Below are 72,089 nucleotides of genomic sequence, written 5' to 3' on the forward strand. Positions count from 1 at the left end.
GCCACTGGTGGTTTTGAACCACTAACCTGTTGGTTACCAGTTGATCGCTTTAACTACTATGCCACCAGGGCTCCTAAATATATATATATGCTGGTTCTGTTCCACTAGAGAAGCTAAGACAGTATTATAATATACTGTCTTATAGAGTGCTATAGCTCAGAGGAGAGAGACTACCTCCCACTTCCTCCCTTCCTGCTTCACTATGCTGGGAGCCATGTTACTGCTGCCAACAAGGTGCCTTTAGCACATATCTGGAATAAATAATAAAAGACTTAAAATAGACACTACAGAATATGACTACTGAGCCACCAAAACCCAAACAATTGTGTAGAAATTATGCAACTAAGCAATTTGTTGTACTGGTTAACTTGGTTACATTATTGCAGGGAAGAGTGGCTTATTTTTAAGAAGATACCACCTTGATTTCTCTGAGCTTCTTCTACACACAAGCCAGGTAGGGCCTCTCTGAGAAGTTATTTTTCTAGAATTTGAGGACCCAGACAATTGCCAAATGTATATGAACAACTGAAGTTAATCTGACTCCAAATCCCATCCTTTCTATTACGCCAACCTGCCTCTCTCAACAATCCATAGGCTCCCCAAGGATGGGGAAGGGAAGGAATTTGTTTAGGCAAGAAAAATCAACTATGTGGATAGAGTAATTAATCCAGTGCTGGTCACTTCACAAGATCGTAAATACTGCCTTCTTAGCACAGAGTTCCATTCTGTCACAACACCCTGTTGCCCTGGCCATGTTGTGTGTGGGGGACATTAAAACCAGAAGGCCCTCACTCAGTGAGGACAGGAAGCAGGAACTCAAGCAATGCTCGTTAACCCTTAAGGTCTGATCTTTGTATCTTTTTCTTCTTCCGCAAGAAGTCTTGCTGATACATTTGCCCTCACATTGTATAACTTTCTACTACATGCATATAAAGAGCTAGATACAGAAAGGACATTAATATGACAAAGGAATGAAAAATGCCACCAGACCAAAATCCCAGGGCTTCCGAACTATGGGAAGGAAATGTGCTGCATCAACACCTCCAGGAATTGGGGCTGGAATGTTAATTTCTAAAACAGCTCCCAGTTGATTATGAAGCACCATATTGAATAATAATCACCACTCCAGAGAGAGGTCCTAAGAATCAATCAATCAGGAATTCATTCCTGGAGACCCCATAGGATTAGGGATCTGTAGAACTCAGATGTCTTTTAAACGTTCATAATTCTCAATAAACTAATGCTACATGGATGTTTTCCATGATCTGCTCATCCTGTTAAAACTCCGGATTTAGGATGTGTTACTTCACACTTTCATCACCGTTTACTGTATTAGGATGAGTTGGCACCAATGCTCACTAGCAATTAAGTCTTAAGGCCCTACTTCTGAATAAGATGGAAATTTCATAGCCCAAGTTAACAGCCCAAATAGTAGTTTTTTGATAGATGAAAAAAAATGTAATTCCTCACACCTGAAATAATTTCGAGGCAAACCTGAACAACGGTATGAGGTAACTTCCCTTAAAATGGAAGCTACTGAGAACTTAAGCTTTGCCATGGATATAAAAGGCTGAATGGTGGTATGCCAACAGATATACAGTATAACCCCCTTGACATCAACAATTTGAATAATTGGCTTCTGTTCTTGTCCCAGTTCCTTCTCTCAAATGGCAGCGGGATAACGCAATCACTTCTCACTCAATACAGTGTACAATTATGTATAGGCTGATCACCTAATTTATCCTCCAAACTAGGGCACTTTTGAGAGTGAGAGAAGGCTCTATTTAATTAAGCTGGGAAAACAAGCATGAACTAGGACTTTTCTGAGCAAACCTGGGACATGTCACTCTAGCTAAATACAGCATTAGTTTCACTACCATTACCTTTGTGCTTTTTCGTGACAGAACAGACCAGTTGAAAAAAATATTTTTTAAAGAATCCTGAAGTTTTTTTAATTGAATTTTTTGCATTCCACTTTTTCTGTTATGAGAGGTTTTACTGGAAATAGTAATTACTATTTTAACAGGTTACAATTTATCAACTGAAAAGGCATGTCCAAAATGTGATATATCTTACAAACGCAAAAGGTTAGAGATTAGTATTTTCTCTACTAGAGATTTTTAATTTTAACTGAGTGTAATGAGATTTACCTTCTAATTTAAAAATTTTTTAATCTATCCTCACTACACAATACAGAAAAATGTATTTTCTCCTTAAAACAGACTATAAAAGTTTATTGCTAAAGACAAAAATAGATTATCCTGGCCATAACTAGCTTATTCAAATACAATGGAAAATTTCAAGAAAATTCTGTAATAACCTCCAAACCCCAGTTTACATCGTTTAGTCATCCTAATAAGGGTTTTAATTTTCAATCTTTAAGGCAGAATGCAAAGGTAGTCAAGTGTCTCCAAACCACAGCAGAAGCTGTTCTAGCCAAGTTCACAGAAAATGAAATATGCAGGATTGGATAAATTTGCAAGAGAATGTTAAGTTTTTGAAAATGATATTGTGATTCCCCTTCTTGGATGATGAAATTTAAGGCTACAAGTGAATTATACCAATTATAGATGATTAGGAAACTTGTGCACTTGAACCTTATAGCTTTAGAAAAAAAAAAAAGGAATTTCTGATGTTGGATCAAAACAAGCACATTCCTATTCTGAAATCAAGTATGTTGTTGTTGTCGTGAGGTACCATCAAGTCAGTTCCAACTCACAGTGACCCCACGCGCAACAGAGTGAAACACTGCCCGGACCTGCATCACCCTCGCAATCATTGTTACGTTTGAGCCCATCGCTGCAGCCGCTGTCTCAATCCATCTCATTGAGGGCCTTCCTCTCTTTTGCTGACTCTGTACTTTACCAACCATGATGTCCTTCTCCAGGGACTTGTCCTCTTGAAAGGCTGTCCAAAGTACATGAGACGAAGTCTCACCAGCCTCTCTTCTAAGGAGCATTCTGGCTGCACTTCTTCAAAGGCAGACTTGTTCATTCCTCTGGCAGTCTATGGTACGTTCAGTATTTTTCACCAACGCCATAAATCAAAGGTGTCAATTCTTCGGTCTTCCTCATTCACTGTCCAGCTTTCGCTTGTATATGAGGTAAATGAAAATACCACGGCTTAGGTTGGGTGCACCTAAGTCCTCAAAGTGATATTTTTGCTATTCAACACTTTAAAGAGGTCTTTTGCAGCAGATCTGCTCAATGCAATACACTGTTTGCTATCTTAACTGCCACTTTCATGGGCATTGATTGGGGATCTAAGTAAGATGAAATCCTTGATAACTTCAATATTTTCTCTGCTTATCATGTTGTTGCTTATTGGTCCAGTTGTTAGGATTTCTGTTTTCTTTATGTTGATGTGTAATCCACATTAAAGATTGTAGTGTTTGATCTTTATCACTGTTTCAAGTTCTCTTTGCTTTCAGCAGGCAAGGTTGTGTCATCTACATACCACAGGTTGTTAATGAGTCTTCATCCAATCCTAATGCCCCGTTCTTCTTCATACAGTCTAGCTTCTCAGATTATTTGCTCAGCATACAAGTTGAATAAGTATGGTGAAAAGGATACAACCTTGATGCACACTTTTCCTACTTTTAACCACACAGTAAACCCTTGTTCTGTTAAAACAACTGCCTCTTGATCTATGTACAGGTTCCTCATGAGCACAATTAAGTGTTCTGAAATTCCCACTCTTTGCAATGTTATCCATAACCTGTTATGATCTACACAGTCAAATGTCTTGGCATAATCGATAAAACACAAGCAAATATCTTTCTGAAACCAAGTATGAATACCACAAAACCTAAAACAAAATTTTCAAAATGGATGTTTGATAGCTGAACTTCCTAATAATTTAAAATTACTATGAATCATAATTTCACTTAAAAATTATTAAAAGAAAATATGGGCCTATAGGAAATTAATATGAGATAATGAAGAGATCCAGCATGAGTGTGCATGCAAGTACATTCTCATTTTATCAATTTCCAAATTAAGCAACTAAATCACTTATTTTGTTTTCTTTACCCAACACACAGGTATTTTAACCTACAATAAAAATTCTGTGCAGGGTGTAAAGTGAATGAAGGAAAACAAAAAATAGAAGGCTCCGTTAGCAAAACAAACATGCACATTTTATTTACCAAAGACAATGAAAAAAATCAAAATACAAAAGAGCTTATAAAGCATAATAAATTTTATTTTTAAGAAATGGAAAAATGTCCCTGAACAGTTAGATGAACCTTTTAGTGGTAGTCACTATCTAATAATAAACAAGCAATTTTATGTTTTATACGGCTGTATTAAATGATTTTTAAGTTTAAAAGACGATATAATTTCCATCATTTTTAATGCTGGCATTCAAAAGCAAAGATATAACTGCGAACAGAAAAACAAATGAGATATAAAATGATCTGCAAGATGCAAAACACAGTAGCTTATGAATGTAATGTAGATTCCAGTTGTAATAATGGTTACTGTAGTCTATTTTTAATCTCCCTCCCCACATGCACACTCTCTCTCAATAAACATACACACTCCATACACACTGTACCCCTATACTCCACAAATGCACATATTTCCATAACTGGAAAACAGAAATTTTGCATATCTCAATTCAGGATATGATTTTTACAAGTTAACCCTACTATCATAAAGCAAGAAGCTGTTAATAGTACAAGTTTCTATTTGCTAAACTTAAACATCTAAAGAAAAATTATTACAATGACATTGAAAGATACTTTTATTGGCTTTTTAAAAGATAATTGCAAATGAGAATAACTTGTTCAGAGAATTTTCAAAAATATCTTAAATGAAATAAATATAATATCTAATACAATCTCTTCCTGCAAGAATCTCTAAGACGGGCAATGCAAAAAACTAAGCTCCTCACTTGAGAATCCCCACTGGTATACCCTTTAAAAAAAAAAAAAGTTTTCTTATAAAGGACATTTGGTACACTCACATCTTCTCAAAATCTGTCCTAAAACAATCTATATTTTTTAATACCCAAATTTTCTATATATATTAAGTTCACTTAATTTAAAATTAATGAAAAGATATCTAGACACAATTCCTAAAACAAGAGAGGCAGTAATTTAACTCATGGTTATTTACAGAATGAATTTTGCTGAATAATGTAAATATCATGGTCAAAATCTGACAAAACCTCTCAAATAATCAGCACTGAAGATTTCAATAAACTTTATATATAACAAAGGACGTTTTATACGCAGAGTTACTAGATAAATCTAAGAGCCAGAAACTAAAGCATTTGACAAGGTTAATAATTTCATATTTATTATGCTAAATGTCAGGTCAGAAGTCAGTGGCGCTTACATGCTGGAAGACTGTTCACCACTCAACTCTTTCAATTCTATCAAACACTGATTAACCAAATGTGACTGGATTTTACTGCTACCAACTTCATGGTTACTTCAAGTATATGCAAATCTTTTAAATGAGCACATAGGCCAATGTGCAAAACAAATGAAATACAAATATTTAAGAGAATGAACAGAAGTGGCTTTTCAGGATAAGCCACCCTGCCATTCAATTCTGAAGCTGTGTCTTTTCTTCTGTTATTAGTAGTCTTCTATCCTATTAAAGTTGTAGGCTGACACATCATCTGGAAATTTCACATTGGTATAGGAAGGAATGTCTGGTCGCTGCAGTCTAGGGCAAAGAAAGAATACATATTAAAATGTGTCACTGATACCAAAACAAAAAAAATCCATTTCCGTCAAGTCAATTCTGACTCATGGTGACCCCACGTGCTACAGAGTAGAACGGCTCCGTGGGGTTTTCTTGGCTATCGTCTTTACAGAAGTTCGAGTAGGCTCGAACTGCCAACCTTTAGGTTAACAGTGGAGTGCAAACCATTTGCATAACCCGGGGACCTTGGTACCATTACAATGCATTTCAAAACCCATTTTCTAGAACTATTAAATCACGTATACATTGATTACTCACAGAATAACACTTTGCGGGGGGAAAGCCTTAATTGAACATTTTATAAGATACTTTAATATGATCCAGAAATAATTATATTCACTGTACTCTTAAGCAGGCAAAAATTATGTAAGCTGTCATGTAACTCATACAAGTTAGAGATAAAACTTGAGCAACCAAATCATAAACCATACAACTTATTTATAAAAACCCACCACCACCACGAAGGAAATTTAATTACAGTAACCTTGGAACACATTGTACTTATAGTACCACATACTCAAGCATGTTAGCAGACCTTTTGTTTACGAAGGTCAAATATTTTAAAAATTTAAATCCTTTCTAGACATTAAGTGTGAGTACTTGCTTTAAAAAAATAGGATAGGCAGTAAAAATCTGAGGTCTGCTCATGTGAAGATATTTCTGGTTGCACAATAAATAAACAGTACTTCTATATACACAGCCTACACAAACTCACTAGATAACCAGTTAGACAATCTCTGCTCATTTCTTTATATTCCCCTTTATCTAAGTTGTAGCCTTGCACTGCTGATACAAACTGACACATACTGAGAAATTAAGAGCTCCTATTTTCTTCACACAACTTTTGTTCCTTGATTCAGACCGTTAAAATCAATGGATGGCAAACTGCTCTTCAAACATAGATTTGAGGTTTTTTCCACCAGATGTTTATGTGGATATCATACTGTTTTATACAAAATGTCCACCCCTCTGTGCAAGCACTCTGCCATATTTGGCTTGTTTTTCAAGCCTTCAAATTTTGTGCTGGTGGGTATTTTTTTCATAATCTATGGTCAATCTTTAAAAAAACTTGTTGCCATTGAGTCAATTTCAAATCATAGTGACCCTATAGGACAGAGCAGCACTGCCTCATAGGGTTTCCAAGGAGTAGCTGGTGGATTCGAACTGCTGACCTTTTGGTTAGCAGCCAGGCTCCTAACCACTACACCACCAGGGCTCCAAAAATTTAAAAAGTCTGATTTAATATATCAGCTAAGTTTTAACTAGAAACTATGTATCTTAGAGAAGTACTTCAGCTCACTCATATAATAAAAATATGAATATGTGAAATTCAACTTTAAAAAATCTAAAAGTTATCTAAATAAGTCCACAACTTACTAAACTTCAATAAGCTGACTATTAAGAGCACAGAAATAATATGAACAAACCCATAACAAGAGAAGAAATTGATGAGGTTAAAAAAAAAAAAAAAACCTCCCAACAACAACAAAAAAAAAGCCCTGGTCTGAAGGGCTTCACTAGAGAATTCTACCAAATGTTCAAAGAGTTCACACAAGTACTACTCAAACTATTTCACAGCATAGAAAAAGAATATTCCCAAATTTATCCTATGAAACCAGCATAACCTCGATACCAAAGCCAGGCAAAGATGCTACAAAAAAGTAAAATTACAGCCCAATATCACTCATGAATATAGATCCAAAAATTCTCAACAAAATTCTAGCCAAAATTGTACCTACAAATACAATGCAATCCCTATCCAAATACAAACAGCATTCTTTAACGAGATGGAAAATCTAACCATCAACTTTGTATGGAAAGGAAAGAGGCCTGAGATAAGCAAGGCATTACTGAAGAAAAAGAACAAAGCAGAAGGCTTCACACTGCCTGACCTCAGAACCTACTATACAGCCATGGTAGTCAAAACAGCACAGTAGCAGTATGACAGTCACAGACCAACGCAAGAGAATCGAAAACCCAGATGTAAATCCATCCACCTATGGTCAGCTGATCTTTGACAAAGGAACAAAGTCCATTAAATGGAGAAATGACAGTCTTTTTAACAAATAGTGCTGGCAAAACTGGATGTCCAGCTGTAAAAAAAAAGAAACAGGACTCAAACTTCACACCATACACAAAAACTAATTCAAAATGGATCAAAGAACTAAATATAAAACTTAAAACGATAAAGATCATGGAAAAAAAAAAAGAGAGACAATGCTAGGGGCCCTAATAAATGGCATAAATACAATACAAACAGTAACTAATATACAAACCCCAGAAGATAAACCAAATAACCTGGAGCTCCTAAAAATTAAACACTTAACACTCATCAAAAGACTTCACCAAAAGAATAAAAAGAGAAGCTACGCACTGGGAAAAAATTTTTGGCTACAACACATCCAACAAGGGTCTAATCTCTAAAATCTATAAAATACTTCAACACCTCTACAACAAAAACACAAATAATACAATTAAAAAATGGTCAAAGGATATGAACAGACACTTCACCAAAGAAGACATTCAGACAGCTAACAGACACATGAGGAAATTCCGAAGGCTGTAAATCTCTAGGGAAACAGACTGCCACATCTTTCTCCCATGGAGCCACTGGTGTTTTCCAACTGCCAATCTTTTGGTTAGCAGTTAATCACTTTAACCACTGCACCACCAGGGCTCCTTACTAGCCAGTAGAGAAATGCAAATCAAAACTACAACAAGATACCATCTCACCCTGATATTACTGGCACTAATGAAAAAAAAAAAAAGTAAAAAATGTTGGAGAGGTTGCAGGGAGATTTGAACTCTTATGCACTGCTGGTGGGAATGTAAAACGGTGTAACCACTATGGAAGACAATATGGTACCTCCTTAAAAAGCTAGAAATAGAAACACCATACAATCCAGCAATCCCACTCTTAGGAAGATATCCTAGAGAAATAAGAGCCATGACACAAATAGATATATGCACACTCATGTTCACTGCAGCATTATTCACAATAGCAAAAAGATGGAAACAACCTAAGTGTCCATCAACAGATAAATGGATAAACAAATTATGACACATACACACAATCAAAAACTATGCAATGATAAAGAACAATGATGAATCTGTGAAACATCTCACAACGTGTACAAATCTGGAGGGCATTATGCCTAGTAAAACAAGTCAACCACAAAAGAACAAATGCTGTAGGAGACCACTATTATAAAAACTCAAGAAAAGGTTTACACTCAGATGGTTACCAGAAGGGGAGGGGAAATTGCTAACTAAAATAGTAAACAGGTGTTACCTATGGTGAAGGAAAAGACAACACACAACATAGCAGAAGGCAGCACAACTTGACCAAGGCAAAGTTATACAAGCTTCCTGGTGAATAGTGTCCGTGGTTTTAAAAGCTTATGAGCAGCCAGCTAAGGTACTCCACTGGTCTCACTCTGTCGGGAGCAAGGGAAAATGAAGAAAACTAAAGACGCGAGGGAAAGATTAGTCCAAAGAACTAATGGACCACAACTACCACAGCCTCCACCAGACTAAGTCCAGTTCAAATAGATGGTGCCCTGCTACCACCACTGACTGCTCTGACAGGGATCACAATAGAAGGTCCCAGACAGAGCTGGCGAAAAATGTAAGACAAAAGTCTAACTCACAAAAAAAGACTAGATTTACTGGCCTGTCAGAGACTGCAGAAACCTTGAGAATATGGACCCCAGACACACTTTTAGCTCACTAATGAAGTCACTCCTAAGGTTCTTCCTTCAGCCAAAGATTAGACAGGCCCATAAAACAAAATTAGATTAACAAGGACTAGAAGACAGCAACGGGCAGGAAAGCTAGTAATAGGGAACCCAAGGTCGAGAAGGGAGAGTGTTGACATGTCATGGGGTTGTTAACCAATGTCATAAAACAATATGTATATGAACTGTTTAATGAGAAGCTAGTTTGTTCTAAAAACCTTCATCTAAAATACAATAATTAAAAAAAAAAAGTTTAAGAAGCTTCTTAGACACATCCAAACACCCTGAAGGACTGAGTTGCTGGGGCTGAGGGACTATGGTCAACTGGCATAACATGATTGATAAAGAAAATGTTCTACACCCTACTTTGGTGAGTCGTGTCTGCAGTCTTAGAAGTTTGCAAGCGGCCAGCTAAGATACATCCATTGGTTCCATCCCATCCAGGGCAAAGGTGACAAAAACCAAAGACACAAGGAAAATATCAGTCCAAAAGACTAATGGACCACATGAACCACAGCCTCCACCAGCCTGAGACCAGAAGAACTAGACGGTGCCCGGCTACCACCACTGACTGCTCTTGACGGGGATCACCATAGAGTCCCAGATGGAGCCGCAGAAAAATACACAACAAAATTCAAATTCACAAAAAAAGACCAGACTTACTGGTCTGAGAGAGACTGAAGGAACCCCTGAGACTATGGCCCCCAGATTCTCTGCTAACTCAGAACTGAAGCCACTCCCTAAGTTTACTTTTCAGCCAAAGATTAGACAGGTCCATAAAATAACACACGTCAGGAATGTGCTTCTTAGTTCAATCAAATGTATGAGACCAAATGAGTAACACCTGCCCAAAAGCGAAGGTGAGAAGGCAGGAAGGGACAGGAAAACTGGGCCAGAGGACTCAGGGGACCCGGGGTGGAAAGGAGGAGAGTGCTGACACATTGCTGGGATTGCAAACCATGTCGCAAAACAATTTCTGTATAAATTTTTGAATGAGAAACCACTTTGTGCTGTACATTTTCACCTAAAGCACAATTTAGAAAAAAAAGAGCACAGAAATATATTAAATATACTAAATCAAAGTAAATATCATGGGTACACATTAAGCATTTAACGTGTATCTAGTAAATCTGAATATGTAAAGGGAATGAACAGTTAATATATCAACACTTCTTACCTTTATAATAAGAAGAAATACCTTGTTCTGTGAGCAGCTGCCATACTTTCAGACATGTTTCTCACTTTTAGATAATTAACAAATCCTCTGAAGAAAAGGAGTAAGCCTGAGAATGTTGAAATAATATGGATATATTATGTTCTTATACAGAAAGGAGGTATGATAAATTTCAAATAGACAATTATAAACAAGGTCCTCTTGGTTAAGAATTTAATCTGTAAGATTTTTTTCACTCCATACTTTATTTTACACTATAATGTATATAATTCCATAAGGAAATATAATAAAATTTGACTTCTACCCAAAAAATATTTCTATTTGTTAACCCTAACTGTATCTGCATTAAGGTAAACCAAATCCAGCTATGAAAATTCAAAATTAAAAAAAAAAAATTATTAAATGATTTCTTTTAATAGCAAAGTTACCCAATGCTTTTAAACTGATTGAACTCATAAAAATCCAATTTTACACCAAACTTTTCAATTAATACATACTGAGCAAACTAAGGTCTATTTACTTACATAAAGTATTCAAGAAAGAATATGTACGTATAGCTGCTAACAATGGTGGGATAAAACCGGTAAGTTTGTCTCACAACGTCTGTCATCTGAGAAATAAGTATTTGAAGATACACGCATGGTGTAAATATTTTTTCTTATTTTCAGTAAAAACTTTATAATAAAAATTAAGATAAGAGACATGAAAGAAGGCTTAAGAGGCAGCACTCTCGTGACTGATTTTTTAGGTGATTTGGGATACATCTATCTATCTCAATTTTCTCCTCTGTAAAATGGTATTTTTAAATGTTATCTATTTATATATTTTTTTTTTATTTATACCACAGGTTTCTTTAACAATTAATAAAACTGTGAAATGCCGCAATCAAATTTTCAGATAAAAATACTACTTAAGTATAAAAGCATTGCCACTTTTTCAATATTTAAGAATACAATTCCAAGGGAAACATTTATTAACAACTCCAGTAGAATTTTAACCAGAAAATGGTTGGGGGCGACAACAGAAACAGAAGATATGTATATTTGTAACCTTCCTCCAGGAGGAATACTGTTTGTCCATTTAAATGCAGAGTCCCAAACAAAACTTGTATCCCAATTCCAAGACGGTAACTGAAGCACTTAAAAAAAAAGACGGTTGGACTAAATCAGGGTGGTAAGATAAAAAAGATACACAAGTAATGACTTAAACAAGTGGGATAAATTTAAGCTAACCCCCCTCCCATCTGCTTCCATAACCTAACTCCTTCCGTTTGTGACTCCCACTCTCTACATTCCATTCTCATGCCCTTCCAGATGCCCTTCAAAGATAATGGTATTGCTATACAAATGTAAAGTATTACTGAAAAGTGTAAACCAAAATTATTTGTGAGGCCTCCTTTCATCTATGAAGCTGCTGTTTCTAAGACACATGTTGTTCCGCTTAGGCATCCTCTAAAATAAGCCAATTCAGATTACCTAGAAACCAGTCATTCAGCAGCTACTATTTCTCAGCCTTGTACAATGTGCTCAGCATTCTTTTCAGTACAGGTCGTCCCCACCTTATGACAGGGTTCCGAAGTTCCAATGACTCCACTGTAAGTCCGTTCTGACAAATAACTCATTTTTAAATTTTTATTTTTTTTAGTTTTCATTATTATTGCCTTTTATTATCAGTATCTATAAATCTGGCAGTGTTTTGACAGTAAATCATAAAACTGAACATCTGTGAGTGGGCATCTGAGAATGTTAACATCACCAAATTACACGCTGCAACATAACAATAAGATCCACAAGGGGAAAAAAAAAAGAACAGTCATAAGTGCAGTTCATCACAACTCAAATACGTCATAAATTGGGGACTACCTGAATATGTGAAGACAGCATTTTCATTATGGTTAAATTTTCACATTTTATATCCCTCAAATAAATGCTAGATTATGGCTCTGATATGTCTGCCCCACCGCTGTCTTCCTAAGACTGCTCTAATCCCTTAACTTATATATGAAAAGCAAACACACTACCTTAATGTGTTAATAGGCTTCATACATTCTTTTCACTTTTAGGTAGGAAACTCATTAAAGAACACAAAGTTTATGCATCGGAATGCACTGAACAATATAAAACTGGCCAAACCCCTTTACTGACTCTGCAACAAGGCCACAGAACTAGGAAAATATCACCATAACTATTAGAGAAAGAATCCAGGATCTTCAGTGACCTTACTTGACCACCGAGCACTTGCTTCTCAAAAGTTCCTAAAGACTCAGTGGCACAACTAAGTAAAAACTCAAAGAGAAGAGTGCCACCTACTGAAATGACACTATTTTTTTGGTGCAGTTATTTCACTAGAGAAATGTGGGCTTTAAAACCTAAGTAGAAATAGAAGTATGCTTTCATGTCAGTAAATGTATTTGAAATGTGGATTAAAAGTATAAAGTGATTTTAAAATTAATTTAATTATCACACACCTAACATGAAAAACACAAGGGACCAAAATTAGAAATCCATAAAATTCATCAATACGAATAAAAAGACATACCTTTTAAGAAGACAACTCAACAAATGTACTGTGATCATTAAGCATGAAGCCTTTCTTTATGCCTGGCTTAGTACTTGATTAATACAGGGCATATTTCAAAGGCATAAAGGCTGTTTCCATGATCCAAAAATAAGAAAATGGATAAAACACCCAGACGATCATACTCTCAGCATTCCTTAAGTTCATTAAAAGAAATTATGCAATATATTTTCTAAGATAAATGCTGAAGACAATTACTTTTTAATCATATTAGAGTTTTCAAATGTTACAGTATTCAATTATCATTCAACCTCTGATTCTTTAAATTGACAGTCTCTGGATTTTAAATATAAGAACCCTGGAGTCCTATCTAGAATTACTAAATATCTGAGGTATAAGTGTTTGGATATGAGAATTTTAAAGAAGGAAAATTATTTCTACCAAAGCTGCAATTTATTGATGTCTTACAATTTTAGTAAATATTAATGTTAAACATATTAAATGCAAACTAAACAAACCTAAATGCATTAGGAATAAACTTACCAAGTACAAGAAATATCCACCAAAGCCAATACTGCCCATTGAAATATCCAGTAAAATAATCAGAAAACTATGAAATGAACATAAATATATGTGTTATTTCTGTACCTAAATTTGAAAATCACAGGTTAGCCCTGGTTTGAGAATGACTTATCCCAAATAATCTTTAACGCTTTAAAACAGCATAAAGGAAAAAACAGAAGAAGAAAAAAAAAAACCTTATAAAAATATAAAAAATAACAATATACATATAGTTATTTGAGGAAAAAAAGTTTATACACTAGCAAACCAATTGTCATACAAAATATTTTAGAAACAAGCAATTTCAAACTGCTTACAAGAACGGTAAATACTATATATCTGAATCGAACATTCTTCCATAAAAGAGTTCACATCAGTCCCTTTTTTCATAACCTCTCAAAGCCACAGCTACTATCCCAAACATACTACAGCAACACGCTGCTTTAGATATTAACACCAAAAGCCACATTAGTTTAATCTTATCAGATGGGGATGTTCTGCTGACCTCTGAAAAGAAGGGCTTTTGACCTTCTGTACACCCCCTACTGTTAATCACTACCAAAAATACTAGGCATATAAAGACCCCCAACTCATTAGAGTCTTTTTATTTTCACACTAGATGTTCCAGCATTCAGTTCCCAACAGTGAGCTGAGAACAGCTAAATGAACCTTGAAGTAGCATTTCAACAGTTCCTGTGAGTAGCCATGGTAGACAGTTCTACATTCTCTGTGATGTGGGAATATCAACAGGCAGCTGGAAGGCAGGGTTTGATGCTGGCAGGCGGATACAGGTATCTTTTCCTTGACTAGACTCTAGCCATCATGCTTCATTAACTTCAAAAGTGAAAAATACCAATCTAATTTTCTTCAGAGTTTACTTCAGGTAATTCCTCCCTTAGTACTTAAACATTGCCCCCAAATAATTGTTTTTTAAGATACTTGGGTTTCATTTGGTTGTACTGTTTTTAAAAGGGCCTAATATAACCCACTCTAAAGCTATTAAAAATTAGTTTACCAGTCATGAATCTGATTTAACTGAAAATGATTTGCTAACTGCAGAATTAAGCTTTGCTCTCAAATCTGATATTATAAGTATCTTTATCTCTAACTTTATTCTAACAATTATTTCCAATTATCCACTGCTAATTTCCATAAAGGCTTAAAAATCCTATAGCACTGGAAATAATAAAAATGCTTACAAATTGTAAGAAACATCACCATCGTGGAAGCATATCCACTAAAGATTATCTAAATCACTTTTTTAAAGCCTCTTAAGCATTTTCCCAGGAAGTATTTTCAATTAGTAAATGAACCATGATCTAAAATAAAATCCTCAGCTTCACGTTTTAGAAATTACTTTTAAAATTTCAAAGTACTACTAAAGATGTAAAATCCACATGCTCCTACACCTTTAAAATATGTAAGATGAAGGGAGAACTTAAAAATTGGAAAAAAATTGTAAAGTAGGACTGAGCTACTTTTTAATCAAGTACTTAATAGTTAGAAATAAAAGATTTTCATATAGGTCAAATCATTGCAGAAGTTTTGGAGGTACAAGAACAAAATTATAAAGAATCAGAGCAAAACATTCTTAAGTTTCTGTGCATGTTAACCAGTAGGAGGCAACCATAAGATCAAGAACAGAGTCATTCTTCATGAAAAATATTTACCATAAAGCTACTCCTTATTTACTCCCAAGGGAAGACTACTACCTTCACCTTGACATCAAAGGGAAAGACTCACTACATAAAAATTCAGTAATGAGTTATCAAAATATTTTAAAATATTAAAAATCATAGGACTGAGCCAAGTTGTTGCCCTTTTTTTTTTTTTAAAAAAAAATAAGTAAACCAATCACAGGTTGCAGAAATCAAACTATGGAAAATAGATTCACTGACATTAAATGAACATAAATTAGTTACATCCTGTTTACTTTCAACAAGAATTTCAGTTCTTAATAAAACACATATGAATTTAATGAAAACAATAAAAACATAAAAGCCTTAAATGTAAGTTCAGAGTCTCTGACTAAAGAGAATAGCAGCAGTATGATTTATAAATTACTTGTTATCTAATGAAAGGAAACCCCATACTCTTAGGAGAAAAGCCTTTCTCTCAAGCACTAAACTCCAGGAGGAATTTATTGCCTGGAGCTTTGTAATAAAAGGCGGAGTCAGATGTGCGTAAATTGGAATCTCCCCATACTGTACTCTTGAGCACTCACTGTTTAATTTTTTGAAGTGAGTTTTTTTAGCTTCATGATAATTTTACTAAACAATAGAAATGTTTAACTGATGTTAGGCATGCCTGCACTATATGACAGTAGTAGTAGCTATGATTTACTGAGCATCTATATTTGTGCAGCAAGTGGACTAAGGATTTTAATTATATTATTTCCATACATTACAAAAATCCTGAAAGGTAGCTATTATCAGCACATTACCTCCCCATGAAGAAACTGATGCTCAGAACAATTAAAGGTAGAACAAAGATATAAAAAAGATGAGATTCAAATCAAGTTTTTCTGATGGCAAAGTTCTTTCCACTCTAGTACAGAACCTCTCATACAATAAAGTTATAAAATGTTCACACCACGGAGATCACAATGATAATTAAGCAGGAAGAATAAGACCTGAAATAATTGAATTGATATGCATAAAATTAACACTTATAAATCACACAGAAAAACTTGTAAATTTTAATTTTAGAAATAAAAGCAATTTAGGCCATAGTGGTACTTACCCTGACAATAAGGATCCATTTGATCAATGAAAGACCAAATCCACAGATAGCACCATACCTTCCAGCTATGGTATTGGTTATACAGAAGGATAAACAAAATCCAAGCCAGTTGAAAATAAATGCCACTAAAAGCAACAGAAAGTCCTTTTAATGACCACCCTTTGGGAACAAATTAACATAGATGTAATATTAGCGATACTTCATTGCTCACTGCAAACAGGTTACCTTTCTTGTAACTCCATAACCCATTTAAGCCTTCTTTGCAGACTGTACCTTACTTTTTACAAGTGTATTATTTACTATAAATCAACGAATGGGTAACTTAGTTTCTTGTCAATTTGATTAATCTGAATAAATTTCTTAAAGCTTATCACCAATGGGCCAATCTGCATTTTAAACCAGCTAATAAGAACCACAACACAACGTAGCTCCCATGTGATTCCACTCAAGAAACCTAGCCTAAGCAATCACCCGAACAAATTGGCTTAAAAAAAAAAAAAAAAGCACTATTAGAGATGAGCCAAATGAATTATAAAATAAAGCTATGGGTCCCAGAACAGACACTATTCATTGCTTCTTCTTCCCACCTAACAAAAATTCTTGTTTTTCCCCTCCCTAACCCAGTCTCCTCTACGAAGTCACTCATTTCAGAGAAGGCTGATCCCCATACTTTGCTCCAGAAGGGGAGTCCTGAGTGTTTCTAGGACTAGCGCAGATCGCCTAAACTCCATGCCAGTGAGTTGTTTCTTGTTTTTTAGGATTTAACATTCCTTGGATCTTCAAAACACAGCCAGGGGAGGGAAGATGGGACTGCAGATGGCACTAAAGTGACTGATCCCTGTTGAAGCTGAGTGATGGATACATGCAGGTTCACTATATTACTGTCTATTTTATATATGTTTAAAAGTTTTTTTTAAAGACAAAAGAAGAAATGGCCCTTATCTTCTGCTGCATGTCATCATGTTTAAACATAATACCTGGAACTGCTGCAGGTATCCAGCTACCAGAAAAGCAAAAGAAGAGCAAACCAAAACAAACCCATTGCCATCAAGTCGATTCCAACTCATGGGGACTTCATGTGTTACAGAGTAGAACTGCTCTATGTGGTTTTTTTGGCTATAATCTTTATGGAAGCAGACTGCCAGGTCTTTCTTCCACAGCACTGCTTGGTGCATTTGAACCACCAGCCTTTAGGTTAGTAGTCTAGCACAAACCATTCATGCTACCCAAGGACCACCCTAGCTACCAGACTCAGGAAGAAACCAGCACTCCAGGTGAGGGAGAATGAAGAAAGGCACTGATGCTCTCTCTACCTGAAGCTTGCTCTTCCATGAACTTCACGTGATGAGAGATAATCTCCTAAGTGTTTAAAGCAGCTGAATAAAGGTTTTCTATTACTTGTGGCTGACTGCATTCTAATGGAGGACCTTAGGTTATAATCAGAGTGCTCTATTTAAAAATGTGTCTAAAATACCAATATTATCAAAATAATAATTTAAAAAACCTCTACAGCTCTATTTTATCCTGTTCAAAGCCCATCCTCTGACCCTGTGTATCTGTTCTATATTTAATTGGTTAATCTCTATTACCTGTGGGGGAAAACATGCCATCCAGACAATCAAAAGTAAGTTTACACCTATTGAAAGAATTTTCTTTAACAAAGAGTGGTGGAGATTTCCCACAGATGTGCCACACATGTTAGCGATCTGCTGAGCTATTTCTTTCCTCAGCCCTCATGAGAGGCGGGTGGATGTGGGGCAGAGCACAGACTGCCACCAGCCCTGAACACCTTTTCCTTTACCCCAGTGTGCTGTAAACATTTGCTCATATCCTAAGCATGTCCTGTTTTTAAAATATTAGGAAGCACTGATGGAGAGAATCCAAGACAGAAAAATACTCCAAAGTGTACTTTTATCTTCGAGTATATATGCATTTAGCTTTGGGGGAAAACAATGCAAAAACATTTTTCAATCTCTTCATTATCAGACTTACTAATATCTATTATATACATCATTGCAGTCACACCAAGAATAAGACCTGACAAAGTTTTCACGAAAGGAGAGACTGGAAGGGCTGACTCATTAGGGGGAAAGCAAGTGGGAGTAAGGAGTAAGATGTATATTAACTTATATGTGACAGACTGACTTGATTTGTAAATGTTCACTTGAAGCTCAATAAAAGTTAATGAAGAAAAAAAGAATAAGACCTGAAAGAACAAAAATGGCACCTGTAGCCTTATAAGCTGTGCTCATGTGAAATAATTTAACCATCTTTAATTGGTTTAAGCCCTAAGAAAATGAAGTGGTGACTGGCAAGTGGAGCACAGAGAGGTCCACTTTCTATGTCTTTTGCCAAAAAGATAGAAAATAAAGCTGAATAGATTTTTAAGGTACAGAAAGGACAGATACATTCAATTCTGGATCCTCTATGACATGTCAGAGTTGAGAGAATTTAATAAATGTACACACTAAGCCTTATGGGTATAAAACTCCATCAAACCTTAAGGGTGTAAAACTCCATCAAATCTTAAGGGTGTAAAACTCCATCAAAGAAATGTGTAGAAGAGGCATATAAACATATACATGCTTGCAAAGAAGACAAGATCACTTTTCTTTCAGCTTTACTTCATTCTTGATACATTCCCCTGGAAACCTAGGGCACAAGTGCTGCTGTTAGCTACCACTGAGTCAGCCCCCAACTCATGGCGACCTCACGTGTTACAGAACAGAACTACTCCATGGGGTTTTCTTGCAGCAATCTTTAGAGAAGCAGAAAGCCAGGCCTTTACTTCCACAGTGCCATAGGGTGAGCTCGAAGTGCCAACCTTTAGGTTAGGAGCCAATCACAGGCCACTTTCGCCACAGGCTCCTCTTGGGCAAAACGGCTGTGGGGCAGCTATTCCTCACATTGTGAAGCCTAAGATGGAACCACAGGAAACAAGAGGCGTACAGAACCTACATTCCTTCAGAAAAGTAAGATGCGGGGGTACGAACTACATGGAATCGGGGCAATTAATTCAGAAAAGTTGATACAGAACGCTTAGTGCTGCTCCCGTCACGCTTCTCCGCACACCTTCAGAATGCCCTTCTTTGTCGAGAAAGCAAACCAGGCCGGTTCAGACAGATTAGGACAGTTGAAAGAAGGCTACCAATCACATTACTTTATTATAGCTAAAAATGAGTTTCTAGACTAGGCTGGAGAAAGAACATTTTCACCACCTTCACTTAATAGCACTGTGTGTGTGTGTGTGTGTGCGCGTGTGTGTGTGTGTGTGTATGTAAACATACAGATACAGATACACAGAAACATGAATACAAGTTATGTTTACCTAAGTTGGTATGTATACATATGTCCTAGTTCTATCCACTGAGAGGAGCTAGGCCAGTGATACCCCAATAGCAATGAGCATACCCTTACACCCAGATCTTCATTTCTAAATACCATTCTCCAGCAAAAGAATCTGGGCTCTTGAAGAATTGGCTGATTCCAGAGCTGGAGCAGGGAAAATATGAGCTTGGAGCATCTGTGGTGCCAGAAAATGAGAAAGGGCTGGGAAAAAACAGAAGGGAAAAATGGGGGAGGGCATATCGAAAATATACAGGAGTCAAACTGAAAGAGCTCCCAACGGCCAAAGTTGGAACAACCTGACCAATAAAATAATGACAGTACTGGACTATAATCCAAAGAATAAAATATCCATAAGTCCATGCTGATATAAATAGACAGAGAAGTAACAATCTTCCTTTCAGAAAAAAATCCAATTAATAAATGTAGAATGGACAAGGGAAATAGAGAATCATCATTTAAAAAAATCAATTAAATTCCTACAATTAGGAAAAGATTGAGCAGATTAGCAAAAAAAAAAAATTAGAAATTAGAATTCACATTAAAATACGCAGACTTCTTTTTAAATTCTGTACAAATAACTTAATGTCTCTCTAATTATGTTTCCCTCAAGTCTAAAATGGGAACAATACAAGCCATCATTATCATCACAGCAGGCTGCGATTGGTACAAAAGGTACAAAAAGGTACAAAAGCTCAGAGAAAACATTTTCTGAATAGAACCCATTACATTTTTAAAGTACTAGTTCAAGGTTATTTCCATAGACTATCAATTAACCAATGGACCAAGTCTTATTTCTGATTTTTAATTAACTGACGAGTAACTGGCTTCTACTCCATTCTCTTAGAATATTTCGTGGAAATTAAATCAGACATGCATGTCAGATATTTATAAGGCATTTTGTGGTGACAATTTAAGGGATTATGGGAAGTAAAAACATGGTCAGCTGATACCTAGATTTTTTTTTCTTTATATTTTCTGAGAAAAAAATTACCAGATTTAGCTGCAAACGTTGTTTAGGGTTATGTATGCTAAGAGACTGAATCGCAGAAGTTGAAAATAGAAAAGCAAGAATTAAACAAGTGAAATGTTTTAATGGAAACAACCTTAGGAGATATTTATTGTAATTTTATTTATTACAATCTATATGACCTGAAATGCTTGTTAGAAACCACTATATGACCTGAAATGCTTGTTAGACACCACACTGAAGAAAGTCTATTTCTAGACCTTTTATGCACAACCGCTACTAGATAGTTTAAGCATGGAAAACACAGTAAGCTGCAATTTGTAGAGCAGCCACTAGATGGTAGATAGTGATTACAAATTATGTTTATCAACGCAAACAAGCTCAAACACTGGCTATCACAGCCTACCAGAAAAAAAAAAAAAAATATATATATATATATATATATATCAGGAAGTGAAGGTGAAAAATAACTTGTAATTTTATGCTCATAATACTCTGTCTTATAGGGTCGCTATGAGTCTGAATCAACTTGACAACGGGTTTGGTTTATTGGTTTTTTTTAATATTGGTGCAACATTTGTATAATGGGAATAAAAACATAAGCTGTAGAAACGTAATTTAGTACAAGTCCAAGAACTTATACATTGCTAATGTTATTAATTGGAGCCCTGGTGGCACAGTGATTAAGAGCTTGGCTGCTAACCAAAAGATTAGCAGTTCAAATCCACCAGCCACTCCCTGGAAACCCTATGGGGCAGTTCTCTGTCCTAAAGGGTTGCTGTGAGTCGGATTGAACTCAGTGGCACCTAACAACAACAACAATTATTAATTAATACACCACCATTGGCCAAAAATAAAGTCTTAAAAGTGTCTAGGTTACCAACATTGTCACATCAGTGAAATGTTTTCAAATCTGAAAAATAAAGATTAAAGAAAAGATACTGGCATTAAATGAAATACAGAAATAGAGAAATAAAAAGCCCTGACTCAAATAATTAAATGGTGCCAAACATTTTTTATTTCTGAGAAACAGGTGTTTGTGCTACAAATACTCCAATAAATTTAAATTTTTTCTTTTCTAATTAAGATTTCTTAAAAGACCTAACTATAAAAAGAATTTATGTTTAAGCTACTCTCTTTTTCAACAAAATGTATAGGAAGCTTGTGAAAATATAAAGGGTTATCAGCTGACCTAAAACAACTGATAGCCCAACAGTATAAAACAACAGTGACTTGCAGCCAAAGAATTAATTTCCCTATTCATGCTACCTAACATATCTAACTAAAAATTATAACTGAAACCTGAAGATTTAGATTTTGCATAGCTGGTAGACAACCTGAATACAATCTAGTAAATCGAAGAGAAAAAATACCCTCCATTTCTGTGTAGCTCTCTACTTGGTCTTCAGCAGATGAAACAGGAGCATAGGAAGCAAGAAACAATTACAAAATGGAGGAAAACGATGAGTGAATTTTCAGACTCCAAAGTAACTCAGGGAGTATGTACTTTTCATTTTTAAAGCTGAATGTGACATTTTAAATACCTATTCCTGAGTTTATTATCAAGATAAACCTTATAATGTAAAAGAACTGAGTAAGCATTATACTCAAGGTATGAAAGCTTGATCATTTAACCAGGTTGAGGGCAGAAATTAACTATATCATCACAGTCTAAACCAAGAATTTACTTATATGAATATTAGGTTTCCACTGTTTTAGCAATTTAAAGAGTTTACAGGTGTGTTAATATTGTTTAATAAGTTTACTATGTACCAACACCGGTGTTAAGAATTGAAATAATGAAGACTATAATAAAAAATAAAAAATAAAAAAAATTTTTTTTTTTTTAATATAGTTTTCTCTCAGGAAGCTTAAATTTGACTTTATAAGTCAAATGTTAAGAATTTACGATGTTAAAAAATTTAAGTCACCATTCCCCACAAATAATACTTAAACTTTCAGACCTTTGTGTTGCAAAGGTCACATTATTGCCCAGATTATTCCTTTCCTAGCCCCTCCCATAGCTTAAGGATGCTCTTTCTATATGCCCCTACAGAATGGAAAGGGCATCAGTATTATGGCATTTCCCATATAAACTCACATTTAGTTTAAATATATTTTATACTGCCAGCATCTAGCATAATGACTGAATACACAGTTACCCAGTGTTTAATAAACTCTGGGATTTGTATTCTACGTGTGACCATACTTAGTATTCACTGTATCAGGAGCAATTTACATTTTAAAACAAGGTAGACAAAAACTAACAATATTTGCTTTTCTTCGCTATGTTGTTTTAAACACACAAACAGTCAATACTTGCCAAAAAAAAAAACACAAACAAAATGTGGAAAGGAAAGATCACTTACTGAAAAACGCCAGCATGAAGATGCCATCATTACCCACTCTAAGCTGGTCTGCATCGCTGAAGTCATCTCTTGGTGGACACTCTTCCTCCTGAATCTGTGAAACACACCAGCAAAGCTCACTAAAATATTGCAACTTCATCATCTTAAAGGTATGGACAAGAACTTAAACAAAATAAAATCTAATATGCTTCATTTGTTGTAAAGACAAAATGACATTGTAAGAGGTACAGGGTATGATGCATAGAAGTACTCAACAGACATTACCAATCATTACTTTTTTATGAACACCCTTGAAAAGAGTAACTTTAAAGGTAAACACAAAAAAGACAAAGGTGAATAAAACAGAATACGAACATGGTAGCAAGAACGAGTTTTGACACTGCTGCAGTAGTCAAATGGACAAACAGCATCTTTGCTACATCAATGCAGGACTACAGATTGGTACAACCTCTATGGTTGGTAATTTGGCAATATTTATCAAAAATTAAAAACGTACACACCCTTTCACCCAGCAATTCCAGTTCTTAAAATATATTCTATAGATACATGCCTATGTTCCCACTTATAAGAAATGATTTATTAAAGATAATTCATTGCAGCAATATCAGTAACGGTAAACGATTAGACACAATCTAAATGCCCATCAACTGTGAGCTGTGTCAGGGGATGATTCTCCACGGGTCTCTTATGTTTCTGCGTGCCTTACATGTAGAGAAAGTGACTGACTGCCTCTGTTCTGGGTTGTCTTTTCAAGATGTTTATAAAGCAAATAGCACTGGAAGAGAAAGACAATATCTCCCCCCAGAGCAAAGGCATAGGCATAATTAAAAAAATAAATAAATTTTTTTAATTTATTTTATTTTATTTATTTATTTTTTTATATCATTAAAGAAGATTTAGCTTCCCTAAGCTCAGAGCTCTTCTCCTATATAACAAAACCCAGCACATGGAGAGGTATCACGTGGGCCTCTTTATATCGCCCTGGGGGAAATGGAGCTTAGGGAACTAAAGTATAAGAAAATTCAAAAAACTCTGGCTTTTGCTTTGAGTAATAAAGTTTTTTGTCTCTGATCCAGCAGTCTCATCTCCTGCCAGCATCCATGCAACTGTGGCAGACTTATCAGTTAGCTTGCAGGTAGGGTAAAACCTCAGACCATTCACAATTCTTGACAGACTGATGGAATAAATTATTGCGTAACTATGCAATAAAATTCAAAAAACAGTATAAAACTTTAAAAACACATAAACCAAAAAGAACAAAAAAGTTCTTAAATTCTAATATGAAAAAATCTCCAAAATACATAAGTGAAAATTGTTTGAACAGTATAATACTTTCACGTACAATATTAACATATTACTGTATTTACTTACAAATGTAAAGAACTTCTCTGAAAATATAATCAAAACCTGTTATCACTGATTCTCCAATATTCAACAAGTATTCACTGAATACTCATTCTATGAAAGACACTGAGTCCTGGCCTTTAGGCGGCATCACTGTACACAAAGATGCTCGCTTTTCTGGAGCCAATATTTTAAGTGATGGTAGCCAAACACTAAACAGAGTCATGTTAAGTAAGTTATTCATACAATTATTAAAAGGTAGTACTGTACAAAAACAAAAGAATAAGAAAAGGATGTTTGCAAATGCTGTGGGGGTAAGGTGCAATTTTAAATAGAGTGGTCAGATATGCCTCGCTGAGGGGACAGTTTCGCTATCCAGATATCTAGTAGAAACTTGTTGCAGGCAGATGAATAACTCAGTGCCAAGGTCCTAAGATAGGATCATACCTGCTGTGTTAGCGAAACAGCAAAAAAAGTTACTACGGCTGGACCAGAGTGAACGAGAGAAAGTGCAAAAAGAGATGAGGTTAGAGAGGTGGACTGAAAAACTTTGGATTTTACTTAAGAGTGAAATGAGTGGTCTTAGAGGGCTTTGTTTAGTGACATGATCTGATTTACCTATATGTGTTACCTCCATGTTACAAATACATCATCTCAGTTGAGTTAATGTTTCAATTTTGAGTTAGTATAAACAGAGGTTCAGAGAAGCAGTTCAGAGAAGCTAAGCATCCTGCTCAAGATCAAATAACTAATAAGGTAAAGGCAGGATCTGAATGCAGGACACTCAAGTTCTTTCCCCACAATCATGGTAGTTTCACTAAGTAAGTTGGTTTCCCTGAAGAGAAAGACTTTCAAAACAATATTCTACTGCAATCATGTATCCTAGGCAAACTTCATATGGTAAATTTAATGACTGCCAATGATTAAAAACATACTAAAATTTTATAGAATTTTAAATTAATTCAAGAGATAAACATTAAAGCACAGTATGAACAAAACAAAAACACTGTCAATATGATGGCAAGAATATAATTCCCTAATAAACCCCACGATTGTGAGTATGGTCTGTGAGTTCTGTGTGGCCATTGCAATGAATTATCAAACCCAGTAGAGGTGCTGTGGGAGGGACACTTGGTGTCAGAATCGGTAAAGATGGAGGAGAGAGGAGGCATATCTGACCTCTACACCTCATAGGAATCAGGCTGGGGCTGTTGATCTTGGTTCTACTTCCTCCTTGTGGGGGTGGAGGAGGTGAGACACATCTCCCAAGCTGTTTTTGCACAGCCATACTGAAACGTGAACAATTTTTCCCTTTTACTTGACTGAGAATACACATTTCATTGATTCTCCACTGGTGAGATGTTGTTGTTAGCTGCCATCAAGTCAGTTTTGACTCATAATGACTCCATGTGACAGAGAAGAACTGCCCCGTAGGGTTTTCTAGGCTGTAATCTCTACAGGATCAGATCAACAGGTCCTTCTCCCATGGTGCCAGCGGGTGGGTTCGAACTGCCAATCTTTCGGTTAGCAGCCAAACACTTAACCATTGTGCCACCAGGGCTCCTTCCACAGCTGAGATAGCCACTCCTTTTACCAGAATGAAAATAACATACGTGTGTATCACTGACTTCGTTACTAAGAAAATAAGGGAGAAATGGCAAGTGGGATCCTTAACCATCACTCCAAAATTCCAGGGCAAGATATGTTAAAAAAAGTGAACTGACAAAAATAATTTGAAAGCCTTGCAACAGCATTACTTTACTACTCTGTGCTTTTTAGCCTACCTTGAATTCATTCAGAGTCACCAAATTGTTTACGCTAATATATAAAACATGAATACAAAAATAAGACAATTTATGACTGTAGTGACAGACCACAGAATCTCAACTATATAAGGAGGAAAATGAAAACATGGACAGTGAAGAGGTCAGTGGACTTGAGGTTCAGATGGAGGAGAACTGTTAAGGTAGTGTTAACTAGTGAGTGAGTTACAAGGACAGCAGGTGGTGGTCAGAGTGACACGCCTGAAATCAACATTTAGGCGGTGGTAACAATAAAGTCTAGGGTGACCAAAAGCTGAAATGAGGCGGAGGTGAAGATCAACAGAAATACGGAGGTCAAGGAACGAAGAAGGGGAGTTTAACTGTGAGAGTACTGATCTCACCAAAACTGAATACATACATTAAGCATGTATGTATACTAAAAAAATCTATACAGACACATACACTTTTACACACAGAGAGAACTGCGTTTTATATCACTAAATGTTACCCATTGCTGTGGAGTCGAATTCCAACTCACGGCAACTCTAAGACAGACTAGAACTGCCTGGTAGGGTTTCCAAGGCTGTAAATCTTTGTAGAAGCAGACGGACACATCTTTCTCCCGTAGAGCAGCTGGTGGGTTCAAACTGCTGATTTTCAGTTAGCAGCCAAGCACTTAAGCACTGTACCACCAGGGCTCCTTATTACTAATGTAATGTAGAATATATTAATTGATAAAAATAATGATTCTCAAAAGGAGCTGAATTTCCTTACTCTTTGAGATGTTTCTGCTGCTGCAGCTGCCATTGCAGCAGCTTTAGCCTTCTCAGCCTCATCATATGTGGGAAGAGAGGTAGCAACACTGTAGGGAGGTGGCACAGGATAAAACTCACTGTAAGCTTCTGTATCTGAAAGAAAAAAAATAATAACCATTAAAAACATTTGACGTCATTTCTACATAGCCTTATAACCATAAGCTAATAATTCACAAAAGACTACTACTGCTATTGTAGTCCTGTATGTTATAAGGTATATAGCATATAAATTACTATTCTAATCCTATGTTATTTTCATCTAATATTATACAGAGAAGGGTCTCATAAATGTCATTTAAAAGCTGACACACTAAACGGGAACCTCTAGAACGAGACTTTGAAAAGGAGCTTCAGACAAGATAAAAAAATAAAATATGAGTACCTTATATTTGCTTATTATGCTAGCCACAGGTATATATCTTTTTTTATTATTATTATTTTGATGTGATGGTTGAGAATATACACAACATACTAATTCAGCCACTTCTACACGTACAACTCTGTGACACTGATCACACTGAAGTTGTGAAACCGTTCTCACCCTCCTTTTCCAAATTGTTCCTCCCCCATTAACATAAACTCATGCCCCTCAGGTTCCTATCTAATCTTTCAAGTTGCTGTTGTCACTTTGAACCTATACAGACAGTTCTTAAAAGAGCATAATGCTCGAGGCAGACATTTTTTACTAGTTAAGCTAACCTACTGTTTGGTTTTAAGGAGACTTCAGGGGATATTTTTGGTTTAAGTTTTAAAGATTATCTCAGGTCAATAGTTTCAAGGACCCACTCAGCCCCAATGGATCCAGAAAATCTAGGCTCCGTGAAAATCTGAAATTCTGTTCTGCATTTTCCCCCTTTTGATCAGGATTCTTCTATAGAATCTCTGATCCAAATATTCAGTAATAGTAGCCAGGTACTACCCAATTCTTCTGGTCTCATGGTGAAGAAGGCAGTTGTCCATGGAGGCAATCAGCCACACATTCCACATCCTCCTCCTATTTCTGACTCTCCTCCTTCCTCTGTTGTTCCAGGCTAATAGAGACTAACTGTTGTGCTTTGGATGGCCACTTGTAAGCTTTTAAGATCCCAGACACTACATAACGAACTAGGAGGTAGAAGTACTAAAAATGTCGTTAGGCCAATTAACTGGGATGTCCCATGAAACCATGACCCTAAACCTCCTAACCAAGGAAACAAATCCCATGAGGTGTTTGGCTGTACATAAGCAGGCTCAACAGCTATTCTTTTTTAATACATTTTTTATCAGCATGTTATATATGAAAATAAACACTCAGAATTTATTTACCCCTTATCTGACAGCCAAAAGTAGAAACAGAAAAATCAGGAATAATAATAAACATATAGTACTAAACATTTCCTAAAGTACTTCTATATACATGAATCTTAGCAATTCTGAGGCTCGGAAAAATTAAGTGATTTGTCCAATATCACACAACCATTAAATGCCAGAACCCAGGGATTTTTTGACTCCAAAAACTACACTCTGATATTTAAAGTGTAACTTTTTTTTTTTTTTCAGTATACCATTTTCCCTGAAGTTTCATACCTCAGAGATAAGCCATATTCTCTACCGACTAGGTTAAAAGCAGAACCTAATATATTTATTTCCTTGATCTACATGTCACTTTCAGCAACTGCTGAGCAAATTTAGTTGGTATTTGTCTTAAGCATAAGTGCTACATACTAAAAGAGGCCCCTTTTACTCATCCTTTTCTCTTCCCATTTTCCTGTATCTACCTAGTTCTTTAAATTTTCTTTTTATGAAGTATTTCTCCATCCTAAATTTTTAACCTGTTTTTGAAATACAATCTCTGGAAATATATTATAATAGTTAAGTACAGACTGCTTGTTAAAAGAAAATGCATTACCAATTTCCGACATAGGTACTATAAGCAAAATTATATGTCAAACATATTGATCAAACAAACACATACAAATTTCTTAAAAGTTCACATTTATTCATTTAATTAGTGAGAAAACCTTCATGGAGATGATTTTCAGGAACTACATTAAATAAAGTAAATTATAAAAAAATAAATCAATCTGGTGGAAGAAAGAATAGGTCTTTTTACACATTCCAAGTGGTCTAGATAAAACCTGGACATGACCAAAAAAGTAAGCATGCGTTCTGAGAGAAATGGCATTAATTATGGAATAAGAAACAGGAAGGTGAAATACTCTACAAAGGGTTTTTTATGTTAAAATGATTTTCAAAATAATTTTAAAATAAACTTTTCTAAATGAGCTTATAAATACATAAAATACTTAGAGAAGTTATCCATAATAGTATAAAAATCATATTTGAAATAGTATACAATAACTTAGCATTGGAAAATACAAAATTATGGCCAGAGAAAGAAATGAAGAAGTTCTTCAGGACAGCCTGAAAGAATAAGATGAACAGTAGCAACTAAGATGTATCCAAGAATTATTAACATGTGTATGAAATAACATTAGGCACAACCTTCAACTTTACTGACACATAATTACCACACTACAGTTACCGCATTTCCAATCATACTTACCATCAATAACACCTTCTTTCATGACTGTTTAAGTAGGTACACATACACACATCTATATGTGTGTGTGTATGCATGTGTATATGTAAGTATGTGTGTACGGATAAATATGTGTATGTGTATGCACGTGTATATGTAAGTATGTGTATGGATAAATGTGTGTGTGTGTGTGTGTGTGTACACACATATGTATGGGCATATGTATATGTGTGTATCTATCTTCCAAAAGTAGTTATATGTTAGTCCATCTGGAATAAATTTTAATAAGCAAAGCAAAGTTTAAATAGCTATACTTTTAAACTAATTTTTAAAAAATAATATGAAATAATGTAAAGTAAATATTTTATCAACTATCCTTGGGAAATCTTTTTTAAAAAATCATAAAATCAAAGAATTCCATTAGAAGACTTGATATTTACATAAAGCAATACTGGTTAAAAACTGAATTCTTAAAAACATTACCACTTGTTTCATATTAAAAACAAAAATACCTGAAGTTGTAGGTACTTCCACGGTAATACTACTGTAAGGTGGAGGAGAAGAGTCATTTTCAAGTACTGGTGTTGAAGGAGCAGTCTGTACAATCTGCGGTGTTGGGTTTGAAGTTGACGGCTGCTCTATAGCAGATGATTCTGAATTATCCTCTTCATTGTGAAGCTAGAAGAAAAAGGGGGAAAAGTAAAATAATTCGGATCATTTTTTAAATTTTTAACCTAATTTTTACAAATCTTTACAGGCAAAGGATCATATTTTAGCCAAAAACAAAGTAAAATAACATTTAAAAAGATGAACAAAATTTTCCTTAATTGTGCTGTCCAATGCTTCTATTTTACATTCTTAACAGTTACCTTGAAATCCATTTTAAAAACTGGGGGGGGGGGGGGGGGACGAGTATGGGGAGACCTACTGGTATACAGTAATGAACCAGGATCTACGCCCTATCTACACAGAGTCTCAAAAGTTATCACCTCAGCTTTTCCTACTTACCAGTTCCCTGAAAAAATGTGAGCAATATATACCAAAACCAAACCCACTGCCACTGAGTCAATTCCGACTGATAGGGACCCTGTAAGGACAGAGTAGAACTGCCTCATCATGTTTCCAAGGCTGTAAAACTTTACAGAAGCAGACTGCCACTTCTTTCTCCTGCAGAGCAGCTGGTGGGTTCGAACCACCAACCTTTCAGTTAGCAACTGGGTGCTTTAACCACTGAACCACCAGAGCTCTTTAGGTAGTGCATAGCATTTGAAAAGTATGTCTCCAGCATAGTAACAAGAGGGATGAAAAAATACATGTATACTGAACCAGAAAAAAAGATGACAAGAGAGTTGTCTTAAAAGTATCTGAAGGTGTGTCTTTATAGGTGGACCGAGTGTTTTCGACAACAAAATTGTAAGGACTAGGATTACCTCTAGCTGGAAACCTAGCCTTTCCACATATACACTACTCTGTTTCTTTTACTTTAACTGGCATATCTCCTATAGCCTTTCATTTCATCTTAAGTTAATAATATATTAAGGTAATAACTGAAAGCTTTTGTTTTGAGAAGCCAGAGACCTCACTGAATATTTTCTAAAAGTACCAGGATGAAAATGTATGGATGTGCTTTCAAGTGTTTGAAGTGTTGTTCAGCAAGCAGCGCCCTGCACCAAAGCCTGGTAGCTTAGCCATCAGAATGGTGGTTGTGTTATATTGTGTTATATTTTTGGTTTTAATTTGGGCATACTGCAAAGCTACGGGGAAAGAACTGTAAGATTTTTGTAAAGAAAAAAATAAAGCACTTTTAAATTTGTTTAAAAGAAAAAGTACCTGAAGAGAGGATATATTTTATATAGTGCCATATTCAGGCCATCTTTAGTACCAGACGGCAGAACCAGGAATAAGAATTAGCAGTTTACAGAAGACAAATTTTAGCTCAATAAAAGAACTTTTTAATCATTAGGGCCACCCATGACACAGGTTTTCAGGCAGAGGTCGGATGATTATCTGGCAAAGTTGTTTATAACTACGGTGATCACACACCCCTCTCTCCCAGGACAGTCTCATTTTTGTTCCAGAGTCCCACCAGTTTAGCATTTTTTTCCCACACCTTTCATTCTCAAAATTTCTCCAACTTGGATGATAGATAATATGGTCAACCTACACATGATACATATAATTTTTGTCCTTAGTAGGCATCATGGATTCAATTGTGTCCCCCCAAAATATATGTCAACTTGGCTAAGCCATGATTCCCAGTATTGCGTGCTTGTCCTCCATTTTGTGATCGGATGTAATTTTCTTATCTGTTTTAAATCCTAATCTCTGCCTGTGGTTAATGAGGCAAGATTAGAACATGTTAAAGAAGATTACGGTGGGATGCAACACTCTTGCTCAGGTCACAGCCCTGATCTAATATAAGAGGAGTGTCCCTGGGATGCGGCCTGCATCACCTTTGATCTTATGAGATAAAAGGAGAGAGAAGTGGGCAGATACAGAGGGACCTCATACCACCAAAAAAGTAGCACCAGGAGCAGAGCGCATCCTTTGGACCTGGGGTTCCTGAACTGAAAGCTCCTAGACTAGGGGAAGACTGATAAAATGGACCTTCCCCCAGAACCGACAGAGAGAGAATGCCTTCCCTGAAAGCTGGCACCCTGAACTGGGACTTCCAATCTTCTAGACTGTGAGAGAATAAATTTCTCTTTGTTAAAGCCATTCACTTGTGGTATTTCTGTTACAGCAGTGCTAGATAACTAAGACAGTAGGATATCAGAGTAGATGACAAAGGTGCCTTCTAACTCTAATACACTATGACTCTACTACAAACCTGTGGTAGTCTTTATCATTCTATGATACCTTATTTAACACTTATTTAGAAGAAAACAGATTAAGGTTGCAATAAAATTAATTGGAAGAGTCAAGCTACACATCAAGTAATCCAAGAACAAAGTAAACTACCCAAAAAGAAAGTGAGCTACCTTATCTATGCTCCTAAGGATTTGGTAATAGCAGGTGCCAAGAGATCTCAGCAGGTGGCCCATGTACTCTAAGCCTATAATAGCTCAAGATAGTTTCCCACAAAACACTGTTGTTTGGCAAATGAAGCTAGATTTTCTATCTATAAAACTCAATCACAGAAGTCTGCCTCACTGAATCACAGCAGTCTATCTCACATAGATCACCAAGAAAACAGAATTGTCATAATATTAGGTTTTCATTCCAAATATTTTCCCCATTAAACCTTTACTGACTCTGGATACTTTTCTGCTAGTGGAACCAGCATATGACGAAGCAAAAATATGAACAACTGGAAAGCAAATGTATAAACTGCAAATAAATATTCACTAAAAAACTACGAATTTGCAAATTGTGCCTAAATTTTCAGCTTCTTGTTTTGAAAGTACACTGAAATTTACTGTAGTTTTATATTTCAAAATATAATACATGCATATTTCCAGCTAAGAAAAACAATTCTTGTTAGTATGACAGAATATATCAGTATTTCATATTTCATGAGCTCCACATACTCTGTCACCTGAACAAGTTGGCAAAAACAACTATTTAAAACCAAGGGTCATCAGAGATTTTTATCAAGGCATGACAAAGTTGTCTGTTAAACAAATAAGGTTTTTTATTTTATTTTAAAACTGCTATTATCTGCTCATCGCAATTGACTCAACGGCAAGCGGTTTGGTTTTTATTATCTGCTCAGGACATAGGAAGTGAAAAAAGAAGTTGTAGAAGGGTATATTCAGTGTAACTAGAGTTAAATAATAATGGAGGCATTTTTATTTATGTAAGGCTTTAGCTTTCTTTTTAAAAAACAGAAAAATGTTCAAGATCTGAAATAAGGCAAAATGCTAATATACAGTATTTCAATCCAAACTAAACTCTAGAAATCGGATACTTTCACATTACCTAAACAGCGTGCTGTAAAAACTGACCAAAAAAAAAAAAAAATGATGGGGGCATGTCAAAAGGACATAGGAGCCAGGTGGAAGAGGTTCCCATGTGCCAAACTTGGGATGGTCTGAACCTCAAACTAAATAATGATAGTTAACCAACTACGATTCATTGAATCAAGTAAGAGTTCACGAATTCATATTGCTATAAATGAATAAATACCATATTTTTACACAATCATTGGCTACCCTCCCCACTCCCCCCCCCACCCCCGTTGAGGTCTTTTCACAAGTGCCTTTATGTGGATTTTTTTTTTTTTTAACATGTTGCTGTGAAAAAAAATTAGCATGTAGCCCTGACGAAAATACTCGGTTGGGGGAAGGAGCTTGATGGCAACCAAACGTAGAAGATGCGCATTATGTGCATAAAAATACAATTAATTGAAGGAAAAGGTCTTCCTTATAGTAGAATTATAAACAATAAATGCAGAAGAAATGATGTAGTGAGGAACTCATTTGACAACCACTATAATTATAATTATTTAAGGCAAAAATGAGCATCCCTGAGTAGTGAAAACAGTTAAACACTCAGCCACTAACCAGAAGACTGGAAGTTCGAGTCCACCCAGAGGGGCCTCGGACAAAAGGCCTAGTGATATATTTCTGAAAATCAGCTACTGAAAACCCTATGGAGCATAGTTCTACTCTGCCATCCGTGGGGTCACCATGATTTGGAACCAGCTCCACGGCAATTGGTTGGTTGGTTAAGGCAAGAATAATCAATGAATTCTAAAACCTGAGGGAAAAAGTATAATGAAAAAAAATACTGGATATTACAGAGTCTCAAAGTATACCCCCCCAAGATACTTATTAATTAAAAACGGGAAAACTCTGCAATGTAGAAACAGGTAACACCTTTGCCAAGGGACAAGGGTTAATATAATCAGTAACGGGTAAAATCAGTCTCATGGTGTAGGAAGAAGGACATAATATCACTTCTGTGCTATTCCTGAACATAAAGGAAAAAACAAAAATATATAACCTGAATCTAATCATGGGGAAACATTAGGTAAACCTAAATTAAGAAAAAAAAAAAAAAATTAAGAGATACACTAAAAACTAATTCACCTGCACTTCTCCAAAACATTATGGTTGTAAAAGACCAAAAAAAAGAACTGCACCAGATTTAAAGGCTAAAGAGACATGATAACTGAGTATGATGTGTAATCATGAATTAGATTCTGACCAATTTTTTTTTCTTTTGCTAGGATGGACATAAATAGGAAAACTGGTAAAATATGTTTACAGGTTATAGTATCGTATTAGCTGACCAAAAGGTCAGTGGGTTTGAACCCACCAGCCACTCCACAAACATCCTAAAAAAGAAAAAAAAAAGTTATCTATGGTCAGTTTTTGCAATTCCTCTTCAATCCATTACCATCTGGCTTTCCGAAGAATAATGACTTTATAAATGTTAAATCCAAAAGCCTGTCTTCAGTCCTCATCCTACCTAAAATCTTTAACACATTCAACATTGTTGACTATATATATATATTTTTGTTTGTTTGTTTTTAACCAAAAGGCCAGCAATTCGAATCCACCAGGCGCTCCTTGGAAACCTTACGAGGCAGTTCTACTCTGTCCTATAGAATGGCAACGGGTTTGTGTTTTGTTTTTTTGACTATCCATTCTGTTTCCTTTGTAGCAGTACTTATTCTTCCATGCCAACTTTAGCTAAAACTGAATCCAGAGCTGTGGCTCTGCTTTTGACACATGGGCTGGACTGAAGCTAGATGCTTCAATGTTTCATTTAGTTTCATTTGCAAGAACATAGGCAACTAACTCCAGCCTGATAATTGTTGGAGTTCCTATGGTAAGCATTCACTTGTCATTTAAAAAAGCGTGACGTCTTCTTTGATTTCATTGTCTTTCAGATGATCAAGTAGTTGCTAAAGGAATGAACTGGAAAGGAACATGATCTGATGCCCTAAGATCTAAATTTAAGATACAGATCTACCACTCAGTAGCTGTACAACCTTAAATGTGTTATTAACCTTTCATTAAGTCTCCTTTTCTTTCTGTACTTCATTTATTTTCATTCTGCCAGTCAATCAGCCCAATCAGTCACTCAACCAACATGCCCAGTATGTTCCAAGTACCATGTTGGGTGTAGGAAATAAGTATAAATCCCATTCCATCAACACTCTAGAACTTCTAGCTTCTAACAAGTAGGAGCTCTAAGGCAAGAACATAGTATAGTCCAAATATGGCTTCAGCAGGGGTAAGAAAGAAAAATAAAAACATAGTCTATTATAGGTAAGCCATGGAGCCAAGGCCAGCCAGGATCGGGCCTGAAATACCAACCTTCTTTGGGGAAGTTTCATGCCTCCCTCAGCACACACAGAGAAGCTAAGAACAGAATCCTCCAGCAAAACTAACTACAATAATATCAATTACTAAGACATGCTGTTGTTAATGATTCATCCAGGAAGCATAGCAAATGCCAAGACTCCACTACAGGTAAAAGCTAAAGGGCTCATCTATCAAAGTGCTATATGCCAAGGCAAAAAAAAAACACAAAAGTTGCTTGATAAATCTAAACATAAAATCTAAAAAACTCCAGAATATCAGAAGCAAAACACACACACACATACACATATACAGAGTTAGCAACCATGTGCCTCTATACCGATTCACCCTATCATATTTTTTATTCCTACAAATAATATTTATTCTCAAGTTACAGCATTACTATGATGTCACGCTCCTCCACAAGTCAATATAAAACCACTGTTACACTGAAGTTTTCAACAAAACTTGACATGACTGGAATTTACACATACGAATTCCATTTCTAGTGCACTGATTTACACTGGGAGCAAAAATGAACAAGACAAAAATATGTTATAACTTCTGCTTTTGAAGAAACAAGAGCAAAAACACTATCCAGAGAGACGCGAAGTAGGTGGTTCTTTATGGTACTCCAGTGCTAACTGTAAGCAAACCTACCTAAACCTCTGTACACATAACCCAGCAATTTTACCAAGGAGTTCTGGATGGTGAAAAAAAAAACTGGTAAACTAAAATCTTTATTTTTTGAAAGACTGAATTTTGCTTTCAATAAAAACCTCTAGTTAGTGTAACTAAAACACTGATGAAGACATCAGAGTATTTCATTATATAGTCATGTTGTTTTCAACTAAGCTACCGCAAAGCACTGTGCAGTAATATATAACAGATAAAATAACAAAACACTACCACAAATAGTTCTGAGCCTATCTTTAATCATACATAGGGCTAAGAATAAGAAGCTTAACAGGTAAGCACACAGGCTGTGGAATCAAATTTTCCAGATTCAAATCCAGTTCCCAGCATTTAGTAACTCTGTGATCTGTTTAAGCCTCATTTTCGTCGTCTATAAAATAGAGATTCTTTTCTCACAGTGCTTTTGAGAGGATTACATAAATTAATACCTGTAAATATTCAGAATAATCCTTGACACAGTACATGCCCAATAAATGTTAGTGTAAAAACAAAACAAAGGGATTTTTACATACATCATCTATTCTAATCCCTACAACCACCCTCTGAGGTGGGTCTTCTCCATTTTACCAAAGATGGAACAAACTTTAAATAATTGAATTGCCACACGTAGTTAGAGACAGAGTAAAGATTCAAACTCAGTTTTACACTATTTGCAGGTTCTTTCTATTCCGAGATACCACCAATAAAAATTCACAGGTAATAATCTACCTCCCTCTCCCCTTAAAATGACCTTCATTAATACTTGTAATGCTGATCTGAGTACACACATGTGCTCTCCATCCCCAAAGTAACCACGCCCAAAGTAGCCCAAAGTATGTAAATCCTAATTTCTAACACCATAGAGTAATGTTGTCTGTTTTTTTTTTATTTTATATAAATGGAATCCTTCAGTATGTATATTTTTTGCCTAGCTCCTTCTGCTAAACATTTTGTTTATGAGATTCTTCCATGTTGTTGAGTGTAGCTGTAATTTGTTCTACCCCCTTCCTATATTGTATTCAAATGTATGAATATGCAGCTATTTATTTTACTGTTTTCTTTTTTTTAATTTTAGCCATACTGGTTAATACGTGTCTATTATACACCTAAAACCCAGAGCTGATTTTTGTGTATGATATGAGGTGAAGAAGAAGGGATCCAGATTAATTTTTTTCCATATGGATAGCCAAATGACCTAAGGATCATTTATGGGGGGAAAAAAAAAAACCCTCTCCTCACTGCACTACATAAATCACTGTGGTCTGTTTCTGGACTCTCTATTCTGTCCTACTGATGCACTTGTCTATCTTCGCACCAATACCATGCTAAGTACCACCCCCTTACAATAAAGTCTTACTATTTTTGTATAAAACCTGTGCTCTTCTTAATCTAAATACATGTATTCTTTTGATAATTTTTTACAAAAGCTTAGCCTAGTCTCTTGTAATCACTGCTAAATTAACAGTAACAGTATTAATAAGGTCCTTTTCTAATGATTCAGAGTCTAATTCCAAAGCAATTTCTTTAAAAAACCATAGATTTTAATAAATAGTATTCTCAAACTTATACCTTTTCATTTCTGAAAACCTAACAAGCCTATAATCACCAGGAAACCAAATAGGAAAGCTCCTACGCAGTGGCCCTCCCTAACTATCAGATGTAGCTTTCAGTAAAATGCACCACCGGTATGTTGTTTCCCCAGTGGTCTGTAATAAGATAGACTACTCCTGCTCAAAATCGTGAGCTCTTTAAATTGTATAGAGCTGAACTTTTAAAAGATTAAAGTCTAAATAAATACAAAAATCTCTTCTAAAAGCAACTAAAATTCAGCTCTGACTTGAATAAAATGTGCATTCTTTCAATTCAAAGAGAAAACGTAACATGTTGCATGAAGAATCTAAGTATACTTCCAAATAATATTAGCTGAGTAACTCGAAAAACTGTATGGAAAAACAGCATAGGATGAATAATGCTTTCAATTTTACCAAGAATGCCAATAAGACTCTTCTGAACAAGTTTTGCTAGGCTGAAACATTCTCGAGGGCTTTTTAAAAATATTTATTTTCGTGTAAAGCATTTATATAGAGTTTTCAGTATTCATTTATTATTTTTTAAAAATCCATAAGTCATTACATAGTTTAATTTATGACTTTGCTTAATTGCATCTAAGAAGAAATAGAGACTACTTATAAAGATGCACGTAACAAAGTAAATTTTATAAATTAGTAAAACAAAACAAAGCGAAAAAATAAAAGGTAAAAAAAGAGTATGGAACCAGTCATGAAGTTCTGCAATACGGTGTATGTATTAGTGTCCTACTGCTGCCATAACAAATTGCCACAAATTTAATGAATTAAGACACCCTCCATTTATTATATCTCACAGTTCTCTAGGTCAGAAAGTCAAGGCACAGTATGGCTCAGCTGATTCTCTGCATGGAAATCTCACAATGCCAAAACCACAGGGTCAGTAGGCTGCATTCCTTTCTCGACACTCTGAGGATGAATTCTCTCCCATACTCATTCAGGTTGTTGGCAGAATTCAGTTCCATACAGTTGTAGCACTGAGGTCTCTGTTTCTTTGCTGGCTCAGGTTGTTCTCAGCTTCTGGAGGCCGCCCTCATCAAAGACAACAACCATGGGTCAAGTCCATCTCCTGCTTCAAATTTCTACAGCCTCCCCTTCAGCCTCATCTCACCTCTGTTTACAGAGAAACCCACTGACGTCGAGTCAATTCCAACTCATAGCAACCCAAATGCCCCACAGGATTTCCAAGGCTGTAATCTTTATGGAAGCAGACTGCTCTATTTTTCTCCCGTGGACCGGCTGGTAGGTTCGAACCACCAACTTTTCAGTTACAAGCCAAGCACTTAACTACTGTACCGACACAGCTCCTGCTTCCAGAGAAAGTAAATTCCCCACTTTAAGGGCTCATGGATCTACACTGGGCTTATCAGCAGAATCTCGGTAATCTCCCCATCTCAAGGTCCGTAACCTGAATCACGTGTACAAAGTCCCTATTGCCATGAAACCCAACACAGTCTCAGGTACCAGGGATTAGGGCATGGACAACTTTGGGGGGGTCAGAGGTGAGGCATTATTCTGTTTACACAGTGGTTACAGAGTCTCCTATAGAGCCTCCAGAAAGGAAAAAAGCCCTGCAGAGGCCTTGATCTTTGCCTATTGAAAGGTATCAGACTTCTGGCCCACAGAATTACAAGATAATAAATTTGTTGTTTTAAACCACTAAAATCCTTGTAATTTCTTACAGTTGCAACAGAAATTTCATAATACATTTGTGGATAGATTTGAATCCAATTTTTTTTTTTTTTAATAAATCATTCATGGACTTCTGTATTTTACCCTTTATTGGTAATGAATTACTTCTAACACCTTTGTCTTGACTTTCAAGAGGTACCCTGGCCCTGAATCCATTTTCTCAACTAGTCCTATCAAAGAGAAAAAAGTGCCATGCCTTTTTTGCATAGGTTTACAGTCCCATCCCTTTATGGCTCACACAGATTTCTGAAATAATCTTTACCCTCCATTGCAACTCATAAAACGTTTTAACCAGACTATAATTGTAGCCCATTATCTCCATGTTTCAGAAGGAATAAATAACAATTTGAATGACTCTGACAAGTTGAAGCATATCAAAAAGCTGTTGGGAGGAGGTTGATTTATTCTTTGATTCAATAACTAATTTTACAGAAAAGCAACGAAGTCACAGTGCCCATAAATTTGTCAAGTTGTACAGCCCTCATACATCTTTCTACCAAATAAACAAGCTGACAGTTAAAGTTATCAAAAAGAAAGCATGTTTAAAGAAAATTCCTAGTTAGCACACTATGTTATTCAGTCCACATTCTGCCTACAACTTAAAATTTGATGTTCATATTATTGTCACTAGCCCCTGACGCATACTGATCCCACGTGTTAACACAGTAAAACTGCTCCATAGGGTTTTCTTGGCTGTAATGTTTACGGAACTTCTCTAGAACATTCTTCCGCGGAGCCACTCAGTGGGTTCAAACTGTCAACCTTTAAGTTAGCAGCCAATCACAAACCAATTGTGCAGCCCAAGTTCCCATAAAGACTCCAATTTACTAGTAAAAGGTGAAACTGTTTTTGGTAGTTTGTTAGTGAGAAATCAGAAAGTAATGAGAATGACCTGAATTTGAAAAGATAAAATTTAGATATTTAAAGGCTAATCTTTTTAATGTAAAAAAATAATTACATTCCCAGACACTGTCATTCTTTCAACAATGATGGCTAATCACAGTGACAGTGAGTTTCCTTTCAGGCTGAAAAAAACTGGTAAGAAAGGAAACTGCATTTTCAAGGAACGAACTGAGAATGGTAAATATCTCCGTAAATATAAAAGATTTTTTTTTTCCTAAGTTTTTATAAAATACCTACAGTGAAATCTGTGAGAGTTTGAACTCGATGGGACTGCCTTGTTTTTCCAGATCTTGCAAGTTTTCCGCCTTTGACAGGATGCAGTCGGACAACTTTTCTATTGCTCTTTATTAGTGGAAAATATTTGAGATTTTCTTCTCTGACAGGTTTCTGGCCTTACGCAGATTCCAGCATTCACAGGTTTTACCATGCAAGCAGTCCCTGGGCTACAAACGTCCAACTTACATACAACCCAAGTAGTTACAAACAAACCAAAAAACCAAACCCAGTGCCTTCGAGTCGATTCCGACTCATAGCAACCCTACAGGACAGAGTAGAGCTGCCCCACAGAGTTTCTAAGGAGCGCCTGGAGGATTCGAACTGCCGACCCTTTGGTTAGCAGCCATAGCACTTAACCACTACGCCACCAGCGTTTCCAGTTACGAAGAAACCCCTATTAAATCTATTATATTAAAAATTCAATGTACATACAATTGTTCATAATAACAAACAACGGGCGCTACTTTGCAACACACAACAAAACATTATTATTACTGTATTATTACGTTAAAGATGTTTTAGTGTGTCTGCAAGTGTTTCTTTAATGCTTTTTATGCACAGAAAGGTACACTATGTACTGTAAGGTAAGAAAAACACCTGACTGACATTAGATACAAACTGTACCTAACTGTTCTGACTTAACATACAAATTCGACGTAAAGGCAGACTTACGATCAAAACTTGTTTGTAATCCAGGGACTGCCTGTATTACTATTTAAAACAAAATGATGACATTGCTAAGGTTTTCAATGTATGTAAAAATAATATCTATGACAAAACATTAAGGTTGACAGGAAGTACAGAATAAAGGAACCTACATGACTGCAAGGAAACCCTGGTGACGTACTGGTTAAATGTTACAGCTGCGAACCAAAGGGTCGGCAGTTTGAATCCACCAGGTGCTCCTTGGAAACTCTATGGGGCAGTTCTGCTCTGTCCTAGCGGGTCACTATGAGTCGGAATCGACCTGACGGCACTGGGTTTGGTTTTCTTGGTTTATATGATTGCAAAGTTTCTATTTTACATGAAATGGTACAACTTAATGTTAAATATGTTGTTGTTAGTTGCTGTCAATTCCAACTCATGTAGATCCCAGGTATGCAGAGTTTAGAACTACTCCACAGGGTTTTCAAGGCTGTGACCTTTCAGAAGCAGATCACTAGGCCTGTCTTCTGAGGTGTCTCTGAGTGGGTCTGAACCACCAACCTTTCAGCTAGTGATCCAGCAATTTACCATTGGCGCCATCCAGAGACTCCTAACATTAAATAAATAAATATATATGTACGGTACTTATATAAATGTTGTGTACATATTTTTTTTTAAAGTAACTTAGAACAATCACTAAAAAAATAATACAAAGAGGAATAACTAAAAAGGCAACAGAAATATTGAAAGGGAACACTAAAAATTCTTTAAAAATAAAATGAGCCAAAAGAAAACAGCAAAGCATGGAAAGATAAACAAAAAAAGAGAGGACAAACAGAAAACAATAAAATGGAAGATGTAAATCAACCATATCAATAATTACATTAAATGCAAACATCAAAAGGCGGAGGTTATCAGTGACTAAAGAAGTAAGACCCAACTCTATGTTGCCAACAAAAGACACTCCTAAGTATTCAGATAAATTAAAAGTAAACAGAAAAAGACATGCCATGCAAAAAATAAGAAGGCTGGAATGGCTATGTTAACGTCAAATAAAATAGATTTCAAGACAAAGAGTACTACCAGAGATAAAGAGGAGCATTTCATGACAGCAGAGGCAGTTCAACATTAGGAAGACATAACAAACAGAAATGTGACACATGTAATAATAGAGCCTCAAATTCCATGAAGCAAAAAAATGAGATAATTAAAGGGACACAGACAACTCCACACTCATACCAGGAATTTTAACACCCCTCGCTCAGCCATTAACTGAGGACACATAAACAAAAATCAGTACAGATATAAAAGATCAGAACAATATTATCAACCAACTTGATCTGACATTTATAGAACACTATATCCAACAACTAAAGAATATACATCCAAGTGCATACAGTACATTCACCAAGATAGATATGCTAAATCATCATACAAGCCTCAATAAATTTAAAAGGAATGAAATCATATTGAGGGTGTTTTCTGACCACAAAAGAATTAGAAACAAAAATATGTAGGAAAATACCCCAAAATAGAAATTAAACACACTTCTAAATAATGTACAGTTCAAAGAAGAAATCATAAAAAAATAATAAAAAATTAGAAAATATTTTGAGCAGAATGACGAAGGTATAACATATCAAAATCTGTGGAACACAGCTAAAGCAGTGGCTAGAGGGAAATTTATGGCTTTAAGTGCTCATATTACAAAAACCAAAAAGTTAAAAATCAATGACCAAAAGTTCTACCATTAGCAGTTAGAGAAAAAAGGCAAAGTAAATCACAACAGAAATGGTAGACAAATAAGAGCAAAAATCAGTGAAACAGAGCACAGAAAATAGAGTAAATCAACCACACCAAAAAAAAATACAACTAACAAAATCATAGTTAGACTAACTGAGGCAAAAAAGAGAAAGCAAATCTCCAATATTAGGAATAGAGAAAGGGTACTCACTACAGATCCTACAGACATTAAAATGATAATAAGAGATTATAAACAATTTCATGCCAACAAATTTCACAACTTAAATAGAATTCTTTAAAAAATACAGCTTAACAAAACTGACCCAAAGAAAAACAAAAAGTCTCAATAGAACTAAATATTAAAGAACTTGAATTCATTATCAAACACCTTCCCCTCAAAAGAAAACTCCAGGCCCAGATTGTTTCACTGGAGAAATCCATAAACATTCAAGAATGATTCAGCTCCAATACTACACGAAGCTTTTTCAGGAAAAAAAAAAAAAAAGAGGCCAAAATAATCCTAATATGAAAACCTAAGAAAAATAATGCAAAGAGGAATAACTAAAAAGCTAACAGAAACACTGAAAAGGGACACTAAAAAAAATTGTTTTTAAATAAAATGATCCAAAAGAAAGCAGGAAAAGGTGAAAAGATTTAAAAAAAAGAGAGAGAGAGAGACAGAGAGAGGACAAATAGAAAACAAATAATAAAACAGAAGATGGAAATCAACCATATCATAGAGGGTGAGGGTAGGTTTTCTGGAGCAAACATCTACAGACACATGTGAATAACGAACAGAAATGAGTCCTGCAGGAAGGAGGGAGAGACAGGAAAAAAGAAAATACGTACAAAAGAGGCAAGAGAAGGGTGGTTTCCGGCTGTTGGAGGGGGCAGGGTAAAAGAACAAAAGTATTATATTTCAAGATATAGCCGAAGTCTGGAATGCAGTTAACAAATTGAGCAAAGGTGAATTAAACAGGGGCTCATGTTGCTCTCTAAAGATCTCAAGTGTTACTTCAAGACTCTTCTCTCGGGAAAAATCAAGCAAAAAGGCATTCTAATATAAATGAAAGCTCTACCTAGGTGCAAAGAATGAATGCTCTATATAAACTGTCACTATTGGACATTCAAAAAGCTGTATGTTCTAAGATGCCTAAAAATTAGTAAAGAGGTTAAAATTGTCACATTAGAAGATTATTTGTAGCACCATCTCAGTTACATAATAAACTCCAGCTTATTTCCATAATCCCAAAGGCCTCTGTCCAAAGAGCACAATTTCTTTACATAATATTATGGAGAAACAGCATAGACAAGCTAAATCAGAGCACATTCCTAACTTTTAAAACATTAAATTGTTCATGTTTGAACAAATCTTAAAACCAAGCAAGTGAAAACCTTGAAATTATCTGATAGTAAATCTTAGACTACTGCAGCATTTCCCAACTTGCATTTGACATGTCTTTAACAAAAATTTCACCCACACCTTAATTCCAGCTAAGCAATCATACTTCTAGGAGAAACAATAACAACATGGCATGAAAACAAAGATATAGGATGAATTACAATCACATGTGAAGTAGGTTAGCCTTAATTATAACTACCCTGTCAATAAACTTGGATTTAATAAATGTCAGCAGAATGTATTCCACAGTTATTTAAACTAAGGTCAGGCCTACATATATAAAATTATCTATAAAATTCTAGAATAATATGTTACCAATACACAGATAACAACAAAATATTAGAATATAGGTCAGATACTTCAGATATAAAGAATAAAAAGAAAATACAGTAAAACCTGTGAAGATGGAAACTGTAAGGCAAAAACTTGTCAGAGAAGGAAAACTCAAATATTTTCCACTAAAACAAGCTACAGAAAAGTGGTAAAAACCACACCCTGTCAAAGGGAGAAAACCTGCGAGACCCAGAAAAACAAGGCAGTCCCACAGAGTTCCAGTTCTCACAGGTTTCACTGTGGTTGCTGAGTAATCAATATAAAAACAGATGAGAAAAAATCAAAATAGTACTCACGACTCCACAGTTAATGAAGATACTAAGTACGGCTGCTTCACAGGTTGCTTACTGAGCAACTCCAAGGGATACCATTCATACAGAGACTAAGCAATGTACATTAAGCTGGAAGGAAATGTAAAAAACAAACAAACAAAAATACACTAGAGATCCCAAAGGCTTATTTAATTTCCCAGAAGCATCCTGCAACAGGCCCAAGCTTCAGGCCCACCTAAAGTAGACTTCTATATCGTCTAAATCAGGGATAAACAAATCAGGCCAGCAGACCAATTCCAGCCCACCACCCAGTTTTGTAAATAAAGCTTTACTGAAACACATCCACACTCATCTGTAGACTGTATGGGGTATGAATACTTTTGCATTGTGACAGAGACCAAAGCCTAAAATATTTACATCTGGCCCTTTACAAAAAAAGCTTGCCAACCCCCGGTTATTACATCACCATTACTGCTACCATCCCTACAATGAGACTGCTTTCAGGGCTGTTTTCATAAGCACATGACCAACACAGTCACACAGAGCCTTGCCTAAGGAGGACCCCACATTTGGGGCTTAATGCTCTATGGTCAACATCTTGAAATTTTTAATAATTTTTTCTTTGCATGTATGTTTTGTATGTGAGGTCCAAAGGGACAATGGAGCGTGTGCTGTGGGTTTGGAGCCTCAACTTATGAGCAGTATGCCTCCCCAGGAAAGGTTTTGAAGCCATCCACTCTCAGCTCTCTGTTCAGCCCAACCTCCCACCCTCATCCAGCAACTGCTGCGCCCTCTGTACACTGGGAAAGGGAGGTCTGTGTTTCACCACTGCCCTCCAGAGGTCTGCGCATGAGCACTGGGAGGGCTGGGGTTGGGCATCTCAGGGCATCACCAAGGTGCATTCAGCAGATAATTCAGTGGGCACTTCCTGTCCACACAATTCAGGTAAAAAGCATGTCCAAGCATGTCCCACCTTGGGGGCTCTTCCACCTGCCACAGCTCAGCAGCAGGCTTGCAGGAAGGAGGGTTTAACTCTCCTACCACTGGTTGTAGGAAATCCTGGTGGTATAGTGGTTAAGTACTATGGCTGATAACCAAGAGGCTAGCAGTTCAAATCGGCCAGGTGCTCCTTGGAAACTCTATGGGGCAGTTCTACCCTGTCCTATAGGGTCGTTATGAGTCGGAATCAACTTGACGGCAGTGGGTTTGTTTTTTTTTTATTTTACCATTGGTTGTAGTCTTGCATTTTCATTTGGCATTGGGCCTCACAAATTATGTAGCTAACCCTGACTGCTTTCATGAAACAAAAATTATAAACTGGAGTTGTAAATGAGAGTTCCATTTTTCTACCAAATTTCAGCATGTAATTTCTTTCCATGTTTTGTCCCATACCAATCTGAGTCAGCACCCTCCAGCTTGCTGCAACCACACAGCTTTCTTCCTGTTTCTTAAACCAACAAATTTCCACCGTAAGCTATTATCATCACACCTGGAATGCTCACCAACTATAAATACATCTTCACATTTCAATCAGGTCTCCCTGAGTGTCACACCTTCAGAGCAGATGGAGCTCCCTGATTATCCTGACCCTCATCTACTGAAGAATCAAACCAAATGCTGTGGTATACTGCCGCCAATGATGACCACCATCAGCCTCTTCCCGTCATGTATCCCTCCAGAGATGGAGTTTATTTTCTCTCCCTTTGAATTTATGCTGGCCCTATGACTGCTTTAACCAACAGAATGAAGAAGTGACATTCTAGACTTCTAAGCCTAGGTCTGAAGAAGAATGGCAGCTTCTTCTTCCTTCTATGCTATGAAAAGCTGAGGTCACATGGAGAGAGCACACAGGGCATATGACAGCACAGAGAGCCAAGACGCTTCAGTCAATAGTCTCAGCTGAGCTCCCACTCAACAAAACTCAACAGTTAGCATCAACTGTCAGCCAAGTAAGTGAGTCATCTTGAATCTCCCAACCTGTCTTAGCTTCTTAGTGCTGCTGTAACAAAAATACCACAAATGGGTGGCTTTAACAAACAGAAGCTTATTTTCTCAGTTTAGGAGGCTAGAAGTCCAAATTCAAGGCACCAGCTATAAGGAAAGGCTTTCTCTTTGTCAGTTCTGAGGGAAGGTTCTTGTCTCTTCGGCTTCTGTTCCTAGTTCCTTGGAGATCCTTCAAGTGGCATGTCATTCATCTTCCATTTGTATTTCCTTTCTTCTGTACCTAATTTCTCTTTTTCTATTTCAAAAGTGATTGGCTTAAGATACTCCCCTATACCATAAAACCAAAACCCCACTGCCATTGAGTCAATTTCGACTCATGGTGACCCTACAGGACAGGATAGAACTGCCCCCACAGGGTTTCTAAGGCTGTAAATCTTTACGGAAGCAGATTGCCACATCTTTCTTCTGCACAACAGCTGGTAGGATCGAACCTCCGACCTTTCAGTTAGCAGCCAAGTGCACTAACCACTGCACCATAGGGCCTCATTACTATAGCAAAGAAAACCCTATACCCAAACGGGATGACATCACAGGTGTAGAGGTTAGGATTGCAACACGTATTTTGGCAGGGACACAATTTAACTCCTAACACAACCCAATCATATCTAAAATGACTGCTGCCCCAGCTAAGCAACACATGGAGAAGAACCTCTCCATTGGTCCCAGTCAACCCACAAAATCTTGAAAGATAATAAAATGCTGTGTTTAGAGCTGTTACACAGAAATAGAAAACTAAAATACCAGTTCCATCATAGCTGGGACTATTATTTAACCTCTTTGTGCCTCATTTTTTTCATCTGCAAAATGAAGATCATGACATCATCTACATCACATTAATCTAAGGATTAAATGTGCTAGAATGTATAAAGCACTTAGAGTTCTGGCCATATTCCTGACGTAAGTTACTGCTTTATTATTACTACTGAAAATATTTTTTGTTTTTACTACTGAAAATATTTATTGACACATTTACTATCAATAAATGTTAATAATATTTATTACTTATTTCATCAAACCGCTTTACTTTCTTCAAAGCACATATTACTATCTGAAACTATGCTTATTTATTTATGTCTCCTCTCCACCAAAGTATGAGCCATGAGGCCTGCATATCTTATTCACCAGCACCTAAAAAAGAATTTGGCAAGCAGAGATCCTCCATAAATTGTTATATATTGAATAAATGAATATATGAGTTATAGGACCTTTGTTTTATAGTTAATAACATGTGAAAACTGCTCCCATCTTTTCTTAAACACAAGTCTGATGAGAGGTACTCAAAACCTACAACAAGCGGCTAATCCACCTGTGATACTTTCAAGATATTGCAATCATTACTGAGGAGCCCTGGTGGTACAGCGGTTAAAGCACTCGGCTGCTAACCGAAAGATCAACTATTTGAACCCAGCAGCCACTCCTTGGGAGAAAGATGTAGCAGTTTGCTTCCATAAAGATTTACAGCCTCGGAAACTCTATGGTGCTGTTCTACTCTGTCCTACAGGATCACTACGAGTTGGAAATGATTCAATGGCAGTGGGTTTGTTGTTGTTTTTTTTTTTCTTTTTTCCTAACTTGTTACTGCACAAACATTACATCATTACTAGATCATGTATTGTTCAAATATGTCTGAGAAATAGCAAGCACGGTTCAGGTGCGCTAACTACTCATTTGTGTAATTTCACATGAGTGGACACGTTCAGATCTGAATTTTTTTTTTAATGAGCTACATTCAGTCAACCAGATCAATGACACATTTATAATTCATTTCACTACATGCACTGAAATAGCAAGAGAAACTTAATCTGGGTGTGTCTAAAAACAAATTACCCTGGAAGACAAATTAACATTAATTCTGGGCTTCAAGTTACCAAATTTGGTATAAAATATACTTCAGTGTGAATTTCCTCAGTTACAGTTTTTTTTTTTTTTAAAGTTTAAAACCTATTTTAAAGATGAAATCAAAATCAGACACTTAAGAGAACCCTGAAGCACCTCTATGGAAAAGCATAGTCTACAAAGTAGAAAGGCAAATCCATAATGTAGTCTCTCTAATACTGATTCTCAACTTTGCCTCTGCCTCCACGCAGACGACAAATGGAAGAAACTTGCCCTTTCCAATGACAGGTTAGGAGTTTTCACATTTAAAAACAAGATTTTGTAAGAGAAACCAGATGGGTGTGGTGGAGAATTTCGACGAGAAGTAAATGTATATGAAGTCAGAGAAGTATGGGAGAACACATTAAGGTGGAAGAGCTATTAGTAAGTAGGTCCTGCTAGACTCCAGGAGCTACAGCATAAAAGAGGACAGATTGCTAAAACAGGGCACTGTACAGATATGGAAAGGCCCATTCAAGGATCTTGGATGCCAAGAAAAGAATTTTCAACATCCCAAAATTCCATAAACCCACCAGAATAGCTAAAATTAAAAAGGCTGACAACACCAAAATTTTAGCAAGGTTGTAGAGCAACTAAAATTATCATACATTGTTGATGGAAGTATAGAATGGTACGACTACTCTGGAAAAAAGTCTAGCAGTTTCTTACAGAACTAAACATAAGTCTACCTGATAACACAGCAATTCCACTAAAGAGAAATGAAAATATATGTCCACAAAAAGAATATTCACAACAGCTTTATTTATAATAGCCAAAAAAAACTGGAACAATCCAAATGCCCATCAACATAAGTAGTATATTCTGTAGTATATTCATAGAACAAAACATTATTCGGCAATAAAAAGAGATGAACTACTGAAAACACACAAAACATGGATCAATCTCAAAAACTTTATGCTGAGTGAAAGAAGCCTTGCAGACTATATGTGTATAACTCCATTTATATAAAATTCTGGAACAGGCAAAACTAATCTGTAGAGGGTGAAAAAATCAGAACAATGGTCACCTGGCAGGTAGGGGATGAATGGGAAGGATTACGAGGAAACTCTGTAGGGTGGTGGTAATGCTCTATATTAGGGGTCAATAGACACTTTCTGTAAAGGGCAGAATACTAAATATGTCAGGATCTGTGGGTTCTGCCTCAAATGCTCAATTCTGACCTTGTAGTACAAAAGCAGCCAGCAACAATACATAAATGAATGTGCACGGCTGTGTTCCAATAAAACTATACTTTAAAAATTAAAAGTTGGAACATGGTTTGCCAATCCCTAGTCTATATCTTGAAAGTGGTTTGGGTTACACAGGTGTATGTATTTGTCAAAACTCACCCAACAGGACACGTAAGATTTGTGCATTTCACTATATTCAATTTTATCGCAAAGAAAAAGAACTATAAACAAATATTGAACTCTAGGCAAGTGGTAAGCATGTGGTTTGCAGTGAAGTATACTGATATCTGCAACTTACTTTGAAATGCATCAAAAATTTAGATGGATATACAAAAAGCAAATATAATAAAGTATTAACAACTGCAGATAATTTTTCAAGGTATATGGGGGTTTAACTGTACGATTCTTTCAATTTTCTATCTATTTGAAAATTTTATTTAAAAAATATTGGGAGGAAATACACTAACAGGGCACTAAGATTTCTGAACAAGGTGAAAATCAAATTTATATTCTACAAATAACTCATGCAGGGCAAATAATACATTGAAGGATGGTGAGATGAAGGAAGAAAGCAGCAAGGAGGCTTTTGCAACAGTTCACACCACAGAAAGCATTAACATTTAAGAAGTGAGGAACAAATATAAAATGAGTTCACAAAAAGAAAGAAAAGCCAAGGAAGTAGAGGGGAGCAGAATGTTTCTTGGTATGAGGAATAAGAAGGAGAAAGTTCAAAGTGTCAATGTAACAGAGCAATCAAGCAAGATGAAGGCAGAAACATATCTACTAGATTAAGCAACTGGGTGACCTTGATGATATAAAAGAGGTGTGGTAAGAACATAAACCAGATATTGATGAGTTCAAAGGAAACAAATAAGTAAAGATAAAATGAATCAAGCTAGGCCAAGAAAAGAGGGTGGTAAGTAGAGAGGAACATAAGGTAAAAAAACTGCAATATTTCTTTAAAATGCAAAACAAAAGGAAAAAGGTACACCTAAAAATCACCGTATATTATCTCATCCAGAACATGGACTGTTGGGCAAGGCAGTCTGCCATGGACCTGAGTGTCTTCACATAATCTTGCTGACTGTGCTGGCCTGCAAAGCTTAACCGTCTCTTGATACTGAGCAGTTTTTTGTAATAAGTCACGTAGGCAACAAAAAAGGTCAAGGTGATCACAATACATAACTGCCCTCCCAACCTCCCACAGAGGTGGACTGGCTTGTGTGTTGTTTGCTATGTTTGCTACTTGCTAAAAAAAAAAAAAAAAACAAGTGTTGGACCCTTGCTCCTGAGTTCCTCAGCTGCCATGCAAATCCACTGCATGTGTCCATCGGGGCACATCACCACCCCCCTCCCCCTGTTGAACTTGGGAGCAAGGAAAATCTACACAAATATGCTAATATTCATGCTGCTTGCTGTGCCATGAGTAATAATGTCACTTGTCTCTGACCTGTGAGTCTCCTATCACGTGGCAGATCCATGAAATAGTAACAGACTAACTTAGTAGCTTGTAATTAGGTAAAATCAAATTTTAGACTTTTCGCAGTTCTTGGCATGTACCAAGAACTATTTGACATTCATGTTGCTACATAAAACAAGAGGCATACCAGCAAAAAACTGAACTATGCATATCTCAATTTATATAATTACTTATTAACCATGTACCAGTCTCTGTACTATATGTTTCACGTATATTACCTTATTTAACTCTCATAATAATCCTAATAAAGTAGGGGTTAAAAAGAGGAAACTGTGGCTTCAGGGTGCTAAACCAAGGTCTCACAATTGAAAACACAGAACATCTCCTGGTTTTAAGATGCTAATATATGCTGTAAATCTTCCAGGGACACCTATTATCACATTCTGGAATACAGCTGGGGAAACTACTGCTGTAATCAACACTGCCAATTTAATTTGTACACAGAATACCTCTTAAATCTTAGTAGTCAGCTTGGTGTATGTACATAACATCAAAGTTAGAATGTGGCCTAACAGCTGCAACCCAAGTCGACTACTTTATTGTTTGGCAACATTGCTCATTTCCTACTAAGCAAAACTGAATTCCCCATAACACAACAAAACAATGTATCATACCTGACTCTTTCTGGACTTAGAAGAGTAACTTCTTTTCCTAGCTCTCCACTGTTGTTCAGGGCTTTAAAATTCAGGACCTTTGACCAATGGAAGGAAAAAAGAGCCTACAGAAAAAGCTGTTCCAGATGAAGCTTGTGCCTTGGTTAATGGTAGTAAGTCGTTCTGATAGTCCTGGCATCACCACTTTCAGGTATAAAACCAAAACAACTCCATTGCCATCGAGTCAATTCCAACTCATAGCGACCCTACAGGACAGAGCAGAACTGCCCCATAGGGTTTCCAAGGAGTGCTGATGGATTCAAACTGCTGACCTTTTGGTTAGCAACCAAGCTCTTAACCATTGTGCCATCAGGGCTCCAACTTTCAGGTATGGAGATTCAAATTTTAACTCTTTAAATAAGTGACAAATTAACTCCAAATACTAATCTCACCCCCTAAGTATACGTGCCTGTCTCCTTTCTTATTCATCCCTTAACACTCAATGATCAAAGTTGTTTACTGGTACAGTTAATTAATCATTCCAAAGTTTTCCCAAAAAGGTACCAAAGGCAGTCACAAAACAGTAGTGGTTACCATGTAAGCCAGACCGACAGACAGGTCTCTACCTAAATAGTAGAAACTTCTTCTGCTTCTCTGGCATATACCTAGATACAAAGAGATAGATCAGGCCCTTCTCAAAAAAAAGAATAAAACAAAAGCTACACCGGATAAATGAAATTACTACGTAATTACACAATAACAGGAATTAAAATTGCACCAAAATTCCCAAACACTTTGCCCTACAGAGAAAACAAACTGATGTCTTAGCTACTTAAAGTATTTATCTTTACAGGACTGATTTTTGCCCTCTGTTCTGAAGGAATGCCTCCACTCATTTAAAGTCTATGTAGTACACATCTCCAGTTTCCAAAAAGGAGCAATAAAATGTTACACTGTCCACCATTTATTCTGAAAGGAGTTGCACAGAAATCAGGGCTTCAAGCCAGTTCTTCCCAGTTCAGTCATGGCCAAGGAAGTAAAACTGGAACAGACCCGAATTATTAAAAATTCGGTGAATTGGAACCATACCTGAAACGGGTTGAAGCCCTGCTAGAAACATAATCTCCTTTTTAGAAAACAAGGGCAGCATACACGATGCATAGCAACCAAATCTCTTGCCCCTTGAATTTTGAGCAGAGTTGGAAACAGCAGTGCCCTGCTCAAAAATGGCAGCCAACTGCTCCCCTGTGAGCAGTTGTGTCGTGCTCCATAGTCCTGCCAATAATCTAATTTCATGCATCAGGCTCCTGAAAGGGCTCACTACGCCTCCTCCGAGTCTCCCATTCCAGGGCTTTGACCTGTAATTTCTCCTGTTCCGTTATAGTTTCGGAGCCCCCAATTATAAAAATTCAGGTCTGTTTTTATTTTCTGGTTTCGCTTTGTTGGCCATGACTAAACCAGTTCAAAGCCCTGAGATAAATCAAGTAGGAAATATCTTAAAACAGAGAGCAAATTTCAATATTCTGGTCTCAGGAATTTTAGAAAATAATAGTAAGTCAAGTTTCAACTAGTCCTAACTGATGAAAGCAAATGTAAAATATAATAAATTACTTTAAGGCATAAGCTACATCACTTAAAAATGCTTTGAACAAGTTACTCTATATCAGAACATGGTTGATTAAAATAAGCAAAAGCACCCAAAAGAGAAAGACTTCAAATCAGTCAGGGCCATTAAGAAAAACAAATAGGCACAAGAAAGAGGTTAGAAAAAGGAAACAAATCCCACTGCTAATCTTACTGCTATGTATCTATTGCATTTTATTTTTGTTAACATCTGCAAAAAAAATCAAACCACCAAAAATCGTATGCAATCCAATTTGAAAAAAAAAAAAGTCTTCTATACTGTTAGGAATGATATTTTTCCAAAAATACTGATAAATTTTCAAGAATTCAGAATACAGATCTTTTTGGAGGTTTTACAGGACATAAAAATCAGTTGAAAATTAAAGTATCATGAACTTTTATATTAGAATATGTAAATTTACAAACATTGGGATCTCATCTTTTGGGATCCTTCATATTTGACAAAATGCAAGTATTAATAGAAATTCTTAGTTCACAACTAAGTCTTACATGAGCAAATAGATTTGATAAGTGAAATCTGTGACTATCACATCTACATTTGTAAAATTTTATAGACAGTATATAAAACCGAACCACCAATAATACGAATAAATGTCTTTCTCCTCTTCCTCAAATAAGTAGTTTTAACTAAATTGCCATTTGAAAGTGTACAAAATATGTTAGCTGGCTACAACCAAACAGTCGTCTACTGCTGAGTCTATTTTAAACAGGGTTTACAATGTAATCTCCAACAGACATCAAAGAGCCCTGGTGGCACAGTGGTTAAGTGTACCGCTGCTAACCAAAAAGGTCACTGGTTCGGGCTCACCAGATGCCCCGTGAGAGAAAGATGTGGCAATCTGTTTCCATAAAGATTACACCCTTGGAAACCCTATAGGGGCATTTCTACTCTGTCCTATAGGGTTGCTCTGAGTTGGGATCAACTGGAGGGCACACAACAATAGACATCACTAGAATTAATACATAAAGGAACAATACATTTAAAAATTGACACTGAAAATATAAAGGACAACTTTTCACTGATTTCAACATACAAAGATTTCCATGGTGCAGTATTAAACTAGAAAAATTGTATTTCATGAAAAATATTTTTTAATACAAGATCTAAATTTTATCTAATAATAAAAACATCCTCTGTTCCCCCTCCCGCCAAAAAAAATGCAGGGGTGGAAAAAAGAATACGTTCCCTTTTGAAAGTAACATAATGGAAAAGGACAAAATGACAAGGTTAACTACGGAAACAAGATCAGCACTACGGCTATTTCCTATAGTTCCACAATTCCTACCCCGCATTATTACCAATCCACACCCCACCCCACCCAGTATTACACCTCTTTCCTCCCATTCCATTTATGACGGCGATCACCTTCCCAGCAGGTACGTGAACTCAGCACGATTTCCCAAAGACAATCGACTGGAATGTCTCAGGAGTGACTGGGTCAGGGAGCAAAGAAATTATCGAGAAAATGAGAAATAAAATAAAAACAAGTTTTAAGGCGTGTGTGTCTGGGTGGTCTCACAGCGGGGTGCAGGGGGAGTGGGGGGCTCGGAGGAGACTTGGGGCGAGAGGGAAGGGTCTCTAAGCGACGTAGGCAGGCTTCACAGAAGTGTGAGGCAGCAGCTCAGGTCAAAAGCAGCAGCCAGCACGTCCTCTCCGCGAATACCTAAGGACAGGGACCCTCGGGGCCGCGGCGGAGGCTGCGGGGCGGCGCAGGAGGCCGGGAACTCACCACCTGGTAGCGGCCAGTGCCCGGCTGGTGGAGATCCATCCTGCCCGGCTCGGAATCTGGCTTCCGAGAGCGCGAGTCCCCTAGGCGCTCAGCCCCCTCGGCCACCTCTATCGACGTCGTCGCCGCCGCCGCAGCGCCCCTTCTGCCTCTGTTTCTGCCGCCGCTGTCGTCCGGCGAGGCCGCTTCACCGCCTGTCGCTCCCGGAGCCGCCGCCGAAAGCTCCGCGTCGGCGGAGGATCGGTGGAGAAGCTCCGGGGCGCCGCGGGGCCGACGGGCGCTACTGAGCATGCTCGGAGTGACCGCGCCTGCGCGCTGGGTCATCCGGGGCCCCCCAACCACGTAGCGAGTGGGATGGTTTCGTAGGGTGGTAGATGGAAAAGTAAAAGAAGTCCCTCAAGCTGTCTAGTAATAGCAGTACGGAAAGCTGTCTAGGTTGTCAGCCTGTCGGGAGTGGGCGGTAGCAAAAAGAGGGGAAAAAAATATCACCGTCCTTGATTGGACTTTTCTATGTGGACGGCTTTCACGCAGGCAGAGTCGGCTGCACAATCACACGACACAGAGACGTCGAGAAGGGAGGAGACGCATTCCTAGAACACCTGAGGACAGGTCATCTATTTATTTACCCAACACTTCGTATTACCCAACCTGGGACAATGCAGAGACTCATCTCTAGGACATTCCTAAAACGCTCATTCGAAATCATTAGTGAAGTAAGGGTTTGTTTTTTGTCTTTTGTTTGCTCCTTTTTGTTAGTAAGAAAGTAACGAATCCCACCGGGACTGTTCAGACGTACTTACACTTCTCTAAGGAGAGCTCTCGTGCTCAAGGTTAGTGGACGGTTACAAGTAAATAATGAACAAAAATAATGAAAGTTATCAACTACTTAGTAGTCATATTCAAACCCTGATTCCAAAGGGCTTAACAGTAAGGCATCTCTTTGTGTGCAGCATTGTTAAGACTATTTCAGTACCTGGTTAACCGCTGATTTAGAAAATAATATCGGAATCGTTACTCCCTGTCCTTGAGCAGAGAATGTGACCCAGCTGGAGTTGTGAGCTCACAAGGACACATCAGCTGGGCCCTGAGATAAAGACAATAGCTAAAATAATCTTGGAAAATACATTGTAGGGAATCTTTCACGAAAGCCAGAACACGAAAGACTTTGCACTCTTTTTCTATTAACATTTAGTGAATAGAAGTTTGTTGGACCAATGAAGACCCTCCTGGCTGTCAGTTACTGAAACCTGTACCAATGAGCGTTAAGAGAGACAATTCAAAATGTAAAATCAGTTTCTAGCCAATGTGTGAAAAGGTGAAGCTTTCAATGGTTTTGCCCATTTGTAATGTTGATATATACTGATGACTCTGTAACCTTCCTTGGACTCAACAGACTTGGCTGTGGCAGCATGCTTGTCTGTTTTCCCACTTAGGTCTGTTCTGTAATATTCTCTGGCCACGGAGGACATGGCTGTGGCAGCATGCTTGTCCTCTTCCCACTTTTGTATTTTTGAATATATGCTGAATGAAACTTTCTTTTTTGCTTTACTAAACTTTATGGTTTTTTTCCCCTACAACACCACACATTATCTGCTGCGTATGTTCCTCTAGCACAAAGCATGTTCCCCTAGCAAGTCAAAGAATATGAGGGGCAGAGTAAATCACCTCTTAACCCAAAAAACCTACTTTCTATACTTTGGAAACTGTGGTTCTGTGTGATTTGGCTCAGAGGGTCTCAACCTTTTTTTTTTTTTTTTTAAGACGCTGAACTTTTTTTCTCCTAAATGATATGTTACCATGGAGGCCCCCCTTCCTGAGGGGGCAATAGGGGAGTCTGGCGCCCCACCTACTTTCCCTGACTGGCCTCTCTAGGGAAGGTTCCCAGGTTAAAGAAGGCCCCTGGATCAGCCTGATGAACTGGTTAAAATCGCAAAGATACAATACTGAAACTCACTGAGAGATCATCAACAGAAAATGGAAACCTTCCTGATAATTTTATTCAAGAGCATTCATTAGCCCTTTCCACTTCTGCTGTCTTGACACACCTAGCAGCAGAAAGTGTGAAAAGCCTAACAATATTAAGAGACGATGATACCATATTTAAATTTCTTTAAACTTGCTTTCTTTTTAATCTAACAAAGAGTTTTAGATTTTAAGACAGTAAACAGTAACATTTTATTGGCATTACTGGTACAAGAGCTCAGTCTCACAATTTCATCTCAAATGTTAGCAACTTTCAAGAATCAAAACAACAGCCAGTGTCAGCAAAATGAAATTAGATTCCTATATCACTTATGGTCCATAAAGTTAAATTTAGAACTTAATTTTATATGTGCTTGCATTTTCATTAATCATTTATATGTGCATTTGTTGCTCAGATCAGACTGCGCTCTGGGCAGAGATGATTTGTTACACCCAACACTCCTAGCACAGTACTGAGAACACAATGGTGAAAACCAACCAAAACCAAAAACCTGTTGCCGTTGAGTCGATTCTGACTCATAGCAACCCTAAAGGACAAAGTAGAACTGCCCAATAGGGTTTCCTAGGAGCGGCTGGTGGATTTGAACTGCCAGCCTCTTGGTTAGCAGCTGAGCTCTTAGCCACTGTGCCACCAGGGCTGGTGAAAACCAAAGACCTGACTAAAAAGCAGACATCTGGAATCCCGCTGGAGTAACTATACAAAAAAACCCACTCCCATCAAGTCGATTCCAACTCATAAAAAAAAAAACTCATAGTGACCCCAAAATCTGTACAGACACAGACTGCCACATCTTTGCCCCATGGAGAAAACTGGTGGTTTCAAACCACTGAACTTTTGGTTAGCAGTCGATCGCTTTAACCACTGTGCCACTGGGGCTCCTGCCGGAGTAACAAATTGTTTTAACTTAATCTCCTAAATTTTGCAGACATTTTGCTAATCTAGCACAACTGTTGACAAAATTCAACAGGAAAGTGTATTTGCAGGGAGGAGGTAGAAGAGAAAGAGAGGAAAGAATAACAGTATGTTTTGATCCCTTCCTAACCCAAGAACTATGCTTGCATTGTATCATTTCATCCTCACAACAACTCTGCAATGTGGACACAATTTTAATCTCCATTTAACAGATGAGGAAAGTAAGGCACAGAGAGATTCAGGAAGTGTTCAAAGCCAAATCGCTGGTAAGTGGTGACAGACACTATGTTAAGTACTATGCTATAATAAAACCAAACTAAAGGCTTTCATCATCTTTCCTCTTTTGTCCACAATTACTGTGAAAGTTGTGCAGAAGACATAAAAACGTAGTGATACATCACAATAAACCAATCTGACTTCCTTAAAATCCCATTCATAAGAAATAAATTATTCTTTCTTGCCATTGCCAAAAGAACCATCCCAAGCTCCTTTGCCCATTTCACAACTAAGCCAGTGTCTGCTATAATGGGCTGTCATAAGCAGAGGTCCTGGGTTGTCCCACTAGAGCCAACCTATTTGTGATGAAATGGGAGTAATAATATTCTTTGCCATTTTAGTGGCCTTAAACAACAACGGATAACAGTTTTAATCCCCAATCTTTTGGTCTACCACCCATCTGTCAGTTTATTGTACTGTGGTGGCTTGCATGTTGCTATGATGCTCGAAACTATACCACCAGTATTTGAAATACCAGCAGGGTCACCCATGGTAGACAGGTTTTAGCAGAGCTTCCAGACTAAGACAGATTAGGAAGAAAGGTGTGACTATCTACTTTCAAAAATTAACTATTGAAAACCCTATGGATCCCAGAATATTCCCTGTTACAGTGCTGGAATATGAGTCCCCTGATTTGGAAAACCAAACCAAAACCAAACCCAGTGCTGTTGAGTCGATTCCAACTCATAGCAGCCCTATAGGACAGAGTAGAAATGCCCCATAGAGTTTCCAGGGAGTGCCCAGTGGATTTGAACTGCTGACCCTTATGGTTAGCAGCCATAGCACTTAGCCACTACACCACCAGGGTTTCCCTGGTTTGGAAAGCATTCAAAATACATAGTGGCCACAGCAATGGACTCGAGCATATCAGCAATGGTGAAGATGGCACATGTTGTCCATGGGGTTACCACAAGTTGCAGCGAATATGATGGCAGCTAATAACAACAATAATCTTTTGGTAATAATAACATTAGTTACCTAAGTAATCAGTGGTGTTGCCCCATTATAAGCTACCTTAAGTAGAATTTTGGTGCATTTCATTAACTCATCTCATTCTGGTTAGATCAGTTTTTATCTCCAAATACACAGCCACTCAAAATTTTAGTAGTTTCCCACTGCAGTATCAGAGCAGTCATGGAGAATAACCACTCAGGTACTCTTTCAAGAAAGCACACTGTGCCCAGCTCTTGGCCTGCCTCAGCTTTCAAGCTAAGGTCATACTGTTTTCAGGGTGGCACTGGCCAATGACTGAGCAAGGCAGTGGTACAAAGTCCTAGCCATTTTTGCCCAACACTAGATCCCTTTAAGGAGCAATCTTTTTGTTGTCGTTATTATTAAAAGTTTATTTTTTTAATGTAATTAACAATGGTATTAAATATCACAGGAACCATCACATTTGTAATTGTGAGAATTACCTGATTTGATGTTGTGTTGATCCTGTTTTCTTACAATTATTGCCTTTGTCATGGAATAAACTTCAAAAAACTCCTACAATTAATTGGCCTGTCTTAAACATACCAGTGAAAAAAAAAGTTAAGTCCAGTCTATGCTGACTCATGGCAACCACATGTGTGTCAGAGTAGAACTGTGCTCCATAGAGTTTTCAATGGCTAATTTTGGGGGGAAGTAGATAGCCAGGCCTTTCTTCCAAGTAAGGGGCAATCTTTACTTCAGCACTCCCCGTGCCACTGGCAGAGACTTTGTCAGCTCTTCTTCATCACGTTGTGACAGCTTTCCCTGCCCAATCCTTCTTCCTCCTTTCTCCTTTGACCAATGTTTCTCTTCAATAAATCTCTTACACTCGTACATTTATATCAACATCTGCTTCCTGGAGAACCCAACCTCAGACAAGTCCCAAGTTGTAAATTGGTAGAATGTTTTTTATATTATCATAAGTGTGTTAAATGACTACAATTGTCATTTTACACAGTTCATGGTTCATCCCCAGAATAACCCTCAGTACCCTAAGTTGTTAGCATTTTCTCATGTGGGCATGATGTAGCTACAGCCTTCCCACCAAGAATGGCTTTGATGTTGTTCTGTAGAGTATTACTATCAGGTTATGGGACCCTTTTGCCTCAGACAGACTTCTCATTGGGAATCCTTCCACCTTCCCAGAAGCAGAGCCATTCTCCCCAGTCGTTATTGTTGTTTGCCATCGGGTTGATTCTAACTCATGGAGACCCCATGCATGCAGAGCAGAACTGCTCCATTGGGCTTTCAAAGCTGTGACTTTTCAGAAGTACGTAGTTAGACCTGTCTTCTGGGGCACCTCTGGGTGGGTTCAAACCATCAGCCATTCGGCTAGGTCTGAAGCGCTTAACTATTTGCACCTCCCAGCTGCCTCTTCTCTCCTGAGGTAAACTGATTTCTTAACATTCTCCCTTCTCTCTTCATGACCAGATATGTTGAGCTACATACAAATGCACCGGGATTCTTTGTTGAGATTACCATCAGCTAGATATGCAACTGCCTGGGAGGGCCATCTACACAGGCCTAAATCACCTATAGACAAATCCTTCCAATTTGCCATATTCCTTCAGTGATTTTTAGTTTTTCATCTCCTCCTCTACAACATGGAACTACTCCTCAAGTAGCTACTGATTCAGTTAGTACGACTCGTAGATGGTAATCATTAATTGCGTTTGAAGTATGTATGATTTTTTATGTTTATCTATAGAATGATTGAAGGTTGTGAAATTGCATAGTCTATCTGAAGATTGGAGACGTGGTGGCACAATGCTAAGTGCTTGGCTGCTAACCAAAAGGCCAGCAGTTCGAATCCACCAGCCGCTCCAGTTCTGCTCTCTCCCATAGGATCGCTATGAATCGGAATCTACTCAACAGCAATGGGTCATCTGAAGATTTCTTTTTCTACAGAATGAAAATGCACGAGCCATAATTTTCTGGATATTAAACTCTAAAGTAGATTTTTTAAGCATAAGAAACCACTGTTTTTTGGTTTAGTAAATGAAAATAAGCATTATTAGTCCTTCAAAGTTTTATCTCTGTTATCATGAATGTGAAGGAGCCCGGGTTGCTCAGTTGTTAAGCACTCAGCTGCTAACAGAAAATTTGGTGGTTGGAACCCACCAGCTGCTCCTTGGGAGAAAGATGTGGCAATCTGCTTCCATAAGGATTTACAGCCTTGGAAATCCTATGGTGCAGTACTGCTCTGTCTTCCACTGTGAGATGGAATTGACTCAATGGCAGTGGGTTTGGTTTTGTTTTTTGCTTTTTGACCACGAATGTGGATCTGTCATGCAGTTTGTAGTCTTGAAACTCAATTTAGCTTCACATACTGTTCCTTATTTAAGTGGTCTCTGATTCCTATCATCTGTTCTGCTCTACAATTTTAGAAAGGAAGTCTTCTAAAGCAGGAAATTTTGTAATCAGGTATCTACTTTCTTTCCTTCTCTTCATTATCTTTCAGAATGTTGGAAGAATCTAAAATACAGCCAATGTTTTGTATCAGCCAGGGTTTCACAAGAGAAATGGAATCAGTAGATTTATTGCAAGGAATTGGCCCACGTTATTGCGGGAGCTGTCAGGCAAGTCTGAAATTGCTAAAGTAGGCCATACTGGAAGTCCAGGGCATGAGCGGAAGCTGCTGTCCAAAGACGGAATTTCTTCTTCCTCAAGGACACCTCAGTTCTACTCTTACAGCCTTTCCACTGATTGGATCAGGCCCACTCAGATTATATAGGATAATCTCCCTTACTTAGAGTCATCTGATTTTAACCGCATCTACAAAATACCTTCTAAGCAATGCCTAGACTAATGTTTAATTGAGTATTTGGGGCTATAACCTAGGCAAAGTGACACGTAAAACTAACACAAGTTTATTTAAAGGTGACATATTAAAATGATCTCTAGACCATAAAGATAAAGGATAGGTAGAGAGAAAGTTGGAGGAAAGAGGAGGAAAAAGAAAGGAAGTACTGGAGAGTTAGCTCACAGATTAAAATAAATATCCATATGGTAAGTCATTCTATCTGATTATCATTTTACCCCTTTAGACACTGAATGCTTTATCATACACGCACAGATGCACGTGCGCGCGCGTGCGCACACACACACCTAAAAAATAAACACGGTTATACATGGAGGCATCAACAGGCACTACTAGTTAGAAAAGATTTGAATTGTAAATAAGCTGCATTTCAGTCCTAATAATATTTATATTTAGGCAACAAATGTGAGCAAACCAACAGCCATTTTGCCTTAAAAAAGCAAACAAATAAACCAAACCCGTTGCCGCCAAGTCAGCTCCAACTCATAGCGATCCTATAAGACAGAGTAGAACTGTCCCATAGAGCTTTCAAGGAGTGCCTGATGAATTCCAACTGCCATCTTTTTGGTTAGCAGCCATAGCATTTAACCACTACGCCACCAGGGTTTCCATTTTGTCTTAGGGATTTCTTATTTTAAATTGCACTAATTTATAAATTATTAAATGATCTTTGCTTTACCTTAAGTATGGAAGGTTGTTCCTAAACCATACTAAAGCAGGACTTTGTGTAGTTATTTCTCTCCATTGTTTTCACTGAAAACCAGAAAATTGATTTCATCACACAACTGCCAAGTAGGCATTGAGTATGTTGCCTATTCGACAAGTTTTCCTTGACTAACTATGATCATAGCACAGGAAGGAAAACACTATATATATATGCATGTGTATATGTACATTTTATATCATAAATAAATATCATGTATATATACACCAAACCAAAAACCAAACCCATTGCCATCGAGTTGATTCTGACTCAAAGCAACCCTATAGGACAGAGTAGAACTGCCCCATAGGGTTTCCAAGGTTAGCAGCCAAGATCTTAACCTCTATATCACCAGGGCCCATATATATACACAAAAACAAACAAACAAAAAAAACCAAACCCTGTGCAGTCGAGCCAATTTCGACTCATAGCAACCCTATAGGACAGGGTAGAACTGCCCCATAGAGTTTCCAAGGATTCGCCTGGGGGTTTCGAGCTGCCGATTCTTTTGTTAACAGCCATAGTACTTAACCACTGTGCCACCGGGGTTTCCTATATACACACACACACACATGTAAATAGCTAGGAGAGAAGATTACCTCCTACATATCAATACTGTCTTAACGTGTTAATGATCATTTGTTCTCTTTCTTCCAGAACAGGAGCCAGGCCATATTTGTGAAGCACAGTGTGATGTCAGTACGCTGCTTCATCATTAAAAAACAGAAAAACATTAACTAATAAGGTTGCCATACAAGAAGGTTACCTGTTCAGTATTGAGGATAAAGAGCACTCAGGATCTAAAGGGATAAAATATGATGGTTGTCATAGATTGAGTGGTGTCCTCAAAAAATATCTGTCAACTTGGCTACGTCATGATGCCCAGGATTGTATGATTGTCTACCATTTTATCATCTGATGTGATTTTCCTACGTGTTGTAAATCCTATTGCTATGAAGTAATAAGATGAATTAGCAGCAGTTATATTGATGAGGTCTACAAGGTTAGATAATGTCTTATGCCAATCTCTTGAGATATAAAAGAGAGAAGCAAGCAGAGAAATATGGGGACCTCATACCACCAAGAAAGCAGGGCTGGGAGCAGAGCCCGTCCTTTGGACCTGAGGTTCCTGTGCTGAGATACAACCAGATCAAGGGAAGATTGATGACAAAGACCTTCCTCCAAAGCCAATAGAAAGAGAAATCATTCCCCTGGAGCCTGTGCCCTGAATTTGGACTTATAGCCTACTAGACTGTGAGAGAATAAATTTCTCTTTGTTAAAGCCATCCAGTTGTGGTATTTCTGTTACGGTAGCACTAGATGGCTAGGACAGTGGCAACCAGAGGAATTAGAGTGACCACATGCTCTCTTTCCAGAACTAAGAAGATATTCACACCCACTTCCTGGCCCTAAGTTTCAAATAGTTGGGGGGAAAAAACTAGTGACCTGACCAAGCCAAAAGTAAGCCAACTTGATGGAAAAAAAAAGGAAGTTTCTTTTTATATCTAGGAGCTATATCCTGGAATAAATAAAATATTTATACTGCATCCCAGTTCTCCTGTCAATGTGTAAAGTTCCCATGAAATATATATAAATTCTGCTTATGAAGAATTATCACTGAGAAATCTGGCATGACTTCTCCAGTAAAGATGAGAACTTCAAGCTCAAATCTTCTTTCTTCAGATTCCGGCTTTTAAAAACAAAAGCATAGATGTTACAAAAATACACAACACAGAAAAATGCAGTACATATAATGAAAAATCAAACTTTCTTTTTTGTTTTTCTTTTTTTTGGTTGAGTAGGCCAGATGATTTGGCTCACTACAGACCCCTGAAACCTGTTTAGAATGTAATTATCTGCAAAAAGACAAATGTATGTTTCAATAGAGCCATAGAAGTTTAGTATTTGAAGTGACCTTTAAGACCTATCCCAACACTTTCATTTGGAAACTGAGGTTCAGAGAAGCATATCCAGGCTTAGAGAGATATCTGTGAAAGTACTACCACTCCACTTCCAACTGGGTTTACATGTGGTAACTCATAAAACAATGCAAAATACTCCATCAACTGTTTGCACCTCATCTGAATTGAAATGGCCTTCTAAAACTGTACTAATGGAAATCTAAATTATAGAACCCAAAACTTCATGAACTCAACGTGTCAAAATTTCTTTTGAAAGAATCTTGGTAATCATGTATCACTACCAAAAAGGATAAATTCTAATTATTAATCCACTCCTGGGACACTGCTTTGGAACAAGTAAAACATCTATGTTTTAAAGTACAATACGACATCCCCTCCCCCCCAAAAAATAGTCTATAAAAATACCAACTAACCAACCAACCAGTTGCCATTGAGTCTGTTCCAACTCATGGAGACCCTACGTGTGTTAACGTTGAACTGTGCTCCATAGGGTTTTCAATGGCTGATTTTTCAGAAGTAGATTGCAAGCCTTTCTTCCAAGGCTCCTCTGGGTGGGCTTGAAACTTTCAGTTAGCAACAGAGCACATTAACGATTTGCACCATGCAGGGACAGTATATACCTAACATTAGTTGCATGAATGCAAACATAAAAACTCAACAATTCCCATCCAATGCATACATTTCCATTTATATAAGGTTGGGATGCGAGATGACCTAAGCACATAAAGTAAGTAGATTCTACCTCTCTTAGCTCAGCCCTCCGCTCCTTGACGTATATGGAACTTTACCATGATTCCTGAAACTATACAGTGCATTATCCAATACTGCCTTAGTCATCTAGTGCTGCTGTAACAGAAATACCACAGGTGGATGCCTTTAACAAAGTGCAGTTTATTTTCTCACAGTAAAGCAGGCTAAAAGTCCAAATTCAGGGTGTCAGTTCCAGGGGAAGGCTTTCTCTCTCTTTTGGCTCTGGAGGAAGATCCTATTCCTCAATCTTCCCCTGGTAGAGGAGCTTCTCAGGCACAGAGACTCCATTTTGAAAAGACGCGTTCTGCTCCTGGTGCTGCTTTCTTGGTGGTATGAGGTCCTTAACTCTCTGCTTCCTTCTCTTTCCTTTTATCTCTTAAGAGATAAAAAGTGGTACAGGCCACACCCCAGGGAAACTACCTTTACTTTGGATCAGGGAGGAAACCTGAGTAAGGATGGTGTTACAATCCCACCCTAATCCTCTTAACGTAACATTACAATCACGAAATGGAGGACAACCACACAATGCTGGGAATCATAGCCTAACCAAGTAGATACATGCATTTTGCGGCGGGGGGGGGGGGACATAGTTCAATCCATGACAAATATAGTAGCCCCTAGCCGCATGTGGCCATTTAAATGCAAAGTAAATTAATTAAATAATATTAAAAATTCAGTTCCTCAGTCACATCAGCCACATTTCAAGTGTTTAGCAGCTACAAGTGAATAGTAGTGGTTATGGGATAGGACACTGAAGACATAGAACATTTATATCATTACGAAAAGTTCTGTTGGACATCATTGTTCAAGCAAAAAATCCTCCCACCAAAACCAAAACCAAACCCATTGCCATCAAGTCGATTCTGACTCACAGCGACCCTATAAGAGAGTAGAACTGCCCCATAGAGTTTCCAAGGAGCACCTGGTGGATTTGAACTGCCAACCTCTTAGTTAGCAACCATAGCTGTATAACCACTACACCACCAGGGTTTCCTCTCTCACCACTCACCTTAAATTACTCTCCTTTTTTCACCTCCTGAATTATATACATAATTTTATAATAGACTTCATACCAACTCTGCCACTTCTTGGTGATATAACCCCTGGGTAAGTCATTTAACCTGCTAAGCTGGTTTACTTATCTCTAATATTCAAATAATAATTCCTTCCCTCTTAGTTTCACAGTTTTTTGTGAAGCTCAAATGAAAGTATAAGTGTAAAAATATAAAACATTATTATTCCTGTGGGCCCTTTTCCTTTCTTCCGTTTTCATGGGGATGTCGTAAAAATTATGTTTAACTCCTTTTGCACTTAAAATATGGAATAAGCGTTGTAACTTAGGGACGATGGAGACCTTTATAAGAACACAAAATGTTGTGAGATCTCCCAACTTGGCCACATGACTTTTTTCTGGGCTAAGTGACTGGCCTTATATTTACATAATGACTCATGAAATAAGCAATAGCCTCCAGCATGTGTAACCATAAAGAATATATCAGTAGTTCTAGTTGTTTATTTGGGAGTAAAATTATTCCATGGTATATTTGTTAATCATTATAATTATGGTAATAATAGCTAACATTTATTAAATACTGCCAGCCATTTTACTACATGCTTCATTCATACCATCTTACCATATTTTCTTAACAAACATGAAGTAAATGCAATTATGGTTCCTACTTTATATATCATGAAACTGAAACTCAAGAGTCTTCAGAAATTTACCTAAGGTCACAAAGCAAGTGGGGAGTGGGGAATTTGCTGAATTTTTTTGTTTTCTTATTTAAAAACTTTTTATTATAATCTGTATACATACAGTATCAAACAGTTTTCTAAAATATTGGTACCGATTTTCACTCCCATCATTAATGTATGATCATTCTAGTTGAGTCACACCCTCGCCAACATTTCATATTGTTTGTCTTAATTTTGATATTCTGATGGAAATACAGTCATATTTCATTGTAATTTTAATTTGTATTTCCTTGATGGCTAATAAAGTTGAACTCCTTTTCATATGTTTATTCACCATCTGGAGATCCTCTTCGTTGCCTGTTTGCCTATTTTTCTTTTGAATTATCTGCTTTTTTGCTTGGATTTGCAACAACTCAATATTTTTCTGGGAACAGGTCCTTTGTCATATAGATATATGTCATGTATATAAATATATATATGCATGTGTGTATATATATATATTTATGGCATACCTCTTCACTCCTCTTGGCATCAAGAATCAGGCTTCAGGCAGGTAGACAGATGGTTGATCTGCCTCACTTTCTGCCTCCTTCTCTAGGCATGTGTTTAAAATGCTCAAGGTAGAGGGGAAAAAATATTATACTATAAAACAGGAACAGGAGGAATAAGTTGGTGCAGAAATATCCCGCACATCAGGTCCATTCAAAGTGGAGATTTTTTGTTTGTTTGGATCTGGCCTTTAATTTTAGGAAGTGAGAGTACATGTGTTTATCTATGTGTCAGACCGTCTATGTTTCTGTTTATTCCCTTCAATGTTCCCTTTGACAGTCTTTAGCCATTTGGTCTGCTCACCTCTCTTTTTCACCATTTTGTATCCTAGCTTCTAGGCTGATTTCCCCTGCCTTCCAACGTTGGCTGCAAAGAAGGATAGAATGTGCCCATTTTCAGTTTATTTTTTTTAACAGGGAACCTTGCCCACAATATGCCCTCAGTATTGATTTGTTGACTATAATTGATTGAAGTTCCCTTTGCATTGCTATGTAGAAAAAAAAAAAACCATAGGATGCTGTTTTATTTGGAATCTTTTTTAATATCAACAAGGAAACATTCCAGGAGGTAACAAAAATAACACAGACTGTAAGTGAGGTTTAGGAAACCTCTAATAGCTCTCCTTGAATTTCCCCTGATTTTCTCTAAATGTAAATAAAGCTTTGTCTAACCACTTAAATAGCATCGCATTAATTATTTCCTTCCCTCTTTCATTTATTGTTACAGTGTTTTATGATCTTAGATGATCTACTGGCTCTTGCTGTGAAAACTCAAATTTGACTTCTCTGACACCAAACTGCCAGGATCAATTAAATCAATTAAATTTAGTTGTATTCCCAATTATTTTGCTTCTGTTCTGAGACCTCCTGCATATGTGGCACTTCTTCCTCTGACCCTCACCAGCCAGAGCTAGGCCACATCTCACAAGTTAAAGGATACTTCACTTCCTCCAGACTGTGAAGTTGACCCTGATAATTCACTAGAGTGACTCACAAAACTCAGGAAAGTGTTATGCTTACAATTACAGTTTTATTATAGCAAAAATGGTACAAACAAAAAGACCTATAGGGTGAGGTCTAGGAGTGTTCTCAACGCGAATCTTCCATGCCCTAAGAAAGGGACTTGCTACCCAACATGTGCATGGATGTCTGTCATCAGTCAGGAAGCCCATGGAGCATCTGTGTCCAGAGCCATTGCCGGAACCTCCTTATGCAGACATGATAGATTGAATTAGCCCCTCTCCCCTGAGACCGTCTGAAAGCACCCTATAGTCTTTCTGGCCTGGCCAGCCCCTACCTGAGTCACCTTATTAGCATAAACCTTCCAGTATGATCTGGAGCCCTTATGAACAACACTTCAAGTACTGGGGAATTTCAAAATTTTAAAGGTTATCTCTCAGGAACCAAGAACAAAGACCAAATTCTTTCTGTACAGTTAAATTCTTTACCTCATGGTTCTACAATAGACTAGAAATTTACTAAAGGCTTTCCACGGGTTATTTTATTTAATCCTCACAATCACTGTCCCTGGCAGACCTGAGTTTGAAACCTGGCTCTCCCACTTACATAGCAGCTGACCTTGGCTAAGTTGAATTTTGTCTTCGCATCTTAATTTTCTCATTTGTAAAATGAAAATGAAGATACCCACCTGTCATGGACTGAATTGTGTCCCCCCAAAATGTGTGTCAACTTGGTTAGGCCATGATTCCCAGTATTGTGTGGTTGTCTTCCATTTTGTGATTGTAATTTTATGTTAAAGAGGATTAGGGTGGTATTGTAACACCCTCACTAAGGTCACATCCCTGATTCAATATAAAGGGAGTTTCCCTGGAGTGTGGCCTGTACCACCTTTGTCTTACAAGAGCTAAAAGGAAATGAAATCAAGCAGAGAGTGGAGACCTCATACCACCAAGAAAGCAGTGCCAGATAACATAGTTTATTAAGAAAATGTTCTACATTCTACTGTGGTGAGTAGGGCCTGGAGTCTTAAAAGCCTGTGAGCAGCCATCTAGGATATTCCACTGGTCTCACCCTTTTGGGAGCAAGGAAGAATGAAGAAAACTAAAGATACAAGGGAAAGATTAGTCCAAAGGACTAATGGATCACATCTACCGTGGCCTCCACCAGACTAAGTCCAGTGCAACTAGATGGTGCCTCGCTACCACCACTGCTGCTCTGACAAGGATCACAATAGAGGGTCCCAAATAGAGCTGGAGAAAAATGTAGAACAAAATTCTAACTCAAAAAGAGACACCAAACTTGCTGACCTGACAGAGACTGGAGCAACCCTGAGAGTATGGCCCCTGGATACCCTATCAGCTCAGTAATGAAGTCACTCCTGAAGTTCACCCTTCAGCCAAAGTTTGGACAGGCCTGTAAAACAAAATGAGACTAAAGGGGCACGCTAGCTCTGGGGCAAGGACTAGAAGGCAGGAGGGGACAGGAAAGCTGGTAATAGGGAACCTAAGGTTGAGAAAGGAGAGCACTGACATGTTGTGGGGGTGGTTAACCAATGTCATAAAACAATATGCAAAAGCAAAGAAGTGTTCTGAATAAACTGAATGCTTTGAAGGCCAGTATAGCAGGGGCAAGGGTTTGGGAACCATGCTTTCAGGGGACATCTAAGTCAATTGGCGTAATAAAATCTATTAAGAAAATTCTGCATCCCACTTTGGAGAGTGGTGTCTGGGGTCTTAAACATTAGCAAGTGGCCATCTAAGATGCACCAATTGGTATCAACCCACTTGGATCAAAGGAGAATGAAGAACACCAAGGACACAAAGTAATTACAACCCCAAGAGACAGAAAGGGCCACATAAACCAGAGACTGCATCAGCCTGAGACAAGAAGAACTAGACGGTGCCCGGCTACAACCGATGACTGCCCTGACAGGGAACACAACAGAGAACTCCTGAGGGAGCAGGAGAGTAGTGGGATGCAGACGCCAAACTCTCATAAAAAGACCAGACTTAATGGTCTGACTGAGACTAGAAGAACCCTGGTGGTCATGGCCCCCAGACCTTCTGTTAGCCCAAGACAGGAACTATTCATTCCCAAAGCCAACTTTTCAGACAGGGATTGGACTGGACAATGGGATAGAAAAAGATGCTGGTGAAGAATGAGCTTCTTGGATCAAATACACACTTGAAACTATTTTGGCATGTCCTATCTGGAGGAGAGATGAGAGGGCAGAGGGGCTCAGAAGCTGGCCAAATGGACACGAAAGAGAGAGTGGAGGAAGGAACGGGTTGTCTCATTAGGGGGAGAGCAATTAGGAGTATACAGAAAAGTGTATATAAATTTTTTTATGAGAGACCGACTTGATTTGCAAACTATCACTTAAAGCACAATAAAATTTTTTTAAAAAAACAATATGTGTACTAACTGTTTGATAAGAAACTAGTTTGTTCTGTAAGCCTTCATCTAAAGTACAATAAAAATAATAATTAAAAAAAAAAGAAAGAAAGCAATGCCAAGAGCAGAGTGCATCCTTTGGACCTGAGATTCTTGTGCTCAGATGCTCCCAGACCAAGGGAAGGTTGACGAAAAGGACCTTCCTCCAGAGCCAACAGAGATGGAAAGCCTTCCTCTGGAGGTGACACCCTGAATTTGGACTTCTAGCCTACTAAACTGTGAG

At 37.3% G+C, this 72,089-nt stretch overlaps 1 protein-coding gene across 1 annotated transcript; it reads right to left on the bottom strand.

Moving 5' to 3' along the window:
* Positions 1-4,110: 4,110 nt before the first annotated feature.
* NDFIP2 (Nedd4 family interacting protein 2) lies at positions 4,111-56,208 on the bottom strand. The gene is made up of 8 exons (XM_003409344.4): positions 55,873-56,208; positions 30,088-30,253; positions 27,014-27,147; positions 23,133-23,226; positions 16,449-16,573; positions 13,689-13,755; positions 10,632-10,737; positions 4,111-5,678 (listed from the first exon to the last, which is right to left on the bottom strand). The coding sequence occupies exons 1-7, from the start codon at positions 56,191-56,193 to the stop codon at positions 10,634-10,636; spliced, it is 1,011 nt and encodes a 336-aa protein (XP_003409392.2). The 5' UTR covers positions 56,194-56,208; the 3' UTR covers positions 4,111-5,678; positions 10,632-10,633.
* Positions 56,209-72,089: the final 15,881 nt, after the last annotated feature.

The sequence above is a fragment of the Loxodonta africana genome, chromosome 17 (genome assembly GCF_030014295.1).
Source record: "Loxodonta africana isolate mLoxAfr1 chromosome 17, mLoxAfr1.hap2, whole genome shotgun sequence".
Classification (NCBI taxonomy): domain Eukaryota; kingdom Metazoa; phylum Chordata; class Mammalia; order Proboscidea; family Elephantidae; genus Loxodonta; species Loxodonta africana.

What these genes read in the sequence shown, in the direction of transcription:
- NDFIP2 (XM_003409344.4), bottom strand. Translation starts at nt 56,193, where the DNA reads ATGACCCAGCGCGCAGGCGCGGTCACTCCGAGCATGCTCAGTAGCGCC. An exon ending in CAGCAGAAACATCTCAAAGA is followed by an intron (nt 23,227 to 27,013) that starts GTAAGGAAATTC and finishes TGTGTTTCACAG; the next exon opens with ATTCAGGAGGAAGAGTGTCC. An exon ending in GTGGATATTTCTTGTACTTG is followed by an intron (nt 10,738 to 13,688) that starts GTAAGTTTATTC and finishes CAACATTCTCAG; the next exon opens with GCTTACTCCTTTTCTTCAGA.